At 37.4% G+C, this 72089-nt stretch overlaps 1 protein-coding gene across 5 annotated transcripts; it reads left to right on the top strand.

The window, feature by feature from the left end:
* Positions 1-32850: 32850 nt before the first annotated feature.
* Positions 32851-70437, top strand: LOC114374647 (RGS1-HXK1-interacting protein 1). 5 transcript variants are annotated; one of them, XR_003658595.1, is made up of 10 exons: positions 32851-33143; positions 33367-33433; positions 33524-33601; positions 34412-34500; positions 51218-51301; positions 63360-63412; positions 63502-63566; positions 63677-63735; positions 64858-65783; positions 65869-66440. XR_003658595.1 is itself a non-coding variant. In XM_028332312.1 (9 exons), the coding sequence occupies exons 1-9, from the start codon at positions 32916-32918 to the stop codon at positions 70147-70149; spliced, it is 777 nt and encodes a 258-aa protein (XP_028188113.1). In that variant the 5' UTR covers positions 32851-32915; the 3' UTR covers positions 70150-70437. The 5 variants fall into 5 exon arrangements, 3 of the variants coding, with proteins under 3 accessions (XP_028188113.1, XP_028188111.1, XP_028188112.1); XR_003658594.1 differs by having other exon boundaries at positions 64858-65982; positions 66151-66440; XM_028332312.1 differs by lacking the exons at positions 64858-65783; positions 65869-66440 and adding an exon at positions 70060-70437 and having other exon boundaries at positions 34448-34500.
* The last annotated feature ends 1652 nt before the right edge of the window (positions 70438-72089 follow it).

Raw genomic sequence — 72089 nt, 5'->3', positions numbered from 1 at the left:
TTTTTACTCTCTGGTAATCGATTACCAGATTGTTGTAATCGATTACCAGTGGCAAAATTGTTTTAAAAAAAGTTTTCAAATTGAATTTACAACGTTCCAATTAATTTCAAAATGTTGTAATCGATTACAATGTTCTGGTAATCGATTACCAGTTCCTTTGACCATTGAAATTCAAATTCAAATGTGAAGAGTCACATCCTTTCACATAAAAGCTTTGTGTAATCGATTACACTTATTTGGTAATCGATTACCAGTGACTGTTTTTGATAAATCAAAAGATGTAACTCTTCAAAAAGGTTTTGACTTTTTCAAATTGGTTTTAAGTGTTTCTAAAAGTTATAACTCTTCTAAATGGTCTTCTTGACCAGACATGAAGAGTCTATAAAAGCAAGGCTTTGTTTTGCATTTTCATTCATTCATTCAATACTTTTACACTTATTTCATACAATCCTTTACAAGCCTTGAATCTCTTTGAACTTCTTCTTCTTCTTTGTACCAAAAGCTTTCTGAAGTTTTCTGGTTTTCTAAACCTTGAAAACTTGTGCTATTCATCTTTTCATTCCCTTCTCCCTTTGCCAAAAAGAATTCGCCAAGGACTAACCGCCTGAATTCTTTTTGTGTCTCTCTTCTCCCTTTTCCAAAAGAACGAAGGACTAACTGCCTGAATTCTTTTGTGTCTCCCTTTTCCCTTGTCAGAGAATTCAAAACGACACAGTCTGAGAATTCTTTGGATTCTTCCCTTTCCCTAATACAAAAGTGTTCAAAGGACTAACTGCCTGAGAATTCTTTTGTATCCCCATTCACAAAGTATCAAAGGTTTAACAGCCTGAGATCTTTGTCTTAACACATTGGAGGGTACATCCTTTGTGGTACAAGTAGAGGGTACATCTACTTGGGTTTGACTGAGAACAAGAGAGGGTACATCTCTTGTGGATAAGTTCTAGTGGAGGGTACATCCACTAGGTTCAAAGAGAACAAGGGAGGGTACATCCCTTGTGGATCTTTGCTTGTAAAAGGATTTTTACAAGGTTGAAAGAAATCTCAAGGACCGCAGGTCGCTTGGGGACTGGATGTAGGCACGGGTTGTTGCCGAACCAATATAAAAACTCTTGTGTGTTTGTTTCCTTCTTCCCTACTCTTTTACTTTTCGTTGTGCATTTAATTTCCGCTTTTACTTTCTGTTAAGTTTCTCTTCTACTCCATATTCTCTTAACAACATAAGTAAAAGCCTTAGAAGAGTAATTTTTTAATTAGTAAAGGTTTAGGAATAATTAATTCAACCCCCTTCTTAATTATTCTGAGGCCACTCGATCCAACACGGGTCTCGCTAAGTGAGTTGTCTAAAAATTTTATTTTGTAAATCCCAATGGTCAAAACATGCAGACCTGGGTTTCAAACCTACAGTCCAATTTTGAAGGCGATTCAATGGTTAACGAGTCCAAGATCGTGGTTTTACCGAAACAAATTTTGGGTCAATCTCGAAATCACACAGTTACAACATAGATCAATGAAACTCCACATATACTAACATCCATACCAAGCAGTTGCACATGGATAATTCAAACAACACTTCAACTAATCCAAATTAATCAAATAATCAAATAACACAAGAAATACATCAAACATCTATTTTCAGTTATTGAAATTTCAGGGTGTTACAAGCAACATATTAAAACCTCCTTTAAATCTAAAGATTTTGTTTCCACTTCCAGACCATTACAACTGTTGCACATGGATATGTTTGGACCAACTAAAACATTGAGTCTAGGAGGTATGAAATATGGTGGTCATAGCCGATGACTATTCAAGATATACATGGGTATACTTCCTTGCACATAAACATGAGTCTTTTAAGGTCTTTGAAATATTCTATAAGAGAGTTCAAAATGAAAAAGGTTTATGTATCTCTTCTATCAGAAGTGACCATGTGACTGAGTTTGAAAATGTTGAGTTTAGATCATTACGTGAAAAGAATGATATTTTCCACTACTCTTCTTCATCGAGAACACCTCAACAAAATGGGGTAGTTGAAAGGAAAAATATAACTCTACAAGAAATGCATATGACCATGCTCTATGAAAAGCCACTCCTTGAGCACTTATGGAAAGGAGAAATAAACACATGCAGGTTGCTATGTTAAAAAACATAATATTGATCAAACCTTTGATTAAAAAGACTCAACACCAAGGAAGACCCAATATTTCATTCTTTCATCCTCTTGGATGTGAGTGTTTTATCCTCAACACCAAAGATCAACTTGCTAAATTGATTCAAAGGTAGATAAAGTGAAGTGACAAAAATACCACAAGAAGGGTGGGTTGAAAATAAACAAGTTTCTAATATAAGTTCAAAATGAGACAATTCAGAATGAAGAATTGTTCTAAGCTTAGAACGAAAATGCATGCAATTATGGAAAAAATTTCTTTCAGAGTTCAGAGATCTTATTTCAAAAAGGTTGTTTATTTGAAAATACTTTGACAAACTAAGCTCAATTTTATGTGTATTTGTGAAAGGTTTGTCTATTTTAAAGATCAACAAAACTAGTAGATAGATCTGTTCAAAAATTAGTGCAATGAGAAGGAAGGATAAGAGTGCACAATGATTTTTATACTGGTTCACCCTAACCTTGAGCTTTGTCTTATCCTAGCCCTTCAAGATGAGATTTCATTAACTCAAGTAGTCATTGTTGGACCAATAACCACTAGATTTCAACAACCTGCCACTACTCCCATTGGACTTCCAACCTAGCCTCAACTAGACCAATAACACTGGATTTTGACCTTGCCAACAATTGTTGGAGTTACAATATCAAAGGGATTCTATGTTTTAGACTGCACATATACAAATTTTCACCTCACAAAGGTTTTCTGCTTAGGAAAATGTAGATTGAAGAATCTTGTATCTCTTAGCTTAGGTTTTGATTTTTATCTTTTTACGTGCCAAAACATATTTTTATAGGTGTGGCATTGTATTGAGTGTTCTATTTAGGCATGTGTGTGCTTAGAATACTTTTATAACTTCTACATGCTTAAGGATAATCATTCATGATGACTTGGTGCATAAGGTTTTGGAAGAAAAGCAAGTTTTTCATAGTGTAATCAAGTACCAATTAGTGTAATCAATCACAAGGTGAAAAGACTAGCACAAGAATTGACTTCTATTGAGATTTTGCCTTAGTTCATCGAATTAATCGATTACCAAATACAATATTTGATTACCAAGCTTGTTTCAAGAGAAGTTAAAGGCTATGTGAAATGAAATAATCAATTGCCACATATTGTAATCGATTACAATGCTTCTAAAATGCTTAGCTTTCTCTCTATGTATTGAATTAATCGATTATTGTTTCTTGTAATTGATTACTTTGGGTCACACAAGAAACAAGAGCTCTCTGTCAAATTAAGATAATTGATTGCCACATAGTGTAATTGGTTACCATGATTCTGGAAATGCAAAACAAGGGTATTTTAATCGAATTAATCAATTACGGGTGTTGGTAATCGATTAAAACTATTTTATTAGTTAAAACTTTAAGTATCCCATTTGTTCTTTCTCATTAGTGGCTCTTGTTATGATCTTGCCTTTTGAAAAATACTTTATGAGAGTCATCTACAGAATGTTTTCTGCATATCTTCAAGAGAGTCAAGTTGATCAAGGATCATCCATTATTCATCATGGGATGATCATCTATAGGAAAGCCTAAAAAAGTTGTGATTTTCACATTGAAGGTGTATTCAATTCCATTCTGATTTCTTTGTAGATTTTAATCTTGGTTAGTGTAACATCCCTTTTTTTAAGAATTTATTTAAGAATATATATATTATTTTATTAAATATTTTATGTTATTTATTTTTTTAGAAAATAATAATAATTAAATTATGTTGGGTTAAATGCTTTTCGATCTTTGGTCTTGGGAAGCCCAATTCTACTCTTCCATTTTTGATTTCTTTGTAGATTTTAATATTGGTTAGTGTAACATCCCTTTTTTTTAAGAAAAATATTTTAAAAAATATATTAGTTTTATTAAATATTTTATGTTATTTGTTTGTTAGAAAATAATAATAATAAAATTATGTTGGGTTAAATGTTTTTGGGTCTTTAGTCTTGGAAAACCCAATTCAACTTCTGAAAATCTAGTATGCTCCTTACACCATCTCTTTTTGCTCTCTTTGGGGTACGTGCCATTAGAATCACAAACGGAGGAGGGAGAGGAAATATAGTAGATTGTCATTTTTGCCATTTTGCTAGGAGGAACACATAATTGAGGTAAGGGGGAGTGGGTTATCTCTTTCTCTTCTATTGTCTATGATCCAAATTTATGTTCATCACTTAGATTCAATTGGACAGATTATGAATTTGTTGTTATGATTTAATCACGTAAGTGTTTGATTGTATTTTTGAATTTGTAGGAATTTTGATGAATTACATTTAGAAAAAAATGATACACTGGTATGGTTTCTAATTAAATATTTGAATTATTTTATCTTTGCAATTTCGTTGGTTGTTATTTGTAGAGCATCTTAACTTTATTTTTTGGTGATAGTGTATCGCTTCTCTCTCGATACACAGTGAATCCATGGGGCATAGAAATAAGAAAAAGGCATGGTCTACATTTATTCGAATCTGGCCAAAAGATTTTCTAATTTTATATGCACTGGAGCTTTTCTTTTTAGAAAGGTTGGTTTACAAGCTGGCATTTTCATGATGTCTCATGTTCGTAAGTTTATTCACGCGCAAGTTTCTTTAATAGCTAGGTTCAGTAGTTAATTTTGAGATGTCATTTCCAATATGCATATTTGAAGTTTTGATTTATTATATATATTTTTTCTTTATGTTTTTCACTGCATATAGTTTTTACATTCCAATTATATGCATGTACTTACCAAAATCCGAAGCTAGCACATGTTAGGGTGGATGTTTCTAAGGTGGGCTGTCGAACATCACACGTCAACTTTGAGAGTTGCCTTTGTTAAGAGGATAAGAGGGGGGACCTGCAGAACAAAGGACTCTAATGCTCAAGTAAGTATACGAGTTAAGAGAATGAGCAAGAACGCATTGTGAATGTATGTATATAGGTTTTTGATGAAGCCAAGTATAAGCAAACAAGATTGCTTCAAGAAACATTCAGGGTTAAGCAAATAGAGATTGCTTCAAGATTAATTCAAGGTCAAGCAAACAAGATCAAGAAAAAGATAAGGCCTTAGTTTATTTGTTAAAATAATCTCACATTGGTTGATCAGTTTTCTCCTCAAACAATTATTTTCAACAGCTCAAGGCACTGGTAATCGGTTACCAAGTATTGTAATCGCTTACCAGAGACAGATTGCAAATGGGTTTTTCAAAAAGGGATTTGAAATTTGAATTTTAAATCTTGTAATCGATTACCAAATGTCTGTAATCAATTACCAATAATGACACTTCAGAAAATACTTTGAAAAGTCATTACCCTTCAAAATATAACTGTGTAATTGATTACCAGTGAAAAAATTTCAGAAAAACTTTTTGAAAAGACACATCTCTTCAAACTATTTTGAAAATGCACAATGGGTCTATATATATGTGTGTGTCTGACTTTGAAAAGTAAGAGAGAGATGATTCAGAGAACTTAATTGTCAAATTCTCTCTAAACAACTATTGGCCAAACACTTGCAAATCTATTGAGAATTCCTCTAGGAACTTCAATTTATATCATCTACTCTAAATGAGATAAATCTTCCCGTTCATCTCATAAACTCAATTGTAATCAAGAGAGCGTTTGTCTCTTGGATTGTGAGAATATTGAACACAAGGGTGAGGGATCCCCAGGTGTGTTCAAAGACTGTAAAGGATTTACAGAGATAGTGGAAAATCTTAAGTGGGCTGCTTAAGGACTGGACATAGGCACGGGAAGTGGCCGAATTAGTATAAATTGAGTTTGCATTTCTCTCTTCCCTTATCTTAGTTATTTTATTATAGTTTACTTTGTCTTTTGCAGTTAAAAGAACATTATTAAATTGATTGCTTCTTCTTCTTCTTCTTCTTCTTCTTCTTCTTCTGCATTTTGAGCCTATCATATATCATTTAAAAGGGGGTTAAAATTTTTAAGTGGGAAAATTTTGAAACTTAATTCACACCCCCCCCCCCTCTTAAGTTATTGAGGCCACTTGTACAACGTATAAGAAAGTACACAAGTAGGTGTGTGTAGTGTGCTTGAGATGTGAGTGCATAGGCGTGTTTGCTCATGTGTTGGTGTGTGTTGAGGGTTCGAGGGAACTTGGTATTTATAAGAGTGAAATTAAGTTGCGGGTCCTTGTTTGTAAGAGCTATTATACAGATAATTATCGGCTTGTAGATAATAGTCGGTAGCTTATAGATAAAGTTAGAAATAATGTATTGGTTAGAGATAATTGCTAGTAGATAATTTAACACTTACAGATAATGAGCAGCTTGTAGATAATTGAATAGCTGCCAATAGATAAAGTGATTATGGTATATTCAAATATTTAAGGGGTTAGAGATACCTTGTCTATGGGGGAACCCGGCTACTAAGGGTTGGACGTCCATGCTCCTGTGCTAGGGCTAACATGGAGGGTGGGCACGTGTCTAGAAGTGCCATGTAGGATGCCACGTGTATTTTGTTTACCCTGGACAGTACATAAGGCCCCCAAGCTCTAAGCCAGCTTGTAGGCGAAAGAGGTTGTCCAGTGTTGAAGATTGTCTGATGTCTAGGGTAGTAGTTTTGAAAAGCAGGAGGATGATGAGTTTCTTGAGCCCCAAAGCATGGACGAGTGTTGTCCCATGTCGGGTGTGGTGACCTCAACAGGTGTGAGAATTACAGGTATGTTCAACTTGTCAAGCCCCTGAGCCTGGACAAGTGTTGTCTAGGCTGCTTCTATCAAGTTGTCCAGGTTGGACATGCTTTTGGTTTTGCAGGCGAGGTGTGGCATGTCAGGTGAGGGAAGTCTCTATATTTGACAACTCTGCCCTTTTTTGATTGTTGGATGGTGCATTGAAGATAGACATTACGTTTTGTCTGCTTTAAATGGAGGAGACGTTTGATTTCGGGTTACTGTTACTTTGAGTTCTTGTCTCCTTTCTCCGAAATTCCTTTGCTTCCATGCTTGCTTATTTCGAATTTCATTCTTCCCCATTCATCCTCTTTTCTAATCTTTAAGGTATTTTTCCATGATAATGTCTTCATTTTTGTGTGACTCCGCCATCGACATGGGTGGCAATGATTCTGGGGGTTCGATTCAGTAACCCCTGATGGACCGAGAGGTCATTTCCATTGGAGGTTCCTCCTTGAAGGATAATCACCATGGTGTGATAGAAAATCCTCCTCCACAGAGAGGTTGAGGGCTTCATGCCGTACTGGTGAAGGCACCTCTCGCCTCCATGGGAAGGTGCGACCTTCCGCTGCTTCCCCGACCAGGGATCAAGGAAAAATGGTGGGGACGTTAGGGCATCCCCCCATGTGCGTTGCAATCTTAGTGTTGGGTCGCCATCGTCTCTACTTGTTGTTGCTGGCTATGAGTGGGTGCAGGATGATGTTCCGAAGTATAAGTCCTCCCTCACCTCTATGGCGAGTGTTGTTGATTTGCAACGCCAGGTGAAACTGGCGAATCTTGAGGACTCCTGCAAAATGGTCGTACAAGCTTGCAGGAGTGATGACTTCCCTTTCTTGAGGGTGGCATCGGGCAATTCGCCCTTCTTTTTCATGTACAGGTGTCTGTTTGAGGTCTTGGGTTCCCTTGACCACTTTCTTGTGTGCTTTTCTCGAGCACTTGAATGTGGCCCCTTCCCAACTTCACTCGAATAGTTGGGCCATGGTGAAGGCCTTTGAAATTTTGTGCCTCTTCTTCAACATCCAGCCTGGTGTGCCGGTCTTCCTATTTTTCTTCCAAATGAAGCTGATTGGCAAGATTGGTTGGGTCTCCTTGAACAATGTATCCAAGAAGTTGTTTGAGTTCGACTCAAACATCTTTCACCACTTCAAGGATCAGTTTTTCAAGGTCCTGGCTACTGATGTCATGGCTGATGGTTTACCACTTATATTCAATAGGGACAGGGAACCTCATTTCTCGTTCTATTAGCAATTTGACCCCACCAGGTTCAAGTCTTTTGACAAGGATCTATTGACCCTTGTGGAGAGGGTCAATAAAGCTATTCTGGAACAGTTGTCGGCCTCACTGGACATGTGGGCCATTCTATCTCTTCCTTCAGTGAATAATCCTCTCGCTGCCTTGGACAGTAAAGTGCCTAACCTTGTCTTCTTTTGTGTTTAAGGTCGGTGTTGGCCTGAACTAACACTTGCATGTGTTGTTGTCACTTGTTTTGTAGGAAATATGGGAAACTTTGCTTAGAGGCCCTTGTGAAGTAGGTCGGACCTAAAGATGGAACTGTGCCACCGTTCATTGTCACTCCTGCTACTGTAGAAAAGGGTCAACCTGCTGGTGAGGTTGGTCTTGTTGTTGTTGTTGTTGAGGTCGCCCCCAATGCCCCTTCCTTTATTTTGGCAAAGAGGAAATAAGATGATGGTGTTGGGCCATCTAGCCGTAAAAATTCAAGGGCCCCTATAAGCCTTTGTATCCTAAGGCAAGCTAGAGGGCTGATGCCTGTTGCAGGTTGCTCTTCGAGTTTACAAGATCCGCCTTCAGCTCCGTCGGTCGTCGAGGCTACTACTTCTACTATTTTTGTTGTTGCTACTACTCCTACTCCTCCCCTCTTCTTGTCATACCTGTTCGGGAGGTTACTCCTACTGCTGGAGTTGATATGCCAGCTACTTCAGCCAATGCTGTTACGGCGTCTACATCCACCATTGCCACACCCTTGCTGAGTGCCAGTGTAACGACCACTAATGCTCCTATGATTTCGTCTCCTCCTTCTCCGGAACCTCCAGTTCCACCCTCTACTGTGTTGGTGGTGGTGTCACCTTCCTCGTCTTCTAGTCCCCATGTTTCTTTGGACCACCTGTACACTTCCAGTGATGCAGATTCACTGTGGGGTGCCAATTACAAACTGAAGCAGAAGACCTCGGTTGACTTTGTGTCAGCCTTTGATAGAAACCTCATCCGATCAAGAGGGGTGCAAAATGCTACGGAGTCCACCAAAGTCTTCCTCCAGAGAAGTTTGGCAATTTGGAGGAGAATGGACAACGACACCAAGAGGCTTTGGGCAAGGTGTCATCCTTGGAGACAGAGGTTGCCAAATGGAGGGCTACTGCTTGCACGATTTGGAGACAGGAGCGCCCTAAGGTAGCTATTGCCACCATCACCTTCGTTGAGGCTGTAAGGTCGAACCACCAATTGTCTTCCAAGGTTGGCAGTGTCTTGGTCAAGTTGCTGCACACGAGGTTGGATAGTGATGAACTGCCCATATGTTGTAAGGGCTTGTAGGAAGAGAAAAAGAACTTGGCCGGCAAGGTGGAAGGCATCGCGGTGAAGAGGGATGAGCTTGCCAAGGTGGTTGTTAATTTAGAGGCCTAGCTTAAGGAGTTACAGTCCAAGCTGGAGGATTTTGAGCTATAGGCGAGCAAGGAGAGGGAGGCCAACAAGGAGCTTGAAGAGGAGCTTACAATGTACAAGAAGGAGGCCATGGAGCAGCATGAAAAAGGGTTTCAAAAGGCCATCAGGAAGGTCGAGTTCTTCACCAAGGATCTTGACTTGGGTCTTTTTGATCCTTTCAAGGACGCAAAGGAAGGTGTTCTTCTTAAAGAAGAAGAAATTGTTGTGAAGGAGGAGGCTACTGATGACAAGCAAGGTGAAGGGAAAGAGGCAATGATGCCCAAGTTTAGGCTGCTTTCTGTTTATTTTCTTCTTTTCTTTACTGTTGGATTTTTTCAACACAGGCCTTATTATTATGACAATTGTTATTTTTCTTCAATGCACATGCTTTTCCTTCTGTGATGAATTTTTTTCTGTATGTTATGTATGTCTTGTGTGTTTGCCTTTGTCTATGCAATGCTCTGTTACTTGTGGTAGTATGATTGAGCTGCCATGATGAAGGTGAAATCTTTGATGGCACAGGAAGCAAGACCTTATTGATGTGGAGGCAAGACTTTGGTGGTCTTGTGAAATAAAAAAGTGGATGATGCAAAGTCATCTCAAGTTTAATTCTAACCTGATTAAAGGTCTTGTCGCCTATGTGATGTTGCATTCTTTCACTTTTTTTTGGAATAAGGAATATATATTGCCAAAAAAAAAAGAACATTACAAAACAAGCCGATCCAAGATCCAGGTCCAAACTGACAAGACAAAGGCAAGCAAGACTAAATATTCATACTACAGTACATCATGAGTTTTCTATTGGTTTCTACTCTTCTAAGAATCACATTTTTTATGGTGTCATATTGAAGCTCCTTTTTCCTACCATCTTGAAATATGATCCGGTTTCTCACACACCAAATCATATACGTCGTTTCAGCCACTGCCATCTTCAACAAACTTCTTTTACAGCCTTTACCTTTCATGTTTTGCACAATCCACTTCAGCTTCTCATCCCACATAGCAGGAGTATGGTTAAAACCAATCCAATTCAATATTTTCTCCCTAACTGGTTTAATATCACTGCAGTTAAACAACAAGTGTTGACAAGTTTCTGGCATTTTGCAGAAAACACATAGCCCATCAGTTGCCATACCAAATCTATTCATTCTATCTTTAGTTAACAGGCGCTTATTACAAGCCATCCACAAGGTGAAGATTGCATGAGGTCTAGCATGGTTCCCGATCAAAAGTTTTCTCCACTCTACCTGCGATTTAACACCTCTAATCACTTGATACATTTTCCTCATACTATACTTTCCAGCATCATGCATTTCCCCCCAAGCCGTAGACTGAGTCAGGAGGTTTTTATGCTTAAAAATAGCTTTCATAGTCCAAGAGCAGCTCCATCCCGGTTGGAAGTTACTGGCTTCTATATTTTTCATATAGTAAATGTGAATCCAATGAATCGACAACTTGTCTTTTTTCTCCCAAATATTCCACAGAAGTTTACCAATTGAAGCTTTATTCCAGTCCTCAAGGCCTATCAAATTTAGTCCACCAGCATATTTAGGATCACACATGAGATCCCAAGAAATAGGAGCTTTTCTACTATTGCTGCTCTTACCTGTCCAGAGAAAACTCCTACAGATCCCCTCAATATGTTTAACCACTTTCTTAGGTAAAGGAAAAATTTGAAGCCAATAGTTAGCTATGGAAAACAACACACTGTTAATTAACTGCACTCTGCCAGCATATGACAGCAGCTTAGAACTCCAGTGTTGAACTCTTCTCAGCATCTTATCTATAAGGGGTTGACAGTTACTAATAGTAAGCTTTTTACTGTCAAGAGGAACACCAAGGTACTTAAAAGGCATTGTACCAACAACGAACCTAGATTCTTGCTGCATTTGTTTCTGAATTTTTGCATCCACCCCTCCAAAGTAGACTTTACTCTTAGAATGACTAATCTGAAGACCTGTAGCAGCAGAAAACTCCTTCATTTTACTCATCAGTAAATTCATTGATCCAAGATCTCCTCTTAAAAATATAAGAATATCAACCGCAAAACACAAATTAATGATTTTCAGCTTCTCACACTTGGGGTGGTAATTGAAGTTATAGTTTGATCCAAGACCATGAAGCACCCTATAAAGGTATTCCATAACAAGAACAAAGAGAAGAGGGGAGATTGGATCTCCTTGCCTCAACCCTCTTTGGGCTTTTAAAATACCCGATGGAGTACCATTTAGGGAGAATCTGTAGGAAACTGAAGTAACACAAGCCATCACCCAGCCTATAAATTTCTGAGGGAACCCCATCTCCACCATAATATGCTGCAAAGCTTGCCAATCCACCGTGTCGTATGCCTTCTGAATATCCATTTGCACCAAGCATCTAGGAGACACATTTTTCCTACCATACCCTCTCACCAGCTCCTGAGCAAGTAATATGTTATCCTGGATATTCCTACCAGGAATAAAAGCTGATTGAGTGTCTTCCACCACACTATTTATCACATCACTCAGTCTGCTAGTCAAAATCTTCGATATCACCTTATAAATTGTGCTACAACATGATATTGGTCTCATGTCTTTGATGGTTTTTGCCTCCGGGGACTTAGGGATAAGTGAGACAATAGAGCAGTTGACAGCTTTGTACAACTTACTAGAATTAAAAAATTCCAGGATAGCATTCTGCACATCATTTTTTACAATAGGCCAGGCAGCTTTGAAAAAATGAGAAGTAAAACCATCTATACCAGGAGCTTTGGTTTCACCAATATTCACTAGAGCAATCCAAATCTCTTTTGTATCAATAGGCCTAATGAGGTGTTGAGCAAGATCCCTAGATAAGGATTTTCCATCTCTCAATATAGGGACATCAATACCTTTCAAACCATTAACTTTAGTGCCTATCAGATTTTTGTAAAAAGTCATAATTTCTTCTTCTATCCTCTCTTGAGTGCAACGCAACATCCCATCTAAAGCTGTCAAAGTATAAATGCCTTTATTCTTGTTTTTTTCCTTCACAGTTGCATGGAAATAGGCATTGTTACTGTCACCAAGTTTAAGCCAATTGACTTTAGATTTTTGCATCAGAATGTCTTCTTCCATTTGGATCAGCTGAATGAATTTCTCATTCTTCCGCCTCATATCCTCCAACATCACATTATCAAATGGATTCTATTGTAGTAACATCTGGCCCTGATGTAACTCCTTTCTAGCTTTCTGGATTTGGTTTTGCATATCAGTGAATTTTCTAGACAGGGGTCTTAAAACATTTTGAAGTCTTTTGAGCTTGCACCAAAGTTTTTCCATAGCAGTCCCTCTAGTTTCCATCTGCCAACTACTAGCAACCAGCTGCATAAAAGATGGATCCTTAGTGATACCGTTGATGAATCTAAATAAGTATCCTTTCCTAGGATTTTGAATCTGCAGGCCAATTTTGATAGAGGAGTGGTCTGATATATTAGGATCAAGAACTTCATAATAGGCATCTTGGTACTTCTGAAACCAGTCAACATTACCTATAACTCTGTCAATCCTAGAGTAAATCACATCAGCAATATGCTTATTCGACCAAGTGTAATGGTTCCCTTTCATATCAGCTTCAAACAAACCCATATTAGACATCATGTTCTTAAGATCCCTAAATTCAGCCTCAACCACATGATTACCACCAATTTTGTCCTGATAAGCCAGAATATTATTAAAATCACCAATCACAATCCAAGGCCCATTCAGGTTTATCCCTATGTCTTCAATTTTATTCCACAACTCCTTTCTTCTATCCAATTGATTAAAAGCATAAATCACCAAAGCCACATACATAAGGGATTGATCCAAGGAGTAGACTTCCACATGAATGAATTGTTCACCAGTTTGAATAAGTTTCAGGTTCACTTCCCTGTGGTCCCATAACAACCAGATTCTCCCATTCTCATGTTTGTCATAGTTGTCCATATAATTCCATCTGCCACCTATTTTATTCCTTATTCTATTAGCATTCTTCATTTTAACTCTAGTCTCTAGTAAAGCCACTATAGGAACATGAAATGTATGAAGGTAGGAGCTAACCTCTTTATTCCTAGCTACCTTGTTAATCTTAGGACAATCTCCAATCCTAAGGGGTGTGAAAGTGTTTGTGTTCTGGTAAGGCACAAATGAACTTTTAGGAGTATGAATCATTTCTCTTTTACCTCTTTCCATTCTTCTTGATGTAATAACAGTCCACTCTGCAGGATTCGGTTCTTGATTTGGCTCTTCTTGGTCCTTTTGTGGCTCTTCTTGCTCATTTTGTGGTTTTTCTTGCTTTTCTTCAATCTTCTTGGCAGCCTTAGTTTCAGTTGGCTTATTTCTATTTAGTGTCTCCTCAGTTTGCTTGGTAGGTTTCCACATCTGTACTAGTTTTTTCCCAGGAACTTTCTTAATGGCACAGTCATGTCCAATCTTCAAGCATGACTGACAGTAGCTTGGTCACCATTCATATTCAATTTTTTGCTCCATGAGTTTTCCTTTGTGATCCTTGATGTCAACAGTTTCTATAGGATTTTGAGTAATATCCACTTCAACCAGGTCCCTAGCATAAGAGATTCGTAATTTCTTCGCAGTACATTCATTTGTTGTTATAGGTTTACCAATCACACTAGCTATTTTCGAAATACTCCTTTCCCCCCATAGGTGCAGTGGCAACTGAGGTAACGTTATCCAAATTGGAAGAACACGCAATAGATCTTCCTTCATCTCAAATTCAGTGGTCCATTTGCGAAGAAATACTGGTTTACCGTAAATGAAATAGGGACCTTGTTCCATAACCAGCTCCATGTCTTCCCTGTTCTTACATTTCACAATGAAGTAACCTTCATCATTGTAAAATAGTTCTGGGAGTGAAATGAAATTCTAGGTCTTCTCCATGAACTTCTTAACCGCATTCATAGACAGAGACTATCCTAGTGCAAAGAGAATGATCGAATTCTCCTAGAATTCCAATTCCTCATAAACATCAGATTCATCTATCGTAATTTCAGCTTTACCGTTCACGAACGTTGGAGCTATGAAATCCATCGCCATTCCACGATTCAAGCTTCTATTTCCCTGAATTACCTCCACCCAAGGTTTAGGTTTTGGTTCATCTTCTCTCACCGTAGGCTTCAGTTCTTCACCACTCTTCATCATCGGAATCTCCAATTCATCCACATTGATGCAATTTTCCTCCGGCAATGTCGAAACTCCTTCAATTTCCTCAACAAGTTCCTCTATTTCAACAGTGGCTTGTGTTATGATCGTCCTTTCCACCCCTTTCCGGCGTGTTTCCGCCTGAATTCTCGGCCGGCCAACACCCCTTTTGCCCATGGTACCAAACCCTAGCAGAGCATCGTTAAGAACGAATTTTTTGTAGCAAAACATCGTTCATGGCATTCTTTCGCTTTGCAGAGCTTCTCCCCTGATGCTGGTGAGGAGTTAGTGTGATTGGCACGTGGTTGAAGAGTGTGTTTGACTTGCCCCTGTTAAGGGTTTTGCTAACTTGTCTTGGGGTAGGTTATTTTGACCTGTGAAGCCTAGACCTTAGACTAGGATCGTCAACCTATCAGGTGATAGGTCGTCTCTGCCTATGGAGCTTTTTTCCCCTAATGGTTATGAGGAGTGTGTTTGACTAGGCCCTTGTTAAGGGTTTTGCCAACCAGTCTGGGGGTAGGTCGTTTTGACCTGTGGAGCCTAAGGTTTTTGATATTCCTGCAGATTTGTATTCATGCACAGATAAATGTTAAGAATAAAAAAGATTCTCAAAGGTAGACCTTGTGTACCTTGAGTTCTTATGGAGATGGAACTTAGCAAGAGAAGGGCTCACCAAGGGTGAACCTTGGGTTTAACAAGCCTTGGACTAGGGACGTGTTTGCCTTGGGTTTTGACAAGCCTATAGAGTTGCATTGAGGCTTACCAAGGATAAGCCTTGGGTTTTGTGAACCTGTGAAACTCACCAAGGGTGGACCTTAGGTTTAACAAGCTTTGTATATGCAACACACATGTCGTGTTCTTGCATACATGTCACTTCATGGAGTGGCACGTATTAGAGATGTGGTGCGTAAACTTGTAGGACTCACCAAGGATAGACCTTGAGTTTTTTTAGCCCTTTAGAAGATTGACAAGGGAATTGTATGACCTAGGTTTTAGGTGTTGTGCTCTTGCATACGTGTCACATACTGGAGACGTAATGACGTGTTCTTCCATATGTGTCATTCGTCGTGGGTGATGCGCACTAGAGACGTAATGACGAGCTCTTGCATGTAATGTGAGCATGTAATGAAATACAAACAAAGGAACAACATATAAAAGAAAAAGGGAAGGAAACTCCTCAAATGCCATTCAAGGCACATCATTACATGAAATTGGTGGCAAGATGAAAGAGAGGTTTGCCACAAATTCCTCCTCCACTTGGGGTTCTCATGAAAAAGTTTGATTTTGTGACCGTTCACTTTAAAGACTTTGCCGATAACTTCATTTTTAATCTCAACTACACCATGGGAAAAAAACATTAGTAATAACAAAAGCATCACATCTAGATCGAAGTTTACCGGAAATAAGCTTGAGGCGGGAGTTAAACAAGAGCACTTTTTGGACAATATAGGGTTTAGGGGTCATGAAACCTCTTCACTTGCTCATTTCCTTTAAGCTTCCTCTTATGAGTGCATAAATCCTTCAAGAACTTTGCATACTTTGGAATCTTTTTTATGGCATCCAAGAGGGGAATATTGACTTCCACCCTCTTGAAAGTCTCAAGAAGATCAGAATTCAGCTCCATTTTCTTTGCAGGAATGGATCTAGAAGGAAAAGGTAGAAGGATCTATTTTGCTGCAGAATCTGTTTTGGCACTATCATCAATTTTTGCACCAACATCTGTTGGCTTTGAAAGCTCTTTGTCACTCTTCAAGGTTATAGCACTCACATCATCAATTTTGGCACCATCATTTGTTGGCTTTGGAAGCTTTCTTTCACTCTTCAAGGTTATAGCACTCACATCATCAATTTCGTTCGATTTGCTACTTGAAAATTCGGTCCATCAATCTCTGGTATGTAGTGCCCGCATTTTTTAGGCAAGGGCATGACCCTATAGCAAAAGTTGGCATCCTCAGTGATTAATGTCATTTTCTCCTCATCTGGAGCATACATCCTAATATGGTTGTATCCAGAGTAAGCATCCAGGAAGTGTAGCACCTAGAACCTGGACGCTCCATCGACTAGTCTATTGATGTTGGGTAGAGGGTATGCATCTTTGGGGCACTATTAGACTATTGGCAAGTGTACCAATGTCGTCGCAGGTTACAGATTTACAAAAAGAGACCGTCTCCACAGGGACTTGAGTTACTCAATACCTCTGAATAAAAGTAAACAGTTCAATAGTTATGTATAAGTTTAATCGAAATATCGTGGGTTTGTTTAACTAATGAAAAATAACTAAAGTAACAGAATAACTGAATTAACAGAGTTTAGTGCATCAAAAATACGTAAAATTACAAAAACAATAATAACGAATTTAATTAATTTAGGAAAACGTAGGATCGGAATTCATCATTCATTCCTTTAATATCTTAATAAGATTAACATATATAAATCATTTTCTAACATTATTGATGCACACATTAAGTTATCTCGAATCGATCCCTAGCACTTGAGAATCATAAGAATATTTACCGAATATCGATCCCTCGCATATGAAGTAAATATCCCAGCATTACAATCGCAATCTCGTGCATTTGCAATAAAAAAACGTTATGCGCTAAGAGTACTTCCTAGTCAAACTTAAAATCCAATATCATGAAACTAGTGATCAAATAGAATCAAGCATTACGAACAGAATGAAATCACCAATAATGAGTATAAAAATTCATACATACATATATAATATCAAAAGAGATACATAAGGGTACGAAAATTACATCAAATCCTTTGGAGAAGCTAATCGATCATTGCATAGAACACAAAATCAACAAGAGAAATGACGAAGGATGTGATCCATGGTCACAACTTTGGAGCGCTCGGGCTCCACTTTCCACTTTCTTCTTTATTTCCTGTGTTTCTCATGCTTTGTCTTTGCCTCTGGTGTATCTCTTCATCATTTGCATGCCTATTTATAGAAAAGAGCCAAGAGGTGCAGACAAATTCGCCCAGGCAAGTTGATTACTTATGCCTGAAGAAACTTGATAAGCCTAATCGAGTTAGTTGCTAGCCTGGGCGAATGGATGTCTGAAATCTTGGAAAATGACCATTTTTCCCTTTCTTTTAACTTGGTTTCTAGATCCAACAAACAACCATCAAAACCTACAGAATCATGGATGAGTATTCCATATTTAAACAAAAACATTAGTAAATGTACAATATATAAAACAACTAGAAAGAAGGGGAGTTTATAAGAAAACTATTACAATCAAAAGATAAGTGCTAACATTTTAATCCCAAAAATAACTAAATTATGGCACTTATCAGCACGCCCTATTCAGATCAGTATAGTTGGTGCACATTCACCATTTTACGTTGGCCTTTTTGACCATGATGACATTGATGAGCCAGGTGGAATATTTGACTTCTCTAATGAAGTTAGCATTGAGAAGTTTGTCTGCTTCTTCTCTGATAGCTTTGTGTCGTTCTTCTCTTATCTTCCTTTTCTTTTGTGATACAGGTTTGGCCTGGGGACAAATGGAAAGCTCATGGTAGATAATGTTGGGATGGATTCCCGGCATTTCAGATGGTTGCCAAGTGAATAGGTCCACATGCTTGTATTCATGACTGGTGAGGTCCCTACTGAGTTGCGTACACTGCCCGGGTTTGGCTCCGAGTTGTAGCTTGACTAGCTCTTCGATGGGCTTTGGGCCTTTGTCAGAGGTGTCATCATGCTGATCTATATCAAATTCTTCATCCAAGCTCGCTTGGTAGATAGTCAAGGCTCGGATTAGAGGCCCTTCGTCCACGCTCATGACTTAAGTACCTACAGTCATTGTAGGATAAGGCTTGGTAGGCTCCTTAGTGGGAGAATAGGATGCCACCTTCAGGCTCTTTGCATAGCATTGTCATGCTTGTTTTTTATCTGTCTTGACGGTCACAATCTCCTAGATCAGGGTGGGGAATTTCCTTTTCAGATGCAGCTCAGAGACTATGGCTCCAAGCTCGTTAACTATATTTCTGTCGATCAAAGTAGAATAAGATGTATCTGAATCAACAAGTAAATATCTTATTATGAAGCTCCTGGAGAACTAGCCTTGACCAAAATTGGTCATTAGGTCCACATAGTCTTTAGTTTCTACTCTTTCACTTGCAAAGCCAAAGAGTGGACTGGCGTGAGGGTGGACAATGTCAAGTGAGACTTTGAGCTTCTGGAAAGTTTTCCAATATAGGATGTCAATGGAGCTGCCATCGTTGATGAGGACCTTGGACACCATGAAGTTTGCGATGATTATGGAGACAACCATGGGGTCATCCTGGTTAATGGGGTTGATACCCTTGAAGTTTTCCAATATAGTATGCATCTTCTTGTGGCCTTCGGATGTCCAGTTTGGTCATTTAAACCCCCACCACTCTGCTCCTTCTTGGGATATGGACAATCTCTCTAAATATGCATCTTTTGTCTGTAGTTGAAACAGGTCATGTCTTTATTGCCACAATTTGAGGAGATGCGCCCCGACTTACCATACCTGTAACAAGTTATCTAAGTCGAGAAAATAAGGGGTTTGCTACCACTACCACCAGTAAACCTTGTAGCAGCAGTCCTCTGATTGTTAGGGCGATTACCATGTTGCTTAGGAGGGGTCGGGTATGGTTTTCCTTGATTTTGAGGTCCATTCTTTTTATTCTTCATTGGGCCCATACTCCTATAATAGGCCACCCTATCTCGAAAGTCCTCATCCCAAATCCGACACATGTTCACCAAGAGTGGAAACTGACAAACACCTTGATAGTTCACAGCTTACTTCACCTCAAGCCGCAACCCTTCAGAAACTTCACATATTTCCAACTTTCACCATGAAACTAGTGATCAAATAAAATCAAGCATTATGAGCATAATGAAATCGCCAACCATTAATGAGTAGAAAAGATTCATATATATATATATATATATATATATATATATATATAATATCAAAAGAGATACATAAGGGTACGAAGATTACATCCAATCCTTTAGAGAAACTAGTTGATCAATATTTAGAGCTCAAGATCAACATAAGAAATGATGAAGGATGTGATACACAATCACTTCTCTACAGCTCCAACCCCACTTTTCTCTCTTCTCTCTCTTTGTTCGTGTTTCTTCCTATGCTTTCTCCTTTTACATGGCTTTTATACAAAATGATCCAAGAGGTGCCAGACCAACTTGCCCAGGCGAGTTAGTTCCTTCATGTTGAAGAAATCTCACTAGCCCAAGTGAGTCTATTGCTAGCCCAAGCAAGTGACACTTTGAATTTCTTCAAATTGACCCTTTGTGCTCTTCATCTTGGCTTGGTTTTTGGTTCCAACAAATAACCATCAAAACATAAGAAATGCATGGATGAATCTTCCATATTTAAACAAAAACATTTATAAATGTACAATATATAAAACAACTAGAATTAAGGGAAGTTTTAAGAAAACTATTAAAATCAAAAGATAAGTGCAAACATTCTAATCCCAAAAATGACTAAAATATGACACTTATCAAACATCATCTTAGGGGGAGCTTTTATTGTTTATATTTCTTATGTTTTTTTATGTATTCATTTTACTCTTGTACTCAAAACACATTTCCTTGACGTGAATATCCATTTTTGAATAAAATGAGATGTTTTCAAAAGTTTAAGCAGACTTTATCTCAAGGTCTTATGATGTTATGTCTTATTCTTGCTATAGTTTCTACTACATCTTATAAGACTATGAATGCTCTTAATTGATATATCTTTTAAGTTTTCCTTCAACTTTCAAACTTGTATTTGTTTGTCATCTTAAAAAGGAGGAGATTGTTAAGTCAAAAGGCATTTATGTCTTAAGACGAATCAGGACCCCTAATTATTTTGATTACATGAAAATAAATACAAAAGGTTAAAATTTGTGTCTTATGTGATATCAAACCATGCTTCATGATCCTGCATTTGAAATATCAAACGTAAGTAGACTTAAGTTATGATCTGGTACAACATTAAGTGATGACATTTAAGACTTGATTTATTTCTGTGGCTGAGATTTGTTTTATAGATACATTCTCCCAGGATCTATCAAATCCTATGAAGAATAAATGAAGTCTAAAGGAAAATATCACAAGAAAAGAGGTTGAATTGTGATTTTAGAAATTTATAAAGCTTTTTTCTTAAAAGAACAAAGTTGTCGTTTGAATAAAATTTTGTAAGATAGATAATGAATTTTCACAAAAAACACATTTAGACGATGAAATTAGATTTTGTAAAAACAAAAGAGTTTTCCAATAACGAAATCAAATTCAAACCCTAGGTTAGTTTAAAACAAAAGAGAGATGAATGAATACCAAACACAAGAAATTATATTAGTTCATCTCTACCACTGAAACTATGTCCAGTTCTTGAAAAACCACCAAATTCTACTAATTTCTCAAAATTTACATGCATTTTGTCAGAGCCACTTTTGGCTCTAACAAATCAAGCCCTATCCCATACTTGATACAATCCAATATTGTTTGTCTTACAAAGTCACTAATGGCTCTATACAAATAAAAAAATAAGTATGCAATAAAGTTTTGGACCTATCTTGAGGATAATGGGAAGATTTAACTTTCTAACAATTAGGATTATATTTTAAACTTTTAATATGTGAAGTTTGTTGATTAAAAATTAGTATATTTTATTTGGATAAATAATCAATTAATTAAAATTTAAAAAAAATAAGAGAAAGATAGTATGCAATAAAGTTTTAGAGCTAAATTGACGATAATGAGATTATTTAACTTTTTAGCAATTACAATCATTTTTAGTACTTTTAACTAGTCTATAACCCGTGTGTACGCATAGGTCGTTTGCAAATTTTTTTGCATGTATGTTTATTTTTTTTGCAAAGCAGAAATAAAATGAAAACTAATGTGCAAATTAAAATAGATTAAACATTGATAATATATTTACATAGTAGACAAATTTTTGAGAAAAGCAAGAAAGATAAACACTATTATCAAGAAGTACCAATTTAATGTTCCAAATTTATTCAGTGTCACTGTCATCCCAGTCTTTCCTGCTGCGGATGATAATAATTTCCCATATTTTATCCCTACGTCTGTAATAGAAGGAGACCTCATCGCCGTGGGAGAAATCACTGTCGGTAAAGAATTGATATCATGGTTGTACAACATATCTGTGGCCAATTCCAATGTCAAGGACCACAACATTCCACTGTAGTGGAGGTCCAAATTTTCTAAGGATCGTCATGTGTTGGCTGCAAGCATTAAGATGTGTAATGGCACAATTTGGAAGTCTCTGCAATGAAAAAAAATAGTCTTATATATAAACAGGAATTTGTATAAGGACAACCCGTACACATGCACGGGTTGTTTGGTAAGCGAGTTTACAAGCATTTTTTAACTGCAATATACCGTTAAACTTAATATTTATAATAAAGTGATTGTTCAAACTACATCATTCACAAAACATTTGTTGAAAATTCCAAACTACAAAAGGCACTTTAATCAGTATCTCTATCATCCCAATCCTTCTGTCTTCTAATGACAATTTCCTCAAATCAGTTCAAATTAAGTCGATTCTCATATTGGACAGCAACACAATGCTAGTAAGGCACGCATACATAAATTAATAAAAGAAAATTGGTGTGTTTTAAAGGCATAAAGGAAGACACTAAATTCATTCTACTAGTGGAGACAGATTTCAATTATTAGTACCATTCCCTTTGAACAGCCCACGAAAACCTTAAGTTCTCCATATATATTTTAGACCTTGAATTGTTCCATTGTATTTAATGTTGTGTGGATTCTGAACCTGTAAATGATAGAGGCACATCACATCATGCATATGATATTGATACATCACAGTTTGCTTCTGATACAGATGTAGTATACCTCTGCCAGAAAAGAAACATTCAGTGAAAAGAGGAGAAAGAGCTATATATGTAAGACATGGATATAAAAATTGAAACTACTTTGCCAAAGGAGTGACCATGCTTAAAGAAAACTGTTTTGAAAAAATTAAAATAAAAAAGGATGGCAGAATCCCATCATAACAAATTTATCATCATAAAACTAGAGTACATCAATGTGTATTTAAAGGAAAGCTTACTTGGAAGCTTGCTCGTAACTGAAGAACTTCACAGCAGAGTTTGGGACAATTCGAGCACAATTAGTACCATCCCCTTTGAACAGCCCACAAAAACCTTAAGTTCTCCATATATATTTTAGACCTTGAATTGTTCCATTGTATTTAATGTTGTGTGGATTCTGAACCTGTAAATGGCAAAGGCACATCACATCACACGTACTCTGAATATGTGAAACGCATAATTTGAAGAAAGAACAGTTATATTCATCAACCATGCACAATGCACTCAGCAATATCGGGTTGGAAAAAAGAAGAATTCAACAAATGGAACATCAAAATTCAACTTACCTCATTTAACTCGTCTTTGCTATTTTTGCCTTGAGCTACCCGAGACGATACTCTGCACAGTACACATAATAATAATAATAATAATAATAATAATAATAATAATAATAATAATAATAATAATAATAATAATAATATAATAATAATAATAATAATAATAATCACAACATAAAAAAGGACCTACATCTAGAGCCTACATAATAATAATAATAATAGTAGTAATAATAATATTGATAATAATAGTAGAACCTGAAAGTTGTGAGCTCCCTTGGTCATGACGTGTGAAAACTGACTGAGATGAATGAACATCGTTGAAAATCCATAAACACAGTTGTTAGCCATTAGAACACCGTTGAACGTACACTTTTTCAACTCCTCTTGATCTATTGCCCCATTAGAATTCTCATCTATAAGAAAAGCCATAAACACAACTGTTAGCCATGATACTAAACAAAAATGTCAATAAGTCAATTTGAGTGGGCATGCAATGGTGACAAAAACATTGTGATAGAAATTTTTGCTACACAGCTAAAGCTAGTGAATGTGCTAAATAAGCAATATTTATCAGTTTTAGTGTATACTAAAATCTAATTGAATTTCAATAAATATTTAAGTGTTTAAACATAGGATTAGCTGCAGTCTTTCATCACATGGGTACAATAAAAATGACTCCAAGAAGACACTTACTGCTTACTTCCACTTTGAAATGACATTTTTAAGGTATCTACTTTCAGGTTCATATATTTTATTTACAGCATTCAAAGGCTTTTTGCTGGAAAGTATCAAATCAAAATACCAATTTAACAAAACCATAATTTTGATGATCCTACATCTCCAAATTGAAAATAGCATTATTCTAATGCTATAAAAATAATTACACACAAGAATAAATTCTTAATTGACATGTGGAGTACATAGGAAATTCATTTTTTAATAGTTTTAGACAATAACATTGCTTATCAATTAAGAAAAACACTAAAACTACTCTGAATATGTGAAATGCATAATTTGAAGAAAGAACAGTTATAATAATAATAATAATAACAACAGCAACAACAACAACAATAAAATGAAATAGAATTCTAAAGCAATACTTAGGACAACCTTGAAGAAAGAATGTCAAAGAAAACCAAAAATGAAATGTCACGGGCGACACACATGCTACAATGGACGGAACAAAGGATTGCGATCTGGCGAGAGTCAGCTAACTTCAAAAACCCGTCCTCAGTTCGTAATAATAATAATAATAATAATAATAATAATAATGAGTATGATGAAGCAAACATGCATGACAATAAAAAAGAATTAAGAGATAGGAAATATCAGTGTTAACTCTTGTCATCACAACATTAAAAAAGGTCTTCCACTAGACCCTACATAATCTATAATAATAATAATAATAATAATAATAATAATAGTAACAAAGAAAACATGCATGACAGCAAAAAAAATAATTAAGAGTTAGGAAATATAAGCGTTAACTCCTGTCATCACAACATAAAAAAGGGCCTTCAGTTAGAGCCTTCATAATAATAATAATAACAACAACAACAACAACAACAAAATTAAATAGAATTCTAAAGCAATACTTAGGACAACCTTAAAGAAAGAATGCCAAAGAAAACCAAAAATGAAATGTCCTGGGCGACACACGTGCTACAATGGACGGGACAAAGGATTGCGATCCCGCGAGGGTTAGCTAACTCCAAAAACCCGACGTCAGTTCGGATTATTATTATTATTATTATTATTATTATTATTATTAATAATAATAATAATAATAATAATAATAATAATAATAATAATAATAATGACGAAGCAAACATGCATGACAACAAAAAAATTAAGAGATAGGGAATATCAGTGTTAACTCTTGTCATCACAAGATAAAAAAGGGCCTTCAGCTAAACCCTACATAATCTATAATAATCATAATAATAACAATAACAACAACAACAAAATATAATAGATTGCACAAGCAACAAGCCTTTCTCAGTTTTTATTATATATATAAATATATAAATTTATCAGGATTAAAAAATTCTGACAGTTTAGCTTATTAATTACATCAAAATTAAAACCCAAAAAGAAAGTCCATCTATGCTTCCTAAGTGAATTCTTCTTCCAACTGCACCATTTGCAAGGTAATCTTTCCAAACATCACTGCTGATATGTTTGGGATCTTCATATAAATTAAGGAACACATGAATGTGATCTTCAATATATTTTGTCTGCATCTCATCAGAACAACATCTAGGTAGGGTCTTAGATGTTGTAGCAATCACTATTCCAAAGATGTGCAATTCTAGATGTCTATATGCATCTGATACAATACTTGAAGTTTTAGAGCTGTGACCTTGGTGAGTTTCAAAATCATCTAATCTTTTTGCATTCTTGTGGATGTTCAAATTTGTTATAGATTGACACAGGCCTGAATGGAAGGATCTAAAAGATGTTAACTTCTCATTGTTAGTAATTGATATCTCTGGAACCTTGTTGGCTAGGCAAACCATCCCGAAAAGATCACGTTCTGAAACTAAGTGCAAAACCTCAAGAGTTTCATAAAAAGACCTCTCCTCAGCCTCAAAGAAGTCAGGAAGAAGCTTCGTGGCCTGAACTTTAGGACCATAGTATGCTGCATGAATAGCAGAATAAAAATCTCTCTCAAATACATCAAAATAGCCAGTTCCAACTACCATCTTCTTTTTTGCCAAAATATTATTTATAGTTAATTTGTACCATTTTAACCATTCAACAACTTCCATCTCCTTGAGCCCAGTAGCCTGTGATTTGTAAATTTGCAATTTTGAACCCTGTCCAGAATTCCTTTGCATAAGTTTTTTCTGAGACAACAAGTACATGTCATAATGGGCTCTCTTTTGAGAATCTGAAAGAATCTGCTATGCATCATAGATTATTTTGATAAGTCAATATTCCCTATAATGTAACCAAGGGAAAACCTCATTATAGTTACCCACACACACTCAATGCAATGTATGCTCTGCAAGATTTCCAGTAGTTAAAGTCATGAAGTATGTGGTCATCTTGCCAATACCATGAACATATTATAGACAATTAGTCAGCAAGGACCAAAACAAAATATGTATTAGACCATGTACAACATATCCAAAATTCAAGAGAAAAAAAGAAAAGAAAAGCACATATAGTCAGTTTGCCCCAGTGCTAACTTGACCCATGCAAGCAGTACCAAAAACCAATGTAATAAAATGAACACCAAAATGGCAGAGAGACCAAACTATCAGTATGATGTTATTTATTCAAACTTTGGGCATTAGAAACTATCAAGGATCAATCAGACATCCATTAAGAAACTTCCCATTTGGTTTTTCATTTGATTAAACTATTGAATGCAAAACATCCTTGATCCTTCAAGGGCAATAGACAGTTGTTCCCCTAATTAACACACGGGAGCTTCTTCGAAGTCATTGCATCAATTTGACAATTTTTCTGTGTTCAAGAGCTAACTAAACACGCAATGGAGAAATAAAATATACTATCAAAAGGTTACTATGAGCACGTCATTTCTCAATTTTGCAGCCATTTAATAATCAACTCCTATATACATTGGTCGTATTCAGAATATTCAAACCCAATTATTCAGTCCACTAAACACAACGACTTGAGTAATAATAATAATAATAATAATAATAATAATAATAATAATAATAAAATAAACCAACAAAGAATGCAACACAACACGAGAAGTTGAAAGCTACTTTTAGAATGAGGGAAATCCCTTATTCTTTGACCTATCATTTTTTTAAAAATTCTAGCTCTTCATATATATGTTCTTGCAAATGGGATGGTTGTTCTAACTATGAAAAGCAATTCTAAAATTTACTCTCACTGGATGCAGAAAAGCATGCACCTAATATATCTCTGGTAGCTAATTGAGTAAAAAGTAACATACCTATCAGCATGACCACATTGGCTAGGGCGAGATGAGATACTAGGCCAAAAGGCGACCACCTCTGAATTGTTCTTCAATGTGAGGATCAAGAACTCGGTTCTGCTTTCGCTTTTCTAATTTTCTCAAAACATGATTACTTTTTTTCACCTCCTCAGTTGCAGCTTCACCATCATGTCAAAATAGAAATACTGAATGATGTGAGAAACAATCTAAGGTTATTATAAAAACTGCAAGAAAAACATAACTTTAATAAAGAAAATCACAACTGATAAAAAAAATAGATAACCTTACACTAATTACGGTTCTGCTTTCGCTTTTCTAATTTTCCCAAAACATGGTTACTCTTTTTCACCTCCTCAGTTGTAGCTTTACCATCCTGTCAAAACAGAAATACTGAATTATGTAAGAAACAATCTAAGGTTATCATAAAAACTGCAAGAAAAACAGAACTTTAATAAAGAAAATCACAGCTGATAAAAAAAATAGATAAGCTTATGCTAATTAAAAAAAAACCATTTCATATATAGCCTTAGCAACCCAATTGCCGAACTCATTTTAGAGTTTTTTTGCTGCATAAAGACTTCACAACCCTTGAATAATCCAAAACTTACAAAATGTGTTTAATTAGACACATTGTCGGTGTAAAACATTTTTACATCGACATCCAATAGGAATTAATCACATCATGATGTCACCACATCATATTAATAAAAAAATGACATGTTAAAATGATCAAATCTCATTGGATGTTTGTGTGAAAAAGTAGTGTATATAAAATAAATTCTTATAAAATATAGAGAATTAGTGGAATGACAAAAGCTATTCTAATATCACAGCACAACATTCATCTTGGAAAGTATCTAAAACAGAAACTGTACATAACAAACAAACATGCATTAGCATTTAGCACATAGTTCAGGTGAGCATTTAGCACACAGTTAAGGATGATCCATGCATGATGCCTAACCTGACATATCAAGAAGGGCTCTCTTCACTTTTCTGTAGCAGGCATTGCAATCAATATTGATCCTTATCACCATGCAAAAGTATTGCGAACCAAAGAAAACAAAAATGATTCAAATGTTATTTATAGAACTAACTTAATTAAGAAAACCAAAAGATGGTGATTAGAGCTTGCCTTCAATGTCATGAAAACAATCAGAGAGAGAGAGAGAGATGAATCACAGGATGAATTTTTTTTTCATTGCATGTAAAATTAAAATTATTCTAAATATAAAAGTATCACCAACTCTCTCACATACTGTCAAAATAGCCACCAAAATCCTGCAACACAGAAAAAAAAAATTGGTATCAACAAAATCACCATTAATTTGCTTCCTGGATATGCACACTCTGCGTTTACACTCCATATGGAAGAGGCCATTTGACATCTTGGAGGCAAGATCAATCTTACTCTTGATTTAGTTCAACCACGTGAACCATACAGTACTCAGGAAGCAACAAATTTTTTGACAGAATTATTATAGGAAGCTTCTGCAAATTTTTAGAGCCAAATCACGAACTTAAGAAGAAAATAGTAAAACTGAATACATTTTCAAATTTTGACTTTGTGAAAATAGAAAACATTTTCTCTTCTGTCTTCTAATCACAATTTCCCAAATTTTTTCATGACGTCTATAATAAAAGGAGACTTTATTTCCATGATCGTATGGCAGTCTAATGTACTCCAAGTCAGTAGAACCTTGGATGTGTCAGACATTTTCCCTTAAATAGCTCTACCACAAGCTCACAACACAACCAAGAATAAGACAAATTTACAAATTTTTGGTGCAAACAAAAAAAGGGTTCTCTTTTTCAACCAAAAGGGTCTCTCAAACTTTTATGAAAGGCCCCATTGAATGACTATATCAGATAAACATACATAACATAATGAAGATAAAAATTAGAATTAGGATAAAATAATGCAATTGTAAGGGACCATATAATAATAATAAACAATATAAATAATAACCTACAACTAAACAAAAAGATAAGATAAAAACATAAAGATAAGATTGCAAAATAAATCCGTAGAAATGAATATTACCTAGAAGTCAACAAAAAGTTCATTGAATGGCTTGAACAACCTAACTACGGGCCCAGAAACTGATGACTCTCCTCTTGGAAGGAGTTTGGCATTCAGAGTGTGACCAAAGTCATAATCAGAATGCAACTTCTCTACTAAGGCAGAAAAGTTGTCAAACTACTCTCTAGAAAAACTCCAACCTGAAAACATAAGAAGATATTATAAATAGACCAGTGCGACTTGAAATAAAGCGAAAACAAAACAATCGGTCACTTACAATAGCAACTTTATTTTCACCAACAAAAGCAGTAGGTTCATCAGCAAATTTAATTTCAGTTGAAGCAGGACCACTTTGTTTTTTTAAATAGTCAATGATGCCATCTGCTTCACGGGGACCTTTGTATTCCTGAACATTCTTTCCCTAATTTCTCAGAATGTTAATTGTGGGCAATCCCTTAACATCATATTGTGATGCAAGGTCTTTGGTCTTCTCCTCATTGGCATCTACTTTAGCCAAAATAATAGGAGGATCATGACTACTCAAGATAGAATGTTCACTCCGGTACCGTAGTAGGTAAACTTAAAAATAAAAATATAGAACTTGAAAACAAACTCAAATGCCTCACTCAATTAACACATGTAAAGTTGGAATCAAACTTGAAGGGTGGGTAATCAAGCTAAGCAGATGTATATCTAGCCAGATTCCTCTTAAAAATCAACAGTGAAAGAGATATACGTTTAGGCACTCCTACAAATATGTCCTATGCCCTGCCCCAAAAAAATGAATTAAGTAAAAATGAACAATTAAAAATAAATGCATAAACATACACAAAATGAAGGAAAGGTGGTTGCACCTCAAAAAGATTTTCACTAATGATGACATTGACAATGATAGGAATTGAAGGAGTTATTCGGAAGAAATCTTCTAAACCAACAGATATGTCCTCATCGACCTTTTAGAAAAATTGAAGCCCATCAATACTAAAAAAGATCAGAGTCCTAAAGACACCACAAACAAACCTATAATATAGTATGTATATAAGATGCAAGAATATAGATCATTAGGAGGACATACATTTTATATTTATTTGATATGCACATATCAAAGGAAACTAATAACATATCAAGTTCAGAAAGTAGGAAAGAAAAAATTATGAGTATAATTTGTTTTCACCCATAAATATAAAGGGAAATAATTAAAATACACAGAAAATCAGAAAATATATTATGTAAATAAAAATGTAGGAAGCAATCAGCAAGATAAAAATAGAAACGTTATTGGACATGTACATGTAAATCATCAATCGATTGTTATTTTATTTGAAGTGTAATTTCTATGAACTGGTAGTGAAAAAAAATATATCGTCAATCAATTAAGAATCATGATATAAATTATAAGGTAATGATTAAAAAATTAATAAATTTACTACACATGTCAATTTATGACAGGATGATAGTACAACCACGCAACCAAGAAGGAAATAAATTAATCACCATCCCAAAAACATGAGCAGTTTATTAATTTTTGTACTTATTTATAAAAATAAAATAAAGTCACCAGAACATTCTGAGGTTCACTTATTACACAGCAGATAGGATCTGAGTCTCACCATGTTGCATAACACAACACCTTAAAAAGTAGAAGCCTAAACCTTTTATTAAAAATTAAAACCACGAACTTCAATAGAAGGTATAATAAAAATTATATATGTATATGGATATGTGGAAATATATGTATATAGGTACCTACCTTTGATCCAAGTGTTTGCGCTTTGTTTTTAATTTTTAAGCTAAAGTAGCAAATTTTCCAAATGGGTTACGGATTTGCGAGAAAACAAACATATTACATACCAATGTTTCCACTGTTTGTTGAAAATAACCGAAGTCTTCATGGATATCAGTAATAGTATTTCTAACTCCAGCAACCTGTGAAAGATGTATCACAATTAACTACAGATTCGTTTCCTTCCCATAATGTTTGTAAATTATAATAGAAATGGATATGGCATTAATAAACTATGGTTTCAATTCCTTTATCCTGGATGAAACAACTGATTGAAATAGCTTACCATCATACCTACACTTGTAAAAAGATAGGTACCATTGAGCCACAGACACCCTAATCCTAATAAAAATCGCAAAAAGATCAAAATTAACAAAATCAAACACCCGTGAATGAGGAAAAACAAAAGAACAAATGAAGTGGGGGATTGAGAAATTTTACCAACAATATGGAGAAAAATGGTGACAAATTATTGAAAAAGATAGAAGGAAGAAAAAAAAAGAGTGGAAAAGAAAAAACCTTTGCGAGTAACAGGAACTTGCGTGAATGATCTTAACACCAGTTTTCATGTTGGGTCGAGACCAATTGTAAGCGATTGAACCCGAAATACCACTGAGTCACAGACACCCTGATCCAAATAAAAATTGCAAAAACGGAAAAAAGATATTGTTAGGTGGAGAGCTTGCATGCAAATCCAGATAATTAAATTAGGTCAAAAATAGTATCGGAAAAGATAAGAAATTATAAGAAACAAACCTTGCGTGAAGGATCTTAACACCAGTTTTCATGTTGAGTCAAGACCAATTGTAAGCGATTGAACCCGAAATACCACTAAGCCACAGATACCCTGATCCAACTAAAAATCGCAAAAACCGCAAAAAGATCGAAATTAACAAAATCAAACACCCAGGAATGAGGAAAAACAAAAGAACGAATGAAGTGGGGGATTGAGAAATTTTACCAACAGTACGAAGCTTGTGCTCGACGACCCGCGATGCCATTTTGGCTATTGTTGCAACCCTTGAATGGGCAAAGCCTCGTAGATTGTCTCGTAAAACTCTGAACAATATCAGAAATATGAGTTTCAGGAAAAAATAGCAACAAAGCATCCAAAAAAACCACAAAAAATCAGACAAATAAAAACATAAACACCGTTTTAATAAAATCAAAATAGAAGAACCTCTATCTTCCTCTTAACTTCTTCGACAACTTCTTTGCCAAAGCCGCCATTGTTACTGTAGCCTGTCCCAAAAATAAAACCACAAAAAATCAGATCAATAAAAGAAAAAGAACCCTAACCAAAATCACAAAAAATAAAATGAAGATGGAAGCTCTCAGCAGCTTTAAAACTCAACCAAAAACAAAAGAAAAAAGTGGAAGTGAAGAGGACACCAAAATGAAGAAGAAAGAATGGAAACAGAGGAAACAAATTGGTGGGGAAATGACACAAATGAAGGAAGCAAGTTTGAAGTTGGTAGGGAAATGACCGGAAAAGGCTGGAGAAGAAGCCACATGCATCCACCAACAGAAGTTAAACACTCAAGCTGAAATGCCCAAAGCTAAACACTCAACGTGGCAGAAAACAAAGGCAAACCAGCAAGCCAGGCGATAGAAAACCAAGGCCAAAGTTGGAGGGGTAAAATGACCAAAAAACCAACAAAAGTGTCAGATATCAAACTCTCAGCCATGGGCACAACAGACATTTCATTGGGCTTCTCTTTTATTATATACCTTTAATTTTTTATGTTTAAAAAGTAATTTTAATATATTAAATAATTAGTTTAATTTATTAGGATAATAAATCAATTAAAATTTTTGAAAATTAGAGAAAAATAGTTTGTAACAAGGTTTTTGACCTAGATTAAGGAAAAATTAATTATGAAATTGAATATTAGTTTAATTTTTTTAAAATCTTTGATGGGGTAATTAATTAAAAATCTTAATACATTATTTTGTATTCTGATTTATAATTTGTAATAAATTAAAATAATTTATTTGAGGAATTATTATTATTTTCACAATATAAATTTATTTTCAGTGGGCTATTACACTCTTAACGGTAAATAAGAGCGACAAAACGAGACTAGCACGGAAAGAAGGTGCATCAGCCCTTGACAATGGCAATGGTGGCGGAATCACCGGAATCTGACAGTGACAACAACTCCTCAAAAACCAACAATCCTCAAACCCTCAATGAAACGGCGCCGTTTCTTGACTACGCTCTTGCGCAGGCCCAGCTTTACCACAAGGCCTTCAACGACGCCGTCGATTCGACAATCGATACTGCAAAATCCCGTTTCTCCCAAATCCGCTCAACTTCTTCCGCCCACTTTCACCAGACCTTGGTAAAATCTCTCTCTCTCTTTGTTTTCCGATAAAATTTTCAAGAATCATATATAAATTTTCTCCAAGAAGAAAAAATGAACGGACCATATATAAATTGGATTCGCCATGAGCTAATTCGATGGCATCGCTCATTCCTGTTGGTTTTGATTTCGCCATGTTCGGTTACTTCTTCAAAAAATTTCGTCATCTCATCTGCATGGTTTTGGTTTCTGTCGAATGTAGGATTCTTTGGATGATCTCAAATCTCAGTACACTGCTTATGAGGGTCTTTTGTTTGGAAAGATCAAAGGTTTGCGTTTTGTTGTTTTGTTTTGTTGTTTTGTTTTCAATTTATGAAGTTTCTAATGTTTAGGTTTTTGTGTTTAATCTTTCATTGCAGAGGGTGTAGTTGTTGCAGCTTCGCATCCGGTGATTACATGTGGGGCTACTGCTTCCCTGGGGCTTCTGGTACTTAAGAGTGAGATTCGATGCTTTTTATTGTGTTGCGTTTTGATATTTCATTCTCTTGGTGGCATGTAAAAGATATTATATTTTGTAGTTTGTTGCTGAATCTCATTACGGTTGAATAGTCTTGGTTAGAGCTTTTGCAGATCATTGGTTTTAGAGTGAGATTCTATGCCTTTTAATTTTAAGTGTTGCATTTGATATTTCATTCTCCTGGTGGCATGTAAAAGAAGATATTATATTTTGTAGTTTGTTGCTGAATCTCATTACGGTAGAATAGTCTTGGTTAGAACTTGTGCAGATCATTGGTTTATAGTGAACCCTCTATTTGGTTCTTGATTAGGGTGTCAATATATACTCCTTTTAACGCTTTTGTCAGCAAATTGATCTGTTAATAATTGAAGTGTTGCCATATTTGTCTTCCAAAGATATGTCCACCAAAGTAGTCCCTTAAAGATGCACAATTGTTCCAATTTGTCCTGTTGTGTTAACGTATCACTTTAATCTTATGTAAAAATTTGGTTACTGTTTTGTGTTTGAGGGAGTACTTCGGTGAAAAAATCCTTGGAGGAATAATTTTAGTGATTAGTTTAGCTACAAAACTGTTTCGAGGGCTAATGTGGCAACTCCTTAATCTTTGAGGGACTAAATTGAGGCTTTACTCTTGATTTTAAGGCTGTGTTCTACACTTCAAAGTTTTTTCTTTGTTAAATTCAGTAAATAGCTGATAGTATATGTGTATCATTTTATACTGCTAATTATGTTATCAGAAACAATGTTATTGACCTTATTCTATATGTTTGATACGTTATTCAATTAGCAGATTATTCTTCTTCTTCAAATCTGGTTTATCTTGTAGGGCCTCGTCGGGTCTTGTACTACAACACTTTGCGCCTTTTTGTTAGTGAAGAGGTGAGTATGACCTCATTATGTCTGTTGACTTGACAAGGATAAAGATTCAGGGTTTTTATAGTTAATTTAATCATGAAATGTATATCTATACAAAAGGATCTGAACACATTCAGTTTGTATGCTTTGTTAGAAGCATCATCTCTTGAAAAAAGGTTGGTGAATATAAGTTTAAAGTTTGTTGTGTAACTTTTGTTGGGCTTGTCATATGGAGCCCAAGACAAAAGTCACGCACTCCTAGAAAAGTATAGAAGGAACATAATTTGCTTGTATTTTGCTTTTATAATTTTTTGACATTCATTAATTGTAGACCACTTAGCTTTTTTCCTTTTTATGCAGGTAGAGAGCTTAGAACTTTGATTTGCAAATTTGCAAATACTAGTCTTGATTGAATTGAATATTGATGCGAGTTGTGGCTTGTGCAATATAGATGAATGTTATTGAACTCGTTATTCTCTTTGCACTTAGTTGTGAAAATTGCTTGCATTATGTCCACATTATTAATCCATTGAATAATTACTTAGTGAACATTGTCAAGAACTTTAGTATTTAGAGTCATGTGGGGACACATGTCTTAACTGTAGTCTGTTGCCAACTGAACTCGGCCTAAATAATTCTGTTATTAGAAACAGAATTTGGTTGTAGTTACTCAGCTAGCAGCATCTAATTAACTAAAAGTCTCTGTTATTAGCAACAGAATTGGGAAACAACTAATACAGACATGGAGTAGCTCCCCTTCAAACTTAGAAGGGTGAATGGTCAAACGCCCTGAGTTTCTCTCCAAGATAGCAGAATCTAAGTTTAAAGGAAGGCTTAGTTGGGACATTATCTATCTGGTCTTGAGCTGGAACATATGTGCCAATTAAAATCTTGTTAAAATGACTTTCTCTCAACCGTGGTGTCAAGTTCGACATGCTTTGTGTGAGCATCTAGGATTGGATTATGTGAGAATAGTATGCAATTTTCACTTTAGATTGAGGGTGAAAATAGGAATTTGAAGTTCAGTGAGTAGAGTTTATATCCTAATGAATTCAGCTGCAATGGAGGCCAAACTTCTGTATGTAGTCTCTGCTGGAATGAGCAACTAGTATTTGCTTCATGAAGTCATGAACCACCAAGAAATTAAGTTTGTCCAAATATGTGTGAAACAGAAGTAGAGGGGAAATCATCGTGGTTTGAAGCCCAATCAGCATCATGGAGGGTTCAAAGAGAAATGCTGATAGTGCTGTCTGAGCTTGCTGTAGAAGAAGACCATAGGGTGCCCTCTGGTAACACAGGATGCATTTGACCGCCTTCCAATGGTCTATCAGTAGTGGGATATTGTCAAAGCCTGTTTAACCAAAGTTGCTCCAAATAAATTAGATAGGATACAACTGTGGTTTAAAAATGCCAGACATGGAGTGAATGCAATGGATGGACAAACCAGGATAAATTGGATTGAGAAATTTGGACTGGAAGATGGGATGGAGTGACAGCAGAGGATAAACATAAGGAAACTTAGCTTTTGAGGTAGTGAGGAAAAAATATCACACACATCTTTCATTCAAATAACATATATATATATATACAAAGAGGAGAGAGAAGCTTGAAAGCTTTGATAAGACAGGACACACTGCTGTCTTCTACTATAAGCTAAAACAGATACAAAAATCTATTCTAAAGATACACATAATTATAACTCATAATTATAACACTCCCCCTCAAGCTGGAGCATATAAATCGTATGCTCCAAGCTTGGAACATATAACCTGAATCCTAGGCCCCCTTAAGGGTTTAGTCAAAATATCTGCTGGCTGATCACATGAGTTAATGAACTCAGTGACAATTTCTTTAGACAGTAATTTCTCCCGAATGAAGTGACAATCAATCTCAATGTGCTTAGTCCTCTCATGGAAGACGGGGTTTGAAGCAATGTGAAGAGCAGCTTGATTTTCACAATATAGCTTCATTTGCATCACTTTGCAAAAATTCAATTCTTCAAGAATTTGCTTAACCCACATAAGTTCACACGTAACCACAGCCATAGATCTATATTCAGCCTTTGCACTAGGTCGAGCAACAACAGATTGCTTCTTGCTTTTCCAAGAAATAACATTCCTGCCAATGGAGACACAATATCCGGATGTGGATCTCCTATCCATAGGACAACCAGCCCAATCTGCATCACAATACCCAGATACTTGTGTATTACCTTTGTCTTCATAAAGTAATCCTTGTCCTGGAGCTCTCTTAATGTATCTAAGAATACGTATAACAACATTCCAATGATCAACACGGGGATTTTGCATAAATTGACTCACCACTCCAACAGCAAAGGAAATACCAGGTCTGATGATGGTGAGATAAATGAGTTTTCCCACAAGTCTTCTATATCTTTCAGGGTTAGGATACATTTCACTCTGATCTGCTAGAAGCTTCAAATTCGGATCCATAGGGCCATCAATAGGTCTACAATTCTGCATGCCTGTTTCCTTCAAAATGTCAAGAGCGTACTTCCTCTGAGAAATTACAACACCATCTCCTGACTGAGCCATCTCAATACCAAGGAAGTACTTCAAACTTCCCAAGTCTTTGGTCTGGAAATGATTGAATAAGTGCTCCTTTAGCTGACTAATCTTAGTAGCATCATTCCCTATAATCACTATGTCATCAACATATACTATCAAATAAACACACTTCCCAGGGGATGCATGACAATAAAAAACAAAATGATCAGCCTCACTACGTTTCAACCCAAAAAGTCGAACAATATGATTGAATTTACCAAACCAAGCCTGAGGGGATTGCTTCAACCCATAGAGGGATTGACACAGCTTACAAACAAGACCATACTCCCCCTGAGCAACAAACCCAGGAGGTTGCTCCATATAAATCTCCTCTTCAAGGTCACCATGGAGAAATGCATTTTTAATATCAAGCTGATGGAGAGGTCAATGACGCATGGCAGCCATAGCAAGAAACAAACGAACAGTAGTAATTTTATCTACCGGAGAGAAGGTGTCACAATAATCAAGGTCATATATCTGAGTATAGCCTTTAGCTACTAAGCGAGCCTTAAGTCGATCAATCTCACCATTAGGCCCAACTTTAACTGCGTAGACCCATCTACAACCCACTGTCTTCTTGCCAGGAGAAAGAGGGACAAGTTCCCAAGTACCACTATGTTCAAGAGCCTGCATTTCATCAATCATAGTCCGTCGCCATCCAGGATGACTAAGTGCCTTATGAACATTAGAAGGGACAAAATGTGAAGATAGAGAAAAAACAAAAGAAGAATATGAAGGAGACAAACGATGATAACTCAAAAAGTTATAGATAGGATGAGGATTACGAGTAGATCTAATACCTTTCCGGATGGCAATGGGCCAGTCTGAATCAGAGGAATGAGAGATGACAGGATCCATGGCTTGAGGAGTGATTGAAGGAGAATGAAAATCACGAGGTGAACCTTCAAGTACTGGAGGACCAACATTAGTCGAATGCGGAGGAGAAGATGGAACTTCACTGACATTTTGGTTTGAAGTATCTAGAGGACAGGGAGAGGGAATTGTAAGAACATTATGGATGGAAGAAGAATGATCCATAGATGGTGAAAAGAAGGGTGTGTCTTCAAAGAAGGTTACATCTGCAGACATATAGTATCTCCTAGTAGAGGGAGGGTAGCATTTGTAACCCTTTTGAAGACGAGAAAAACCTAAAAAGACACATTTGATTGCTCGGGCAGAAAGTTTGTCTAAACCGGGAGAGAGATCTTGGACAAAACAAGTACAACCAAACACTTTAGGTGGAACATGGAATAATGGATCATGAGGGAAAATGATTGAGTGAGGAATTTGATTATCAAGGGAGGATGAAGGCATTCTGTTAATTAAGAAACAAGCAGTAAAAATCGCATCCCCCCAATGGTGTGTAGGAACATGAAAGGCTAACATTAGTGAGCGTGCGGTGTCAAGAAGATGACGATTTTTCCTTTCAGCTATACCATTTTGCTGTGGTGTATGGGGACAAGTGGATTGATGTAAAATGCCTTTTGAAGATAAAAGGGAGGAAAAATCATGAGAGAAATACTCTTTTGCATTGTCGCTTCTAAAAATCTTAATTATTTTCCCAAATTGGTTTTCAATCTCATTGAGAAAGGACATAAAGATAGGCAAAAGTTCAGATCTGTCTTTCATTAAATAGACCCAAGTACATCTAGAAAATTCATCAATAAAGGTTACAAAATATCGAAAACCAAAAGATGTAACCCGGCTTGGTCCCCAAATATCAGAATGAATGGTAGAGAAAGCTGAATTACATCTTTGGACAGTTTGTGGAAATGATGACCTAACATGTTTTCCTAGTTGACACGACTCACATTCTAGGACTCGAAGATTCTTCAGACCAGGAACCATCATTTTCAGCTTTGGTAAGCTTGGGTGGCCTAGACGATCATGCAAAAGTTTGGGATTTGAAGTTGCAGAACAAGAAACAGAAAAGTTGGATTTCAGGTAGTAAAGTCCTCTTGATTCACGTCCTTCTCCAATCACTCGACCCGTGCCATGTTCCTGAATAACACAGGAATTAGAAGTAAATGTTATTGAACAATTTAATGAACGAGTTAACTGACTCAATGAAATTAGATTATAGGGACACTGAGGAATAAATAAAACAGAATCCAACTTTAATGAGGAAGACAAAGAGACTTGACCACTTCCTTGAGCTGCAACTTTGGAACCATTAGCTACAATGGGGAATTTTTGGAAAAGACATGAATGTAAAAGAGGACTTGTTACCAGAAATATGATCAGAGGCACCTGAATCAAGTATCCAAGGACTAGAACCGTCAATAGATTGAGAAATACATGCTGTTGAATAACATGATACAGAGGAAGGTGAAACCTGGCTGCTGGATTTCTCAGATTTCAACTTCAAATACTCTTGGTACTCTTCATCAGAGAACTTAGACTCTGATTTTTCTGTTTGAGCTACCTTGGCAACTTTTTCAGGAAATCCATGCAAGGAATAACAATTCTCTTGAGTGTGACCCATCCTCTTGCAATATGTGCATTGAGGACGTCCACCTTTTCCATTGCGGCCTCCTCTACTATTACGGCCTCCCTCTCTTCCACGAGATGCAACCATTGTTGAAGTTTCCACCACATCAGCTGGATTTTCTTCTTTCAGCGCATGAGGCACACGAAGTAACCTAGTGATGAGAGAGTCCATTGATGGAACTTGATCTCCAGCAAGAACTTGATCACGCACATGATCAAAGTCAGAGTGTAGACTCCTCAGGATGAGGACCATGTAAAACTTATCCAGTTTTCTATTCATTTCTTCCAATGAGTCAGCTACCAGAAACTTTTTCAGCTCTTCAACTGCAGCCCTAGCCTTTCCTACATGTGCAATCATGTCATGTCCAGTTTGTTTGAGAGCTGTAACCTTCATGGTTGCATCAAAGAGGCTTTGAATGTCATTTGCAAGGATCTCTTGGGCCTTTTTCCAAAAGAATGACACGTTTTGAATGACCTAAGGATCTCCAAAATATCTGGCTCAACTGATTGCCATAATACAACACAGAGTTGATAGTCAAGCTTCTCCCACTCAAGTTTTCGGTCATTTGGAACAGCATCAACTCCTTTCTCCAAATGGTCATGATGTCCTTGGCCAAGGAACCAAAGCTCCACAGAGGCAAACCAAGATAGAAAATTTTTCCAGTTCAGTTTTGTAGTTGTTATTGTTGGGGTTCCAGAAAAGGAAAAAACTGGTCCAGAAGAGGCCATTTCTGATCAACAATGGAAACCCAAAGGAACAAAGGATAGAAGAAGGCACGTGCAGGCATAAAGGCTTGCCAAAATCAAAAAACAACACCTGAAACAGGCTCAGAGAAGAACGACGAAGCTGCCGAAACAAGTTGGGCGAGCTTCCGACGTCGGGACGGCGGCGCGTGAACCACACACGCCGGAAAATGCGAGGAGCTGTGACGGCGCGTGACAACTCCAATGGCGACGCAACCTGCAGGGTTGGGTCGCGCGTTCCAGGGCGGTTCGAACCCTAGGTTCGTTGGAGAGAATGGCGGCCGGAAGTGACAACGGACGGAACCTGGCTCTGATACCAACTTAGCTTTTGAGGTAGTTAGGAAAAAATATCACACACATCTTTCATTCAAATAACATATATATATATACAAAGAGGAGAGAGAAGCTTGAAAGCTTTGATAAGACAGGACACACTTCTGTCTTCTACTATAAGCTAAAACAGATACAGAAATCTATTCTAAAGATACACATAAGTATAACTCATAATTATAACAAGGAAGATTCAGTAGAAGAGTGAGTGGAAGGAGAGGTAAAGGAGGTGGGGTTTGAGGGAGTAGTAGTAAAATGAGAGGATGGAGGAAGTTGAAATAGAAGCACCCAAAGGAGACAATGGAGGGGTGCAAAAACCAGTGGAGGGTAGGATTGGAGGAGTCTCTAAATAGGAGGTGCATAGGTGGACTTGACTTTTGAGGAGTGAATCATGTCCTTGGAGATATAAAGTCTGCCATCAAGTGAGAAGCACTAGTATTCTTCTGGACAAATGATTATGAGGATAGTACATTTGTGGAGCAAAATTCTAACTTTTTTTTTTTGCTCAGCCAAAATAAAATATATTCATTAATGAGTACCAGAGGTACTGAACAGTACATATTTTAGTAGAATACTTCAAAACTAATACAGCAACATGCATTGTGATTACACTAGCTGAAAAGTATGACAAAACGGTAAAAGTACAGGAATGAATCCTATCTCCCTAAAATCGTGCCTGAAGAAAGCCATCTTTGATATTTGAAGACCACTGATTGAAATGAGATGTGAATCCTTGTCTAAGCATCTGAGCCATGTCCATAATAGAAACACTGCATTGTCCATTACTTTATGAGCATTGAAAGTGGCAGTGGAGAAAATGATGCTATTTCTGTGCTTCCATATAGTATAGGTCAGTGCTAACCACCACCCTTGTCATCTTGTCGCCTGCATTCCCTCATGAACTCCATGAAAATGTTGGAGGAAGTGCTGTCTCGGATGATGTGGGAAAACCCCCACCAAATTCACCCAAGACGCCGATTCCCACCATAAGTGGATAATTTTGCTGCAGTGGAAGAATAAGTGGCTTGCAGTCTCTTCCACCGATCTGCAAAAAGGGCATAAATAGTCCTGCAGCTCAACCCGTTTCCTTTTCAGATTATCCCTGGTCGGCAATCTGGCTTTGAATAACCTCCAAGCAAACATAGCCACTTTCGATGGTGCCCTTAGCTTCCATAATTCCTTGTACCCTTCCCCCTGACCCTCTCCTGATATTCCTTCTCTAATTACTCTATATGCACTCCTAGCCGAATAACTTCCATTTGGTTCTGCCGCCCACACCCACTGATCTTGTGAATCCGGGCTGATTCTGAACCCTTCAACTTCTTGTAGGAATGCGACTGCCATCTCTATCTCGCTGTCAAACAACGGTCTCCTCCACTGGAAAGGCCACTCCCACCCTTCTTCATTGAAAGCTCCTAATTGCTGGATGGATTGGTGTTGCTGATCCGATATGGTGTACAATCTTCGATACTTCTCTGGTAATTGGCTATCTCCACCTGTCCATTTATCCTCCCAAAATTTAAACTTGTCCCCGCGCCCGACCTTCCACAAAGTTGCTCTGTTCATCTGCTGTCCCTGATGAGGATGTTGATATACTAGCTTCAGATCCCTCCACCATAAGGATTCAGTACTAGCCCTCTGCTCTCCAAGTAGACTCCTCCAACCTCCATACTTTGATTCTAGAACTCTTGCCCAAGTCTCACCCTGATTCTGAAACAAATCCCATTTCCACTTTCCCAGCAATGATATATTAAATGAAGTGACATCTTTGACTCCCAATCCTCCTTCTTTCTTTGGCAAACATATCGTCTCCCATTGAATCCAGGCAATCTTGTTTGATCATACACGACTCCCCATAAAAAATTCCTCTGTAGTTTGACTAACTTGTCAACCACCTGTCTAAGAACCCTGAAAAATGAGAAAAAATAAATCGGAATGGATGTTAGCACTAAAGTTATGAGAGTCACTCTCCCCCCAAAAGACATATGTCTTTTTTTTCATCTCGCTAATTTTCTCTCGCATTTGATAATTATAGGGTAAGTCTGACATCTTCTGGGATTGGCTCCAATAGGAATGCCAAGATATGTGACAGGAAAAGACATCAAGCTACAGTTGAGGTAATTGGATGCACCATAGGTCCACTGATCCGACACGCCGAAGGCCCCACAACTACTTTTAGCAATATTAATCTTGAGCCCTGATGCAAGCTCAAAAGCACGCAATATTGCTTTGATGGTTCTTACGTTCTCCATGGTTGTCTCTCCCAAAAATATTGTGTCATCTACATATTGGAGCAGGCTAATTTCAACCTTATTTGTGCCAACTAAGTATCCCCTGTAGAACCCTCTGTCAATAGCCTTTGACATTATCCCACTCAATCCTTCAGCAGCAATATTGAATAAAAGAGGTGATAATGGGTCTCCCTGTCCGAGCCCTTTCTGCGGTAAGAACTCAGATGCCAGGACCGATACCGAAGCTTATTTTAGACATCCAAGCATCCATTGAATCCACTTTGAACCAAAACCCATTCTCCTCATCATATATAGCGAGAACTCCCAAGACACCGAATCATACGCCTTCTCGTAGTCCACCTTAAAAACGATGCACGGTTTTTGGCATCTTTTAGCGTCTTCAACTACCTCATTTGCAATCATCACACTATGAAGCATGTGTTTGCCTTCTATGAAAGCTGACTGTCATTCATTAATAATGCAATGCATAACCTTCTTCATTCTGTTAGTCAGCACCTTAGCAAGAATCTTGTAGGTACATCCTATCAGTGAGATAGGCCTGTAGTCATTCAGCACTTGAGGGTCCATTACTTTCGGGATTAAGGCTATGAAAGATGCATTCAAGCCCCTCGGGAAGACTCCATTGACATAGAACTCATCAAAGAATCTGAGAAAGTTTGGTTTGATGACATCCCAAAATTGCTTGATGAATTTGAAATTAAGCCCGTTCGGGCCCGGGCTTTTGTCACTTCCACAACTTCATACCACCCTTTTGATCTCCTCCTCCTGAAATCTCTCCACTAGCATGTCATTTTGCTGAGAATTAATGGTCTTGAAACTGATTCCGTCTAACGTTGGTCTGTCAAAATCCTTTTCCTGGAATCTTTGTGAAAAGAACCTCCTAACTTCCTCTTTTACTACTGCCGGCTCATCCTTCCACACACCATCAACTGCTACTCCATTCAAACAATTGAATCTCTGCTTGGAATTTATCAGCAGATGGAAATATCTCGAATTGCAATCTCCTTCCTTAATCCACCTGGATTTAGCCTTCTGTCTCAATAATGACTTATGTGTCTGAGCTGCCTCCCATAACTCCTGCTGGAGCTGCTTTTCGAGTGCTCGCTCGCTATCTTCCAACTGCTTGTCAGCTGTTACCTCTTCTAATTTATTTAGCTCTCCCTTTATCTTCTTGAACTTGCTAAAAGTGTCCCCGTATTGTTCTTTGTTCCACACCTTTATCTTCTGTTTGAGTGCTTTGATTTTCTCTTTTAACACAAAACCTCCCCACCCACTTTGAGGAGTAGACGACCAACTGTCAGCTATCATTTTCTTGAAAGATTTATCGGATAGCCAGCAGTCTAAAATTCTGAAGGGTTTTGGACCCAGTCGACCTTTTTGGAGGTGAGCAAGACTGGACAATGATTTGAGAAATTTCTGTCCAACACTGATTGAGCCGACCCAGGCCATTTAGCAAGCCATTCTGGGGAAACCAAGAATCTATCCAGCTTGCTTTTAGTTGCACCATTCGGTCTGAACCATGTAAATCTCTTTCCCACCCAAGGCGCTTTTTCTACCTCCAGCTCCTCAATCCAATTATTGAATTCCGTAATACTTCCATCTACCTGCCCCCTCTGAGAAGATCCCATTCTTTCTGCAGGTGTCCTGATGTTATTAAAATCCCCTAGAATGCACCAGTATCCCCCCGGATTTTGATTTTTCAACTGAGAGACGTTGTCCCACAACAACACCCTTTTTTCCTGAATATTGCATGGGGAGTAGATATTAACACCATGCACTGATTGCAATTCTTGACCCCACTTCCCTGACAACATTATGAAACCAGCTCCAACTAATCTGCTCTCCACCTTAAAGGATCTCATTCCAAACGCAAAGAATGCCACCAGCTGAGTTGACTGATGGGTATGCCTCCCAACGTAATTTTGGATTCCATTTCTCTATGGAGTAAAATAAATCACCCCAACCTTCATCTTTTTCGTTCAGCATTCGCTCAGCTTTCTCTTCTGTGAGACCTTGATCAAAACCATATCATCGCCAATGTACTTTAATGATATGTTGTGCCCGCTATCCCACCATATCTCGTTCTCGTCTTCTATGCTATCAAAGCCTGCTAGATTTTTCAGTCTGCCCACCCATGCCTCCTTAAGCCATTGCTGGTCCATCAACTGTATGTCAAGGTTAACTTCGGATGTCGAATTGTAACGAGTGTAACCGATTTTGGCTGGTGCTTTCCTCTGTTCTGTCCTTTGGGTATTTCGAGTGACCACCTCCGCAAACGACCCTCGCTGGACTCCCACCTTCGTTCCTGATTTCCTGCTCAGGTATGTGTCTCTTTTCCCCCCTTGTGGTTGTCTGACCTCTACTCTTCCCCCTTCTGCTGTTTGTATCTCTTCATTCTTTGCTCTCCCATATTTGGGGACATTAACAAACATCTTCATTCCTCCAAACAGCATACTGTCCAGCTTCTTTTGAACCTGATGTATGTCTCGCACCCCTTTGAACCTCACGAACCCATATCTCCTTCCTTGTCTATTTCATTTCCTAGGTATGAAGACCTCTCGCACGTCTCCGGTCTGCTTGAAGTGATACCACAATTCTTCTGCAGTTGCATCTTCAGGGAATCTGGTGAAATAGAAAGAAGTAACGTCCTTATGGTCTGTCCAATTTGCTTGCATGTAGCTATAATGCTGTCCTGTTGTGCTCCCTCCGATGGTCAGGCGTGAACCCTCTGTCGTTCGTAACCTGGCGCTCACTCTCCTCTCTCTTCTTGTCCTAACTCTCTCCCACCCGTTGTTTCTCTCTCTACTCTCTCTCTCTCTCTCCATTTTTCACCCACATGAAAAGGTAAAGATTTGTAATGAAGTGATACTTGATAGCAAAATTCTAACTTATAATGATTACTAGGACATAGGAAAGGATATCATGCATAGCTAAACATCTTGATGAAACTGTAATCAGGGGATTTATTGAATAAACAAATAAAGGGGATATCATGTGAAGTAATGCGGTTAGTAACTTATTGATGGTGTGTACTGTATACTGTAGTAAGGAAAGCATGATCCCAAAACATAAGGACCAGGTGGCTAGTGGTAGGAGGGATAAACCAACCTCAGATATATGTCTATGGTTATGTTCTACTGTGCCATTTTGATGATGCAATGACAGACAAGGTGATGAATAATGCCAAAACTAGCAAGAAAAAACCTTAGAAAAGACCCTGGACTCCCAGACTAGTCTGTTTCTGCTTAACTGGAGTTTACCATGATGGACATAATTGTTGAAAAATAGAGAGAGCATTACCATTGGACTTTGAAAGGTAAATCCAAGTGCTATGAGTGAATGCATCCAAAAATTAATAATATAATAATAAAATTATCCATCAAAAGAAAGCAAGGGAGATCGGATGGGCCCTCAAATCACTAAAAACATGTTCAAGAGGTTCAGTGTAATTAGTAGTGAGTGGTTTGAAGATAGGTGATAAACCTTGAGACCACATGCATAGCAAGAATGTGAAATATTACACTGTTTGAGGGTAGATTTTATAATTATGGAATGTGAACCTGATAGAAACATTAATAAGTGGGGAAAAGTGTTTAGTAGAAGAGGTAGGAGTAGGGCAGTTAGTTTGGTTACAACTAACTGATTAGTTAGTTAGCAGACAGTTAGTTAGTTACAACTAATTGATTAGTTAGTTAGCAGAATATAAAAGGGAATGGGAAGAATTAGTGAAGGGGGGATATTGAGTAAGTAGGAGGTTGGTGAGGCCTCAAACTCACTGTGTAAGCTGTTAGGTGTTGGAAGCACTAATCATAATAAAAATTCATTCAATACCTGAACCAGTTCTATCAACTGGTATCAGAGCTCCGATCTTGGAGCCCCTTTTCTGTTCATGGTTATGATCTTGGAGCCCAAGAATTTAATGGAAGCTATGGTTAAAGCATGGAGGGTGGAAGAAAATAATAGAATCTTGGAAAAATTACCTATGAATCATGGGAAAGTGGGTAATGTACAAAAAAGTGTACCAGTGGGGCAGAAGTGGGTGAAGGACTGGCTGCCAGCCAATAACAAGATGACTGGCCTTCGTAACATGGCAACAACAGGGAATGGAGGGTGGAAAGGTAGGAGAACCTTCCATGATTTGTCTCCTGCAGAGGTGAGCGAGAAGGCGAGGAAAGGGGAATGTTTCACATGTGAGAAGTATAATCCAATCCATGTGTGCAAAAATAAACAATTTAGACTGATGATGATCATGGAGGAAGAGGATGAGGAAGAGCCTAAGAACCAGCAGCAGGAAAAGGAGGAGGAAGATATGGGCAAATTTCATCAATTGTCCTTACATAGCATTGAAGGGTTGCCACCCAAAAATCTTTGAAATTGTGGGGACAAATTAAAAGTAAGAAGCTGATTGTGTTAATTGATCGTGGAGCCAGCCACAACTTCATATCAGTGAAGTTAGTGAAAGAGTTGAGATTGGAGGTAACCTCTGCAAACCCTTATTTGGTAGAAGTTGGAGATGGACACAAGATTAGGTGTCAAGGAGTATGTAAATCACTGCCTATTGAACTGCAAGAATTGAAATTCACACAGAATTGTTATCTTTTTGAATTAAGGGGTGCTGATTTGGTGTTAGGAGTGGAATGGTTGGCTGGATTGGGGGAGGTTGAGGCCAACTTTGAAAAATTGACATTGACAGTGAAATGGCAGAACAAAAAGGTGACTCTAAGAGCTGATCCAGAGTTGGTAAAGGCTGCCATTAGCATGAAAATGGTCAAGGGTACCATGCTGGAAACTGACCAAGGGTTTAGGGTGGAAAAAGGGTAGAAGAAGAGAAGACAAGGGAAGCAGTGCCTGAACTAGTGGCCCAGGTATTGCACAGTTTGAGCATGTTTTCCAGGAGCCTCAAGGGCTGCCACCACATAGAGAGAGAGATCATGCTATTAATATCCAGGAGGGCACAAGGATACCCAATTTAAGGCATTACAAATACCCCCATTACCAGAAGGATTAAATTGAAAAGATGGTAAGGGATATGCTAATTGCTGGAATTATTAGAACCAGTACTAGTCCATATGCTAATCCAGTGATTTTAGTTAAGAAAAAGGATGGGAGTTGGAGGTCTTGTGTAGATTATAGGGCACTCAATAAGATCATTGTGTCTGACAGGTTTCCTATACCCATTATAGAAGAATTATTGGATGAAATTGGTGGAGCTGAATGATTTTCAAAACTGGATTTGCATTCTGGGTACCATCAAATTAGAATGAAGGAAGAGGACATCCAGAAAACAGCTTTTAGAACACATGAGGGTCATTATGAATTTTTAGTCATGCCCTTTGGGTTGACTAATGCACCGTCAACATTTTAGGCACTCATGAATGGGGTGCTTAGGCCCTTTTTAAGGCAATTTGCCTTGGTATTTTTTGATGACATACTGGTGTACAGCAACTGCTTGAGGGACCATCAGCTGCATTTGAAGACCATTTTGCAAGTTCTGCAGCAGCATGACTTGAGGGTGAACAAGAAGAAGTGCATTTTTGGCCAGAATTCTTTGGAATATTTGGGACACCACATCATTTCCGGGCAGGGAGTGGAAGCAGACCCCAGCAAATTGGCAGCCATGACTGAGTGGCCTAAACCTAAAGATGTTAAAGGATTAAGGGGATTTTTGAGGTTAACAGGGTATTGCAGGAGGTTTGTGAATGATTATGGGAGAATTACACAACCATTGAATGCATTACTCAAGAAGCATGCATTTCATTGGGGAGAAGAGACTACTTCTGCATTTGAAGAACTTAAGGCAGCAATGCAGAAGCTACCTATTTTGGCAATTCCAGACTTTTCTAAGGGTTTTATTCTGGAAACTGATGCATCAGGGACTGGGCTGGGAGCAGTGTTGTTTCAGGAGGAGAAACCCTTAGCTTTTTGGAGCAAGGCTCTTTCAGAAAGGGCTCAGCTCAAGTCAGTCTATGAGAGGGAATTAATGGCTGTGGTGTTAGCTGTGAAGAAGTGGAGACATTATCTGCTAGAAAAAAAATTATAATTAAAACTGATCAAAGAAGTCTGAAATTTTTAAATGAGTGGAGGCTTATGAGTGAAGAGCAGTTCAAGTGGGCTACTAAACTGATTGGTTATGACCTTGGCATCCAGTTTTTGCCAGGAAAGGAAAATATAGTAGCTGATGCACTATCTCGACAATTTTCATTTTCAGCAATTTCCATGGTGCAAGAAGAGGAATGGGCTAATTGGGAGGAAGAAATACAAGCTGACCCTCAATTATATGCACTGTGCCAAGGGGTTCTGACCAAAACAGCAGAGAAGCCAGGGTATGCTATTCATGGAGGAAGGCTATACTTCAAAGAAAGGTTAGTTCTATCAAAAAACTCCTCTAGAATTCCTTTTCTGTTAAAAGAGTTGCATGACTCCCCCTTTAGGAGGACATTCAGGGTTTTTTTAGAACCTTCAAGAGAGTGACTAATGTGCTGTTTTGGCAAGGTATGATGAAAACTATAAGGGATTATGCTGCTGCTTGTGAAATCTGTCAGAAAAATAAGGTCAACATTTAGCTCCTGCAGGACTGTTACAGCCACTACCTATTCCAACTAAGGTGTGGACAGATATATCCATGGATTTCATTGGGGGATTACCAAAAGCTCAAGGGAAAGATACTATATTGGTGGTAGTAGATAGGCTGACCGAGTATGCTCATTTTTTTGCATTGAGTTATCCTTGTGCAGCCAAGGAAGTAGCTGAGTTATTCATCAAAGAAGTAGTAAGGCTGCATGGTTTTCTTGCTTCAATAGTTTCTGACAGAGATAGACTCTTCATGAGTTTGTTTTGGAAGGAGTTGTTCAAAAGGGCAGGACTCAATTGAAGTTGAGCAGTGCCTACCATCCACAAACAGATGGACAGACTGAAGTAGCTAACAGGTGCTTAGAGTTTTATTTGAGGTGTTTAACTGGAACCAAACCGAAACAGTGGCCTAACCATTTGGCCTGGGCTGAATTCTGATTTAATACCAACTTCAATAGCTTAACAAAAATGTCTCCTTTCAAAGCTTTGTATAGGCAAGAACCCCCTCTGTTAATTAAGGGAGTTGACATTCCTTCAAGGATGGAAGAGATAAATCAGTTGAGTAGAGAAGGGGATGAATTATTGTAGGAGTTGAGGAGTAACCTACTTAAGGCTCAGGATCAGATGAGAAAATATGCAAATAACCATAGAAGAGAACTGATATTTCAGGAGGGAGATTGGGTTTTTTTGAAGTTGCAACCTTATAGAATGAGGTCCTTAGCAAGGAAGCCAAATGAGAAACTGAGTCCAAGATTTTATGGACCCTACAAGGTGATACAGAAAATAGGGGAGGTTGCTTATAGGTTGGAACTTCCAGAAGGAAAGCAAGATACATCCGGTTTTCCATGTATCTTTGCTCAAAAAGGCAGTTCAACCCACTTGTTCCCCTCAGCCATTACCTAGAACCATGAATGAGGATTGGGAGTTGCAAGTCTGGCCAGAGAGAGTAATGCAGAGCAGGAATTCAATAGATGGCAGAAGGGAGGTCCTCATCAAGTGACAAGATTTACCCCATCATGAAGACAGTTGAGAACTTGCTGAGGAAATACAAATGTTTTTCCTCAGTTTGACCTTGAGGACAAGGTCAATCTTGAAAAAAAGGGGGGGGGGGGTATTGATAGAAACATTAATAAGTGGGGGAAAGTGTTTAGTAGAAGAGGTAGGAGTAGGGCAGTTAGTTAGTTACAACTAACTGATTAGTTAGTTAGCAGACAGTTAGTTAGTTAGTTACAAGTAACTGATTAGTTAGTTAGCAGAATATAAAAGGGAATGGGGAGAATTAGTGAAGGGGGGATATCGAGTAAGTAGGAGGTTGATTAGGCCTCAAACTCACTATGTAAGCTGTTAGGTGTTGGAAGCACCAATCATAATAAAAATTCATTCATTACCTGAACTAGTTCTATTAGAACCCCTTAATCTACATTGCCAAGAGGACATGGTGATGGAACCATTATAGTAGAAGTATTAATGTATTATTCACAATATTATTAGGTGTAGTAGATGAATTTGAAACTGTAGAGTGAGAGACAATTAGAAGATATGAAAAGTGTATAGTCTATTATAACATTGTCAATCATCATACAACATGATTATGGAGGAATTGCCTATGATGTTGATGTAGGTTTCTACTTTCTAGCATTCATTCTTTCCTTAATTGGTGTTTTAGATACTGATTTCTCTTTTGAAAAGACATTCGAATTTTGCTTTATGTTCACTCAATAATTTGAAGAGCATGCAAAGTTGCATAATAACCTTGATTATATCTTTGGCATTTGTTTCTCGATGCAGTCCATGATTTCTAGAGCCCATGCTGAAGTGAAAGAATTGCGGCAATCAATTGAGCTTTTAAAGGCTGAAGGTGAAAAGTTGGAGGTAAAACTATACATCATTTGCTTTGGAAGTAGTTTTACAGAATTTGTCCTATTTAGTTTTCAATTATTTCACGCATTAACAGTTAATATGAAATAGCTGAAAAACCATAGAATCATAGTTGTCAATCACATAATCATGACGTGAAGCGGTTGACCCCTAAAGTGGGATAGTGGATATCGGGATGACCGTTATTTTAATATTTTTTTTTACCTATTCTGAATTTATATATATATATATATATATATATATATATAGTTGTAGATTTTTACATATTTTATACATATAATTTGTATTGTTTAATAATATTTATATATTTTTCACTGTATTTATATTCTTTTTTACTTAGTGTGTAACTCTGTATATATATATATTGTGATTTGGAATTTTTATCATTTAGTTTCTTATATTATATATTATTTTTAATTTAGTTTTTATTACTATTATTAGTTAGTTAACTATTTTTTTTATTACTATAATTTTTAATTTATTGTATGATATATTATGCCCTATTTAGTTTATTATATTAACAGTTTACAGATTTATTTTACCACATAGCAGTTTAGGTAACAAGTTAGTTAAAAAGTCACACTTGTAAAAATATCTTGCCAGATAAATGGTGGACTTGAGGCCCAAGGCCCAATACATTAGAAAAGAGGAAAAAAACACCCTAAAAGTTTAAAACCCTAAGGACCCAATCCATGTACCCATGTTCTGTTTGCTCAGCCGTCAGTGTTAAAGTATAAAATTGAAATTCACGACACTCAAATGGAAGAGGGAGGTCGGCGACGGCATAAGAGAGGTCAGAGGTCGGTGACGACGGCACGAGGGAAGTCAAAGAGTGTCCAGCACGGTGGCGGCATGAGGGTATTTTTGAGTTTTCTTTTGAAATCCAAGTCGCAATTGTGAAACCGCTACAGAGCTCGCGATAGCACCATCCTGCTCCAGTGCGATAGCGGACATGACGGCCGCTACTTCAATCCACCCCACAAAAGAGGTCTCCGTCTCGGCCAGGGGATGCTCTGCTCCGCTCCTACCGCTATTGGGTACATAGCATAGAATAAAATCTTTAGCTCGTGAAATATTTAGAGAGAGAATAGCCAAAAGATATGTAAAGACTAAAACACCATTTGCTAAAGGCTGGTGTTCCCGTTAAAGAACTAGGAAAAGCAAATGTAAAACATTGTTTACCAATTTGGTTGAATAATCCTTGATCCAAAGACTGCATCCACGTGTTAGGAGTGAGAATGAAGGTCCTAGACAGTTACAAGTTTACTATTGAAAGAGGAGGAATGGGGGAAATTAGTAACGAGGGTAGTTTGGGGAAAGTGAGAATTTTATTAGGTTGTGGTGAAATGTGAGGTCTGTTGGTATTAATAAAGTCTGTTAAGGGAAAGAGAGATTCATTCATATTCATCATATTTGTAAATTGAGCTTAGGCTCTTTGTGAAAGGGTATTAGAGTATATGTAAATAACTATAAAACAGTTTGCAAGGGCTGTTAGCTTTTGCTAACAACACTACACTTGTATCAGGATGTTAGTTTACTAACTGAATTCTGTTATTTAGTTATCCTGTTATAAACTGAATTTTGTTATTCAGTTATCCTGTTATAACAGAATTCTGTTATTCTGTTTTGTGCTTAGGCTGAAGGCCTAGAGGTCTACAAATACCTCTTTTGTAACTAACTTTGTAACTAAGTTTCATACTCAATAATATCAATATCATTTCTCAATATTTTTCTCTCTTTCTCTGTTCTCTAAACCTAAAATGGTATCTAGAGCCAGTTTTTCGTGAAAGCTCTTCTCTTTGATTTTTCTAGTTTCTTCTTCCACATCCATGGCTTCCGCATCTCAAGGTTTTGCTTCGCACTCTTTTCCGACGTCCATAGCTGAGAAGCTAGACGATTCCAACTACCTACACTGGCGGCAACATGTCGAACCAGTAATCAAATCACACAAGCTGCAACGTTTTGTGGTAAATCCAATTGTTTTGCCTCGATATCTCACGGAAGAGGATTGAATTGCCAAACATGTCAATCCAGAGTATGAGACCTGGGAAGTTTAGGACCAAACGCTCCTCATTTGGCTCCAATCCACTCTTTTGAAGTCTGTTCTCACATGTTTTAGGCTCGAATCACTCCTATCAGGTGTAGGAGAAGATGCATGAGCATTTTAGTCTTCACACCAAATTGAGAGCGCGCCAGCTGCGAACTGCGATGCGCGCAGTTTCGCTTGAAGGAAAATCAATGGATGAATATCTCCATAAGATTTAAGGCTATGTCGATGAGCTTGCAGGTAATGGTTTACCGGTTCGCGATGTTCCCGACAGGGGTTGTGGTGGTGGCAGATAATGCCAACTTCGAGTGCCAAATTTGTCTCAAATATGGATATACTGCTAATGTATTCATTTTTGAACTGACATGAGCTTTCAGCCTCATGAGTCACTTACCTTTTTTGATCCAACTACACTTCAACCAATTTCTTATTCTTCTTGTTCGAGTAGATCTTCAAACACTTGGGTTAATCCTAATCCCAAGCCTGTTGCTCAGCCAACCAATCAATCAACCTAGTGCTATGCTTACAAACTCAGCTTCTCATGGCAACGATCAAGTTCGTTCAACCTGGATTCCAGATTCTGGAGCTAGCTTCCATGTGACTGGTGAACCACAACATATCAAACAGTTTGCACACTTTGATGGACCTCACCAAATCTTTATAGGAAATGAAGGTTTGTATATTTCTAGTACTGGTTCCTCATCCTTTGTGCCTCCTTATGACTCATATTATTTTCAAACTTGATAAGCTATTGCATCTTCCTTCAATTTCCAAAAATTTGTTAAGTGTGAGTCAGTTTGCTAGGGATAATTCTGTTTTCTTTGAGTTGCATCCTCACTTTTGTCTTGTGAAATCACAGGCGACCAATAAAGTACTCCTTCAGGGTGTTGTTGGTGCTGATGGTCTTTATTCATTCCATAACTTCAAATTTCAAGATCACTCTCCTCAGCTGTTGTCAACTTCGACTTTTGCTTCAATCACATCTCCTACTGTTAATAAAAGTTCTGTTGTAGCTTCTAGTTCTATAAATTCACCTCCTAGCACTGTTAGTCTATGGCATGCTAGGCTTGTACTGAAGTTAGTTTTCAGACTTTTGTGTTTCTTGTTGCATGGGAAAATCTCACAGGCTGTCATCTCATTTATCTACTTCTGTTTACTCTCCTCTAGAACTTATCTTTACAGATTTATGGGGGCCATTTCATTTAACTACCTATTCTGGCTTCAAATACTATGTATCCTTCATTGATGCTTTTTCTAGATATACTTGGATATTTCCTATTAAAACCAAAGTTGAAACTACATCTGTTTTTCAAGATTTTAAATCTTTAGTTGAATTGCAGCTTAATACCAAAATTAAAAGTGTTCAATCTGATTGGGGGGTGAGTATAGACCTTTTTCTGCTGTCCTAACCTATCTCTCATAGATTGATTTGTCCTCACACACATCATCAAAATAGTGTGGTTGAGAGAAAACACATGCACATAGTTGATCTAGGTCTCACTTTGTTACATCATGCAACTTTACCTCTACAATTTTGGGACTATGCCTTTACTACTGCTGTCTACCTGATTAATAGACTGCCTACTGCATCTCTAAACTTTGCTATTCCCTTTGTCACTCTTTTCAACAAAGATCTTGACTTCCATTTTCTTAAAACCTTTGGTTGTGCCTGTTTTCCTTTGTTAAACCTTATCATACTCATAAACTCAATTTTTGTTCTCAGGAATGTGTGTTTTTGGGGTACCCCTCATCTCATAAAGGCTATAAATGTTTGTCTTCAACTGGCAGAATTTATATTTCTAAGGATGTGCTGTTTAATGAACTGAGATTTCCTTATTTGGATCTATTTCCTTCATCTTCTATCCCAGTACAGAACATTACCTCCTATTTTAGTCTTAATCTCCTCCTCGTGTAACTCCTACACCTTCACTTTCACAATTGCCTTCCTCTCACTCACCTTCTGCTTCCTATATTCCTCCTGGCTTTGCTTCTGTCTCAAATCAACCTTCATTTGAGTCTACATCTCACACTCAGTCATCCAATACAGAGTCTCATAATGAATCTATACCTGCTCCAACTTTAGTTCCTACTAATACTCATCCTATGCAAACTAGATCCAAGTCTGGAATTCATAATCCTAGACTGCATCCTTCACTGTTTCTTACTCATTTTGAACCTAAAAATGTCAAATAGGCCCTAGAATGTTTAGATTGGTTTGCAGCTATGCAAGAGGAGTATAATGCTTTACTAAAAAACAAAACTTGGGACTTAGTTCCCTTACCTGCCAATAGACAAGCTATTGGGTGCAAATGGGTTTTCAGACTAAAAGAAAATGTTGATGGTTCCATTAATAAGTTCAAAGCTAGATTAGTTGGCTAAGGATCTTCATCAGATTCATGGTTTTGATTTTCATGAGACATTCTCTCCTGTGGTAAAGCCTGTTACAATTCATATTGTTCTCACTCTTGCTCTCTCAAGGATGGGAGTTATTTCAGCTTGATGTCAACAATGCTTTTCTTAATGGGTTGCTAGAGGAATCTGGTTTTATGACTCAGCCTCCAGGCTTTGAGGTTGGAGATAAATCCCTGGTCGGTAAGCTTAATTGGGCTCTAGGGCTTGAAACAAGCTCCAAGGCAATGGTTTGACAGGTTAAAATCTACACTGCGTCAGCTTGGATTTGTGGGAAGCAAATGTGATTCTTCTTTGTTCATCTACACATATCTAAAGCATACTGTATATCTTTTAGTTTATGTGGATGACATCATCATTACAAGCAATTCTGTCTCTCTTATTCAGTAGTTAACTTCCAAACTAAATACTGCCTTCTCTCTTAAGCAGTTGGGTCACTTGTATTATTTTTTGGGACTAGAGATAAAATACATTCCTAAAAACTCTATACTAATGACTCAAAGCAAATATGTTTGTGATTTACTTCATAAAACTCAAATGGCAGAGGCACACTCTATTTCTTCTCCCATGGTTTCCAACTGTAAACTGTCCAAATATGGTGTTGATCTATTTCATGACCCAACACTCTACAAATCAGTAGTGGGTGCTCTGCAATATGCTACTCTCATTAGGCCTGAAATCAGTTTTGCTGTTAATAAAGTCTGTCAATATATGGCTAGTCCTCTGGATTCTCATTGGGTAGTGGTTAAAAGCAGTGTTATTAAAAAGCGGTTATGGCGGCGCCATGGCGGTCGTTGCGGAATTGCGGTAATGGCAGAATAGCGCTTTTTTTTTTTTTGAAATTTGGCGCAACAGGTGTTGGGCTGACCCGACCCAACCCTACCCGAATTTCTTCTGCAAAAGGAGACTCGGAGCGTGAGCACGAACAGAACAGCAGTCTCCAATGCGACCAGCAACAGTCTCCAGCGTGATGAACGGCAGCGACGGCGACGCACACGACGAACGACAGTCTCCAGCGTGACGACAGCAGCAGGCCAGTAGCGCGACACCCCGCACCAATGTACGACAGCGACAGCGTACTACCCTTCAGTGTTCTGGTGCTGTTTTTTTGTTTTTTTTTTTCTGTTTGACACCCATTTTTTATATTTGGAGCTGTTTTTTTTCCTGTTTGACACCCATTTTTTATTTTTGACACACCCGTTTTTATTTTTTTTTTCTGTTTGACACCACGCTTTTTTTTTTCTTTTCAGTCCTCTTCTAAATGGCTGAACCATCATGAAACTTTTAGTTTATTTGGATGCAATCCATTGTTTTTTAAATTTTTTATTTATATTTTATCTATTGTTTTGTTAATATTTATATGTGTATATATATATATATTTTTTTTTTTTTTTTTTGTTCGCCATGATGTCTGCCATTTTCCGTTACGCCATCTGCCATATTTTTATGGTTGATTTTTGGCTTTCCGCCATGAACCGCCATCCGTCATTAACAACATTGGTTAAAAGGATCTTGAGATATCTCAAGGGTACCTTGTCTCGTGGTTTACTTCTTCAGCTTGCTTCCATGATGAAACCTTTGGCTCTTTATGCTTTTTGTGATGCTGATTGGGCATTAGATGTAGATGATAGGTGTTCTACTTCAGGGGCTGCCATCTTTCTTGGCTCCAACTTGATATCCTGGTGGTCTCACAAGCAGAAAGTCACAGCTAGGTCCAGTATTGAAGCTGAATATCGTAGCTTGGCTCAAACCTCTATTGAATAACTTGGATTCAAGCTCTTTTAACAAAATTACACGTTTCCTTCAATACTCCCGCTCTTTATTGTGATAATCAAAGTGCTGTACCCATTGTTCATAATCCAGTGTTCCACAGTTGCACGAAACATATGGAAATTGATGTCTTTTTTGTGAGGGAGAAGGTTCTGGCTAAGCAGCTTTCAGTCTTGCATATTCCATCTTTGGCTCAGTGGGCAGATGTTTTAACCAAGCCACTTTCTTTTTAGGTTCTAAGGGACAAACACAATGTGAAGAGTTTTTTCTCTGAAAAATCTTCCCCTTAAGTTTGAGGGGGGGTATTAGAGTATATGTAAATAACTGTAAAACAGTTTGCAAGGGCTGTTAGCAAGCTAACAGCACTACACTTGTATCAGGATGTTAGTTTACTAACTGAATCCTGTTATAAACTGAATTCTGTTATTCAATTATCCTGTTAAACAAAATTCTCTTATTTTGTTTTGTGCTTAGGCTGAAGGCCTAGAGGTCTATAATTACCTCTTTTATAACTAACTTTGTAACTAATTTTCAGACTCAATAATATCAGTATCATTTCTCAATATTTTTCTCTATAACAGGCCACAAATTCTATATTTTATCAAAAGGTATATAATTTGGCAGCATGGAAGTTTGCCCTAGGAATCCGAGATACATAATATGATATATGATACAATATGGATTTGGGGGGTTCTTAAAAGCGAAGATACCACACAATCAAGGTATGTTAAGAAAATTGTATATAAAAATATGAGTGTACAACATTTGTAAACAAACATTTGAATTATTAACTACTCGTTAATATTTAATAGGCTAAAATGTTTTTCATCCTTGTAAAATATCCAAAGTATGCTTTTCATCCCTGGAAGATTTTTTGTACATTTTTCGTCCCCACAATATCAAAATGTGTGGTTTTTTTGCTTGGAGTGAGGCTTGGTCTTACTGAACCTACGTGGTAGTGGGTTATGCAACACGTGTCAAGCCATTTCTCCCTTCCCTTCCAATTCACCCTCTCCACTAACTCCCTCCATGCCACCTACTCCTTCCTTTGGCCTCTCCTCTCCCCTTCCCCTTGCCCGCTCCACCCTCCATTCCTTCCTCCTTTCCTCTCCCTCCACAACGAGCCCCTCAAATCCATCACCCACCTCCAATACCACCATTGCCTAGATCCAAACTTTCATATGCCACCCTCCCGACAACGACGACGCCTGGCCCAACCTCCTCCCCCTCCAAGATCAACCATAATCCCCTTCGTGCTCACCTGAACCCTAGCTCAATTTGAACCCAGACAAACCCTACCCCCATCTAGCCCATGTTGAACAAGTGTGGCCCCATTGCAAATGACGAAATCTTTTTTGGGGAGACAACTATGGAGAATGTTAAAGAAATTAAAACTATTCTGAGGACGTTTGAACTTGTGTCAGGCCTAAAAATAAATTTTGCAAAGAGATGCTTTGGAGCTTTTGGTGAAATAGATCAATGGAAGCAACAAGCAGCCAAATATTTGAATTGTGGATTGCTGACTTTTCCTCTTGTTTACCTGGGTATACCTATAAGGGCCAACCCAAGGCGACAACACATGTGGGATTCCATTATTCAGAAATGTGAGCGAAAGTTAGCAAAGTGAAAACAGAGACACATATCCTTCGGGGGGAGAGTGACACTAATACAATCAGTCCTAACATCGATCCTATCTACTTTTCTTTTTTCAGGGTACCTAAAGCAATGGTGGATAGGCTGGTGAGAATACAACATCGATTCCTGTGGGGAGGTGCAGCTGACCAAAATAAGATTCCATGGATCAGTTGGGACGTAGTGTGCTTACCAAAAGAAAAGGGAGGCCTGGGCATCAAGGACATCAGCAATTTTAACCTTGCATTGCTCGACAAATGGAAGTGGAATCTCATGCAAAACCAAGAACTATGGGCTAGGGTATTAGAATCCAAATATGGTGGATGAAGGGGTTTGATAAATGCAACTTAAGCAGCTCATGAATCAATTTGGTGGAGAGATCTAAAAAAGGTTCTCCTTCATTCACACCAGGGGCAACTTATCCAAAATGGGATGAAATGGAGGGTTCGAAGTGGAGATAAAATCAAATTCTGGGAGGATAGGTGGTTAGGTGGGGAGGATACATTGGCAGGAAAATATCCTAGACTTTACGTGATATCATCACAACAACATCAGCTTGTTCGACAGATGGGAAGTCATAAAAACATAGGATGGGAGTGGAATTTCACCTAGAGAAGGCCACTGTTTGACACTGAAATTGACTTGGCTGTCAATTTTCTAAGAGAGGTTGAAGGTAAGGTTATTCAGTAACAAGGATCTGATGAGGGGGAGTGGACTGCAGACCCAACAAGCCAATATTCAACACGTAACGCATATCAAATGTTAGAGGAGGAGGCAGCTGCGGGAAGTCAAGAGGAGTGCTTTGTGGAATTGTGGAGATTAAAGATTCCGAATAGAATAGCAGTCTTTGCGTGGAGGCTACTTAGAGACAGACTGCCTACCAGAAAAAATCTGCAGAGGAGACAAGTGTAGCTCACAGATACGCTTTGTCCTTTTTGCAGAAATGCAGAGGAGGGTGCATCACATTTATTCTCCCATTGCAGCAAAATCCAACCTATTTGGTGGGAAACCATGTCATGGCTGAATATAAAAGGTGCTTTTCCAATAATTCCACAACAACATTTTCTTCAACACATAGGTGTTCAAGTTGATGGTGTAAGGCTCAAGAGATGGCACTGTTGGTGGTTAGCTTTAACATGGTCTATTTGGAAGCTCCGAAACAGTATAATGTTCTCTAATGCAACCTTTAATGCTAATAAATTGTTTGAAGATGCTACATTCCTCATTTGGACTTGACTAAGGGGTTTTGAGAAAGATTTCACAATCCATTTTAACCAATGGTCAAGTAGTATTAGTCAAGGTTTTTGTATCAGTAGAGGCTAGAACAGTTTGCAGAGCAACACATGTAAATTTTAATTATATCCTTACTTTGGTTCTCCTTTAGACTATGTTTGTCTGACTGTGGAACCAACAGTAAGGTATACTTTATGTGTGTATATCAGTACCCCTGGTACTTCATTTTATATAAATACAATATTATTTTTGCCGATAAAAAAAAAACTTAAGGAGTGGGGGGGGGGGGGGGGGAATTAAGTCTTGAAATTTTTTCGACTAACAAGTTTTAATCCCTTTAAAATGATATGTGATAGATTTAGAATGTAGAAGAAGAAGCAGTAATCAATTTAACAATGTTATTTAAATGTGAAAGACAAAGTAAATTGCAATAAAATAAACGAGATAAGGGAAGAGAGAATTGCAAACTCGATTTATATTGGTTCGGCCACTTCTTGTGCCTACATCCAATCCTCAAGTAATCCACTTGAGATTTTCCACTATCCTTGTAAATCTTTTACAATCTTTGGACACACCTTGGGATCCCTCACCTTTGGGTTCGAGTTTCTCACACGCCAAGAGACAAACAATCTCTTGATTACAACTGAGTTTTATAAGATGAACAAAATGATTTCTCTCTTTTAGAGCAGATGATACAACTTGAAGTTTATAGAAGAATTCTCAATAATTTGCAAGAGTTTGGCCAAAGATGTTTACAGAGGTTTTGAAAGTTAAGTTCTCTGAGAACATATATATATATATATATATAATATATATAGGTCCATTGTGCCTATTCAAAATAGTTTGAAGAAATGTGTCTTTTTAAAAGATTTTCTAAAACTTTTTTACTAGTAATCGATTACATGACACTTGTAATCGATTACACAGTCATATCTTTGAAGGGTTATGACTTTTCAATAATTTTTCTGAAATCTCTTTGCTGGTAATCGATTACATGACTCTTGTAATTGATTACATGGATCAAAATTCAAATGATTTTGTGTCGTTGGTTCATCAATTCAAAATTTTCAATATGCCATTTTCACAAACTCTGGTAATCGATTACACAAACTTGGTAATCGATTATCAGTTCAAAAAGAGATTTCTGAACTGATTTAACTTTAATAAAAGAATTTTGCAGTAAAGATTTTGAGGCCAAACTATAGCAAACAAAAAGAGATTCTTGGTAATCGATTACCAGGTTCAGAAATCTTTACCGTCAAAATTCTTTCATTAAAGTTAAATCAGTTCAGAAATCTCTTTTTGAACTGATAATCGATTGCCAAAGAATTTGTGAAAATGACATATTGAAAATTTTGAACTGATGAACTAACGGCACAACATTATTTGAATTTTGATCTGTGTAATCGATTACATGAGTCATGTAATCAATTACCAGCGAAGAGATTTCAGAAAAACTATTGAAAAGTCACAACCCTTCAAAGATATGACTGTGTAATCGATTACAATTGTCATGCAATCGATTACCAGTGAAAAAGTTTCAGAAATTGCCAACCAATTATGCTCGCAAAAAAGTTTCAGAAATTACCGACCAATTCAGAAATTGGATTAGGGGTCGAGTATCTTCCTTAGAGATTATGTTGTAGATTTCATTGTTGTGCTCTCATGTTTCTTGTTGCATTTCCTTGTTGTGCTCGTTTGTTTCTTTCTGGATCTGAGAAAAGGGGTTCCATTCAGTAATTTTTTGCAATTTTGGTGGTTGTTAACCGTCAAAAATTGTATTTTGATATTTTTTTATTATATTTTATGCAATTTTTGGCGATTTTTGATCCCCAAAAAATTGTATTTTAATTTTTAAATTTTAAAAATGTCATGTAGGTTTCTTTGTGGGTGAACAATACTCGTGCCTACTATTGGGCTTGTTTGGCAGCCACCACGCTGCCCTCTTGTTGTTTTGCACCAATGATTTTTCCAAAGACCACCACGTCGTCCAAGTGCACAGCCAACTCAAAACACCGTCACACATGACCCCTTGTAGGGTCATGGCACGTGAAGTTCACGCACATGACTCATGATGCATCTCTGGCGTCACACTAATCTTCTCTCCCTCTGTCTCAAGGCATCCTCGGTGGATCTTTTTGCTTTTTTCACGGGTGATCAATACCCGTCGCCATTGCTGAAGACCACTACGCCATCTACGTATGTAGCCAACTCAAAACACTGCCACACATGGCCCCACCCACGAGGGCCCTTGCAAGTGAAGTTCATGCACACAACGCATGGCGTAGACCACTACGCCATCTACGTGTGTAGCCAACTCAAAACACTGCCACACATGGCCCCACCCACGAGGGCCCTTGCAAGTGAAGTTCATGCACACAACGCATGGTGCATCTTTGGCGAGAGTCACACTGGTCTCCATCGTCATTGCAGGCTTCGTTGGCTACCGCCGAGCCATGTTTATTCGGCGCAACATGACTCAAAGCACCTTTAGTTTCTATTGGGTTTACCACATTAGTAACAAGCTTGGTTCATGTCACAAATATGCTATAGCTTGAGGAAGTGTGAGATTCTGTCTTAATATTATTCCTAAAATTATATTTATTATTGGAATATTCTATTTCCTATTAATTAGTAATTGATTGATCTTGTAATCAATATTGACTCCTTCTTCATATTATAAATAACATGAGGTGTGGTCTACTTTGACACACAACACAACAGTTAAAAATACTGTTATAAGTAGTAACTCATTGACCTATTACTTTGACGTAGATAAATGATGGTATTTTTATAACTACATAACAAAGGCATTACATTTAAAGTTTGTTACAGGGAGTGTGACTTTACAGTTGCCTTTTTATGTCATTGGGTTGACATACTATGAATTTGAGAAAACCCCTTTCCGATTGCTATTGCTATTCAAATATTCACGGTACTTGTCATACTTATTGTTTTCAGAAGAGTGCATTACATGCAGAAGAGCAATTCTTACATGGAAGGACAAAACTCAGGTTTGCAACTTACGAATGAAGAGCCATAACATTGATTTTCTATTTATGCATTGATAACAATTATTTATAAATATTATAATTTATAACAGACATGCAGGAAAGCAGATCCGTAACGTGATTCAATCAGCATATAAAATTGAAATACGAGCAGGGGGTATGCATAATATTGTAATTTCTTTTTTAAGGAAAAGATGTTGCCAACCAATGAGATAAGTTGGTGATTGGACCGTGTGCTTTTGATGATTTGGCTTGTTTTTATGTTAGGTTTAAAAGATATCCTTGGAGAACTCCCTAAAAGAGAAACATCTCTCTTCCGATCTCAGGTAATTATTCTGTTGGCAGAATCACATCTCTCATTGCGTAGGTTTAGATGAAAGTTTTCAAGAGTTAACCCATAAAATGGCATTGTGAAAAATGTTAACTTTTTTACTTTACTTTAAACATTCTTATCATGGATGAATGGGTAGCTATAATAAATAATAATTTAATTCATATTTACTAGACCCAACCAAGGCATTAGCTTAATTAGGGGATTGGGCGTAGCTCAACTTGTAATTGTTGAGATCCGTTGAGCTTTCTCCGTCTGTTATTTCCTTATCTTTGTTGATTACTTGTGCATATTTAGATCTAGAGTTTACTATTTTTTTAGTCCCTAAACTTTTTTATGATTTATGTTTTTAGTCCTTAAAATGTGAATTTGGACCTAACTCAACCCCAAAAGTTAGCTCAAAGGGTGATGGTTGTCTCCCACTTATATATTCTATTGTGGTCTTATCTCTAGTCAATGTGGAACTTGAGTTTTTCTCAACACATGCCCAACACTATTGGGTTTGGTGTGTGAATGACATGGTAGGTGACCCGTTTAATGGATCTAGGATAAATTTTGATACCATCTTAGAACTTGGGTTTGAGCCTAAATCAACCCTAAAAGCTAGCTCAGAGGGTGACCTAATCTTTGATACCATCTTTAGATTTAAGAACTTGCTGCAAATATGTAACCTAATCCCAAAATCATGGGATTTACTTTACATATTTCCTATTATTTATCAACAAATAGGACAGAAAAATCAAGAGCAAGGGTTAGTTTGATTAGAGTATGTACATAAGAGTTGTAGTATTCAACTGCACTCTTAGTTAAAGGGAGTTAGTTAAGAAGTTTGTTAGTCCTCCTAATTAGTTAGAAGTTTGTTACAAACAGTTGCAGTAACTGTTCTATATATAACTCTCTGACACAATATTCAGTGGCCAAATATATTTCTCCTTTCTTCACTCTCATGTTTTTATGTCTCAAACTCTTTCTTATCTTCTTTTATATACTGCTCCGTTTCTAATATGGTATCCAGAGCTTGGTTAGATCGATACAATAGAATGCATATCTTTCTTCTTTTCCTAACTCCATAGCACACAAACTCAATGATTCTACCTTTCCTCTTTGGCGACAACAGGTGGAGCCAGTGATTAAATCACATCGTCTTCAACGATTTGTGGCAAATCCCCAAATTCTGCTGCGATTTTTGTCAGAAGCCAGCGTATGAGATTTGGGAGCAACAAGATCAAGTTCTTGTGACTTGGCTCCAATCAACTCTCTCCACACCAATTTTATCATGAATGCTTGGTTGTGTTCATTCCTATGAAGTTTGGGAGTGCATTCACAAGTATTTTCACAACCAGACAAAGGCCACAACGCGTCAACTTCGAACTCAGCTTCGTTCGACGACTCTTGGAACTAAATCAATGCGCGAGTTCCTATCTCATCTTCGCGTGATTGCTGATTCCCTAGCCTCTGTTGGAAGTCCTATCATGCTTCAAGAGCATGTCAGCATGATCCTTGAAGGTCTCTCCTCGGAGTATCACTCAGTCATAGCGATTATCGAGAGCAAATTTGAAACTCAACCTCTTGAGCAGGTTGAAGCTTTGCTTCTTGCTCATGTAGCGCGTCTGAGCAGTCACTTGCTGAATCTCCCTCGATCAACTTCACGCACTTGCAAACAACCAATAAGTTGTACTCGCATCAAGATCCTTTGAGTTTCTCTAACTTCCGCGGTGGCTCTAGCTGTGGCTGTGCCAGTGGTGATCACCGCGGCGGCGTCGGTGCTAGTGGTGGCAGTGGCTGAGGTCGTGGAGGCAGCTGCTTCGTGAACTTCCAATTTCAACTGTTACAAGTATGGTCACACTGCCTATGTGTGCCATTATTGGTTTGAAACAAACTATCAACCTAGTTCATCTCTTGTTCTTCATGATCCAACCTCTTCTAACTATGGACCTCATTCTCAGAACAATTTTTCATCTGGTCAGAATAACCCTAATTCGGGGCAGTCAAGTGGTGAAAATCAACCTTCCAATGTGTGGACTAATAGCAACTACAAGTCTGGTACTAACTCAAATCCTAGTGCCATGTTGACAAACACAGCTTCTCAACCAGCTTCAACATCCACTAATTGAATAACCTGATTCAGGAGCCTCCTTTCATGTGACTGGAGAATCTCAGAATATTCAACAACTTGAACCATTTGAGGGCCCTGAGCAAATCTTTATTGGGAATTATCAATGTTTGCCTATCATTTCCACTGGTTCTTCTTCTTTCATTTCCCCTTACAATTCTAATGTTTCTTTATCTCTGAAACATCTATTACATGGTCCTACAATTTCTAAAAATCTTATTAGTGTTAACCAATTTACTAAGGACAGTGGTGTCTTTTTTTGAATTCCACTCTAATCATTGTGCTGTGAAATCTCAGGTTACCAATGAAGTCTTGCTTCAAGGCAATGTTGGACCTGATGGTCTTGACAGATTCAGTTTCAGCACTCTTCTGCTGCTCCTTCTGGTTTTGCCTGTGTTTCCAGTTCAGAAAATACCTCTGTTAATTCATGTAAAAGTAGCTCTGAAAATCTCATTGTAAATCCATGTAATAGAATTAGATCTCTTTGGCATGATAGACTTGGCCATCCCAATCATCATGCACTTCAACTTGTTCTTCAACATTGTAAAATACCCACATCTAATAAAAACTTGATGGGTTTTTGTTCAGCTTGTGCAGTAGACAAGTCTCGTAGACTTCCTTCTACTCTCTCTAAATCTGTCTTTACTTCTCCTCTTGAATTAATCTATAGTGATCTGTGGGGACCCTCTTATGTTCCCTCCACTAATGAGTTTCTGTATTATATAACCTTTGTTGATGCCTTCTCTTGTTTCACTTGGATTTATCTCCTAAAGAGTCAAGTTGAAACTTTTACTGTCTTCCAAAAGTTTAAAATCATGGCTGAATTACAGTTCAATACTAAAATCAAAAGTCTTCAAACTGATTTGGGGTGGGGGGGAGTTTAGACCCTTGACATCCTTTTTAGCCAACTGTGGTATTCAACACAGACTTATATGTCCCCACACGCATCATCAAAATGAGGTGGTGGACAGAAAACACTGACACATTGTTGAACTTGGCCTCACCTTGCTACATCATCCGTCCTTACCTTTGAAATTTGGGGATTTTGCTTTCTGCACTGCTGTTTATCTGATAAACAGACTACCTACAGCATCTCTAAATTTTTCTGTTCCCTATCACATGTTGTTTCACAAACACCCTGACTATACCTTCTTAAAAACCTTTGGTTGTGCATGTTTTCCCTTGCCCAGACCCTATAATACCCACAAACTAGACTTTAGATCCCATGAGTGTCTTTTCTTGGGATATTCTTCCTCTCGTAAAGGTTACAAATGTCTGTCTCCTTCTGGCGGAATATACATTTCAAAGGATGTCCTCTTCAATGAGTCAGAATTCCCATATACTACCTTGTTTGAGTCTCCCTCCTCCCCTAGTCACCCAACCTCATCCACTCAATATCAGTTTCTACCTATACCTAACTCTAGGGGGTGGGTGGTGCCAGAGAACGGAGGGCATGACAGCGGTGAACGGTGGCCAGCTGCTGTTTGTGAGACAGGCATCAACAAAGGTGTAAACAAAATCTCTGATGACCACACTAAGCTTTATTTGTAATTTAGGATAAACAAAATCAGTATTTATTCCATAGAATCAATCAATTACTCAGTAATAAGGAATAAAATCTCTGATATTTATCTAATGATAAATAATGAAATCTGACAGATACCATGTTATACTTTCATTGGTGAGTTCTCTAGAAATAGTTGGATTTTCTCAATAATAAACATAGTTATTTGGCTGTGTTTGGAAACTTACAATGAAATTCTAAACTTTTCTTCCCCTTGTAGCTTCTGCATTCTATTGACATGATGTGAAAAGATGATAAAATTTGTGTTTTTAACTCGATAGCAAACACTTGCACAACGATAATGTGTTTTTAACTAGACCATACTTTCAATGAGTTAGTTAATTGTTAGATTCAATTAGTTTGTTGTAATTAGGCGGTTGAATAATAAGAAACAAGGCACATTTCCTATAAATAGGAGAAAGGATTGAGAGAGGGGGGTATGTTGTTGAGAAGTGTCACAGCCTTTGGCATTGGGAGGCGTAGACCCTCGAATTTTGGCAGTGTGTGTTCTTTGATGTAAATTGGGGATTTCTTCCCTATTCATTCTAGTAAAGACACCGACTTCTATTTAGACTAATCCTGAGCAAATACTGAATGTTGGCATCACCACTTGCGTCACTCTTTTGCAACTGAGACATAGTGAAAGTGAAAGTCTTTGATACCAATTAGCAAAAACCTTGAGAGAACCATACTATAAAAGTCGGAGAACCCAAAGCCTTGTAAACCCTAGGTATAATTCCATACTTCCAATGTCATACTTAAGTCCTTTGCCTTACAATTGGATTCTAACATAATGTTGAAGAGTACTTTTCATCATCCTTAATTCTTTTATGGATACTAATAGCATAACTCAAAACTTCCAACCATCACACTCCTCAACAAAATGGAACTGCCAAGTGAAAAATACCGGTATATTATTTAAACTGCATGTTTTATTGCCTGCCCATGCACATTTAAAATGTTTCGGGTGGATGTTTTCACTAAAGGTTTCTCTTCATAAATCAAATGTTGTCCTCTGCTATCAATAAAGTATTTTACTCCCTCTTATTTCCTAAATGGCTCCTATTTCTTGTTCTTCCTCACACCTTTGGTACTGTTTGTGATGTTGCTCTTAGCTTTGATAAATTATTTCCACGTGCTATTAAGTATTTCTTCCTCAATTATACTTGTGCCCAAAAGCGATAAAGTGTTATATCCCTTTCACCCTTTGTTTCTACATGTCAGGAAATGTCACCTCTTTTTTATGATATTGCTGATTCACTTCTTTGAAGGAATCCGACTTTGTCTTTTGGTGTTGCCTATTCCATGCCTTACTCCACTTGTCCTTCCTTCCTTGGTCTCATGTGTTAGCACCTTCACTTCTTAGGCCTTCTGTCATGTTCCTCCATCCGCCATTGATAACATTGATAAGAACCTTGGGAAAGCCATACCACAAAAGCTAGTTGTTGTAGTTGGAGAGCCCCAAGGCCTTATAAACCTCACACTAGAATCCCATACTCAAGTCAAAAGTCAAGCCCTTTGAGTTATCTCTTGTTCTGGTCTGTCCACCCACTACGACCCTGCTTGAGTTCTTTGTTGGCCAGCCTATAGACCTACATAAAGGTGCAGTTTTTACTCAACTCTCACCCCCTTTATAGTTGTGTAGATTATTATTTAGGAAGCACTTTTACATTCAGGATGACAACAGGTTATGATTGATGGGATGGCAACCCTAGAATCCAACCACTTTTGGGCTCTTGTTCCCTCTCCTCCTAGGACATCTGTAGTTGGCTGTTGCCTAGGTCTTTATCATCAAGGTTAGTCTAAATGGCTAGAAAGGCCGTTCAAAGGCACAAATTATGACTAGGGTTATACTGTTGATTTGTCTTCCTCGAATATTCTCCTGTACGTAAGGGAGATATTAGTGTTATTCCCCTTCCATCATTTTTACATGTTTGCATGTGTCCCCTTTCAAGATAATCCCTACTTCACGTCTCCAGTTGAATAAAACTTCGTCTTTCAGGTATTGCCTATTTCTTGTCTTCTCTTGGCCCTTCCGCCTTTGTTTATATAGTTTATATCTGCTTCAGAATGGATATTATATTTCTCGATAATGTTTTGTAAGATAAAAGTATGATTGCCTTGAACTTGGCATGGTCTCACGGTTGTATTTATCCTAGCTCTGTGCTGCTTGTTTGGTCCAAATTCAATTGGAATGCTTGGCAAGTGGTTGAACTTATGAGTCTGGGTTTTAGGTTGAAAATTTGGTGTAATAACTCTGGTTGGAAAATGAACTACTCCTTGCTGTCATGTTGATGAGTTTCCTTCACTTCTACTTAATTATGTAACAAATTTCCTTACATAGAGCCTTGAACTTTTAACAGCTATTAATGAATAGAGAAAATATGCCAAGATTAACAGATTTTGCTTGTTGTAATCTATATATAAAAACTGTCCAGTCTTCGCCACGTGTACGGCGGGACAGTTTACACCTTGTTTTTTTAATGTATTTTATTTTTGTTTTTAAAAAATTGAAATATGTTATTTTATTATTTATTTTTCATACTCTTTCATTTACTAAAAAACTGTGTATTGCACAGGTTCCAATGCTAGTTTAAAAGTAATTTCGCTGAAGCAAACTTTCTACTTTGTTTGGTTGACAGGTTTCCAAACTTGCTTCTGAGGCAAAGAAAGAAAAAAATACCATGTCGAAGGAGATCTCTAAAATTAGCAACTATGGCATCTCGGTTTGAGAAACTTTGCTTCATCATTCTCTAATCAGGACTAAAGACAATCCCCTGTTATTGTCATTATTTTAAATTCCTTCGGTTCATCATGTCCCCAGAGTTGGAAAATGTGAATGAAAAACGCATTGAGGCTACATAACTTGATAACAATGATTATTTTTTTGTTGTCTTTCTTTTCACAAAATATAAAGCTCAATAATAGCTACAATTACATTTTACTAGAAAAAAATTTCTGTATGGACTTTTAGTTAACATATCTATCAAGAATGAGCATTTTGGAATTGTTACAAATCACATGAGACTCGATTCATAGCCCTTGCTTTGAAGGGTAGGCCAATAGGCCGAATGATGTGAGTAGCTAGAAAATAAAATAATATATATGTCAAATGAGAAATGAGAAAAATTGATTTTAACTTATAGATTATAATTAAAAAAATTGATAACTGCAATTAAAACCCTAATTTTTAATACACATTTTTTTATTATTTGATTTAAATAGATACTTTTTGAACAAATTACATAAACCTCCCTTGAAGGTTTACTCATGCATCTCCTCCTTTGTTTTCACCTTACACAAATCCCCCAACTTTTTCATTCCCATTATAGTCGCATCTCCTCTCCCTCAAACTGTATTAACTCAGTTTGCTTTTATGGTCACGTACGTGATTTTAAAAAAAGAAATTATCTCCAAAACAGTCCATCTCATCTTCCTCTAGAAGCACACCAATCAAAAGAAAAAAAAAATAGTAGAAGCATAACACCAAATTGGGTTCAATGAACAACAAAGTGATCACCACCACCCTTCTCTCACTCAACCATTTGTTGTTGATTATGGTTCTTTCTTGCCATCATTGAAATGTAGAATTGCAAAGATATGTCCCCAACAATTTCCAACACTCTCAACAAAGTAAATAATGAAAGGAAAATAAGGTATGATTAAGAAAAAACAAAAATAAAAAACATGAGCCATATTAAAAAAAACATGTCTTTTTTATATTTTCCAATAAAGAATGATAAAAACAAAATATGATTAAGAAGTGGTTCTTATAGTATGAGGTTCTCAACAAAAGAGAACTTTTTTTGAGTTAACAGAGAATCAATACACGAGAAACATTGTGATTTTTTTCTTGGAGTTTCTTGACAACCAATTGCAAAAACCAATTTGGAATTAGAGGATAACAATACTGATGTGATGATGAGATTCCGAAGATGAAAGAAACCCAGAAAAAGTTGGCGTGAAAAATAAAGGAAAAAAAGAAATCCAATGAACCTTAGTTACTTTCTTCACACACTCGCATGGACATTTCACCAAAGACTTGTAGTACTGTCCTCGATAGGATCAACACCGTTACCTTTCCGTCATGGAGGCCATAGAATCAGACCTCGACCTTGACTTCACTTTATGCAAATGTTCTTGTCGCCTGACCCTTCATCTCCCTTGATGTCCCCGTGACAATCGAAGAAATTGTCATTGAAGAAGAGACAACGAAGAAGCAAAGCGTATACAAAATCAAGAAGGGGCATAGAGGAAAAAGAGATTATAGGGTTTGCGCACGACTTCGCCATCAATATCAGAAGATCTGGCAAAACTCACCCTAGATTTGAAATATCACTGGGCCTTTCGTCGTCATCACCTTCCACACTTTGGTTGTCGGATGAGGATTGAGTCTAGGTTTAGGTTTGTGTTGGGAATTGAGGGGAAGGACATTTTGGGGTTTGCAACAAAAATCCAAGATGTTAGTTAATAATGTTAGAGGAGGGGAGGCCAAAGTAATGTGAAAAAAATGAGAGGGTGCATGTGTAATTTACTCATACCTTTTAGATCGGTCATTTAAAGAACTGATTTAAAAATTTAACTTTTAAGATCAGTTAACAATTGATTTAAAAAGTTTGACTTTCAATATTAGTTGAATAATCGATGTAAAAGGTCTTTTTTAACTGATGTA

Source organism: Glycine soja, chromosome 11 (genome assembly GCF_004193775.1).
Source record: "Glycine soja cultivar W05 chromosome 11, ASM419377v2, whole genome shotgun sequence".
In the NCBI taxonomy this organism is placed as follows: Eukaryota; Viridiplantae; Streptophyta; class Magnoliopsida; order Fabales; family Fabaceae; genus Glycine; species Glycine soja.
Note: the sequence above shows the minus strand (reverse complement) of the source record. Positions and strands in the feature narration are given on the sequence as shown.

Excerpts from the sequence above, each read along its gene's own strand:
- LOC114374647 (XM_028332310.1), top strand. The coding sequence starts at position 32,916 with ATGGCAATGGTGGCGGAATCACCGGAATCTGACAGTGACAACAACTCC. Across the intron at positions 33,434-33,523 it reads TTTGTTTGGAAAGATCAAAG|AGGGTGTAGTTGTTGCAGCT; the intron begins GTTTGCGTTTTG and ends CTTTCATTGCAG. Across the intron at positions 63,736-70,059 it reads CATCTCTCTTCCGATCTCAG|GTTTCCAAACTTGCTTCTGA; the intron begins GTAATTATTCTG and ends TTTGGTTGACAG.